Source organism: Humulus lupulus, chromosome 7 (assembly GCF_963169125.1).
Source record: "Humulus lupulus chromosome 7, drHumLupu1.1, whole genome shotgun sequence".
NCBI classification, from domain to species: Eukaryota; Viridiplantae; Streptophyta; class Magnoliopsida; order Rosales; family Cannabaceae; genus Humulus; species Humulus lupulus.
The window spans coordinates 3,004,592-3,076,680 of NC_084799.1; the positions used below are offsets into that span (position 1 = coordinate 3,004,592).

The window sequence follows — 72,089 nt, forward strand, 5'->3', positions numbered from 1 at the left end:
AGAGCTCTCAGTGTTTCTCGACCCATAAACAGTTTTCGACGCGACTTTTTTTTATGACCGTGTATATTGTAGCTATTTAGAGCATCCTGCAAATTTTCAGAAAATTTCGAATAGTTTACAATACCGAAAACTATGTTCAAACATGTTGTTTTCCACGCGCATAAAAAAAATTAATCACGCGTGCAACATGTTTGAACCTAGTTTTCGGTACTGTAAACTATTCGAAATTTTCTAAAAATTTGCAGGATGCTCTAAATAGCTACAATATATAGGGTTATAAAAAAAAATCGCGCCAAAAATTGTTCACAAGTTGTAAACACTGAGAGCCCTATCGGTAGGGTTTAAAGTAAAGTTCTATAAGAATATTCTCTTATATCTCTTCTATATAAAAAATGTGTAGATAACGGAAATTCTTAGTTTTAACGGTTTTTTATTTATTTTTCCGTTAACTTTAACGGAATATTCTTATATTTAACAGAATATTCTTATATTTAACAGAGATTGTAAACATGACTTAAATTTAAATAAATAAATAATTAAACAAATTAAAATAAGATATTTTTGAGATATTTTACAATGAAAATTGTTTAAAAATAATAAAACTATATATTTTATAACTTAAATAAAATTTAATTAAACTTAATATCATATTAAACATATAATATATAATATTTTGTTGTCCCTGCGAAATTGAAAAGCTATAACAAACATAAACTTAAGCAAAAATAAATAAATTAAAATAAGATATTTTAAAAATATTTTATGATAATTTAAATAATTAAATCACATTTATTTAAAAATAATAAAGACATACATATAATTTTTTTATCTTATAAATTTTTGTGATAATTTATTTTTTATCAAGTGATTGTAGTTCTTTTTCTTCATAAAATTCATCAAAGGACATTGCGAGATATATTAGCAACTAAAAGTAGTTGATGCATATATATTTCTATCTACATTATGACTTTTTCTATTCTTATTTTATTTTTATTATTAATTTCTTTTTAAATATTATTGTATTTTATATATATGTCATGTAGCTGTGTAAATATATATCTATGTCAACGTTGTGTTTAAATGTTATATATGTAGAGATTATTTATATATACTATAGAACTATAATTTATTCTATTATATATATATATATTTTTTTAAAATAGTAAATCAATTTTTATTAAAATTATAGATAATGTTTACAATTTTAAAACTAAGCAAACGTACATTGCACGTTGCTTCTACCTAGTATATATATAATAGCTTTGGGAGTTTCACTGTCTTTGTTATATTCTATAGTAATTTCCTGGTACACTCCAATTTTATTATTTTATTTAATTATTTGAAGACTAAGGATTTTCAGCACATATATATTTAAATAATTAAGTTATATAATGTTATCCATATACCGATTAATCAGCCAAAACGCATGTATATATATATATATATATGATACAAACTCAATCAACAGCCAGCTATGTATATATAGATCAACAAGAAACTTTTCTGTCTTGTGTTGATTTTTCAATTTGGGCATTATAATTATTATCCCACTGATCACTATATTATTTTTTAACTACCTTAATTATCAATTATAGCTAGTGCTACTGTCAGAAGCTTTTTTCAGTAAATAAATACATCAATCATCACTAACACTACTACTCAAAAGCAACTGTAACTTGCTAATAAAATGTACTATATTTTTGTTATTGAATATACTATTTTAGTCTACTGAGTTTATACAAAATACCAAATCAGTTTTCATAAATACTAAAAACCTAACCTTCTTTAGTTAAATTTATTTTTTCAAAGACCCTACCCCTTATCTATACATTTTATCTATAATTAAAACTAGTTTTAATTCTTTTAATAAATTAATAATAATACTTCAACTTTGTTTTTAAGAACATACAAATTTAAAGAAATAATAAAATAAATAAAATCAAATAATATTATTTAATATTTGATTATAACTTAAATAAATTTATAGTATTATTATTTATTTAAGTTTTATTACTATTATTATTTACATTTTATCTAAGTTTATTTAATTTATTAAATAATTTTAATTATTAATAAAATATATAAATGAAGGGTATAAAAGTGTATTTAAAAAAACTAACTTTGACTAAAATTAAGTTTAGGGTACTATTGGTATAAATAACAAAACAAATAGTGTAATGCCCCAAATTTCCTAATAAGGTTTAAGACCTTAATTAGGAGGCCGGGAGGGCCATAAATGATTTATTATGATATTTAATGATTATATGCATGTTTACGTGAATTATATTATTATATGATGGTGAATGCATGCATATGGGCTCATATTTATAATGCAAGGGCATTTTGGTAATTTGGCCATTGTGGGCGTACTTGTGTTATTTTGGGTGCGTGATTGTGATTAATTAGTATAGCCACATTATAAGGTGGATTGGCTCGAGCTATCGACATGAGACGATCATGAGGTGTAAGTGTTCGGTCTAGTCATAACGGGTTTAAGTTCGGGGCTCGGGGTGAGTCTCGGGGTGAATTTAATGATTAGAGCATTACCGGGAATTAAAGGGTAATGGGATATGATTTATTGGTGTTTGAGGATTTTGAGATTAGCGGGAATTGGGAAGCGTTGATTATAATTAACGAGTTAGGCGAGAAAGGACGGTTTTACCCTCGGAAGACTTTAGAGGGGTTTATTTGGCTTAGGGGTATTTTGGTCTTTTGGCCCTAAGGATATATATGACATAAATGGCTGTGGAGAACAGAGTAAAAACAGAGCCATCCTCATCCTCTCTCCCTTCCTCTCCCGTACAAGATTTTCCCTTCTCTTTTCTTTGAATTTTGAGAGCCCAAATCAAGAAGTTAAGCTTGGAAATCAAAGGGCAGCTAGGAGACTTGTTTCAACCATTAAAGGGGATTCAAAACAGGTTTCAAGGTGAGCTTTAGACTTTGGTTTCAGGTGTTGCTCTGTTTTCAAGTTTTGGTTTTCAGTTTTAGAAACTTGTGAGAAGTTTGGATTCAAAGGGGTTTTGAAGGATTATAGGATTGGGTTTTGATGAGGAGAGGTTATGGGTGTTTTCTAGGGGTTTAATTGTATGTTAGGAAGAGGTTTTATGAAGGTTTGAGGGGCTGGTTCTAAGGGAAAACGCAGGGGCAATTCTGAGTTCGCGTGCTGGTTTTAGGCTGAACTGGGCTCGGTGCCGCGGCACGGCTTTTGCGTGCCGCGGCCCAAGCGTGTCTGGCAGATGGGGCTTGGGGGGCGTGCCGCGGCACAGCTTTTGGGGGCCGCGGCCCTTGGGCCAAATTTGCTAAAAAAAAGTGGTTTTTAGCTTAGGGATTCTTACCATAGGCCTCGGGGTTGGACCTAGTACCCGGTTGGGTAGTATTTGAGGTCTCGGGGGCTGGGATTTGGTTTGGGAACCCTCAGTTATCATTTTTTTTTATTAATGATACCTTATATTTGGTTATGACTAGGTGACCGCTAATGGACTAGAAGTTGATCGTTCTCAAGGGTCGTTCTTTTAATCGTTCTAGCTCGACATTGAGGTAAGAAAACTGCACCCTGTGTATATGGGACATGCATGGTTATTATAATGCATGTTGGTTGATTAATGAGTACGTCATGCGTGGTTATTATTGACGAATGTCGGTTGATTATTATGTATGGCCTGCATGGCTATTCTTGATGCATGTTGGTTGGTTATTAAACGTGACATGCATGGCTGTTATTGATGCATGTTAGATTGCTGGATTTATTGCATATGATGCATGAGAAACATGTGTTTGGGACATGCTTTATATACTGAGTATGATACTGTTCAGAGCTTGAGCCTCTGTGTTTATGCATGGCCCTGATAGCACTACTACCTGTTTGGTAAGCATGCTAAATGCCTCGTTTATGGATGTGGAACATGTGATATGTGATTGGTGGCATGTCTTACTAGTGAAAGACACTGACTAGTCAGGGACCGACTCTAGAGTCGAGAATTATGCATTGAATGGCTCTATGGCGTTAATGCCAGACCGACCCTAAGGTCGAAGAACTTATAAGCGCTTGCCTGGTCTACGACCAGATGACTATAGCCAAGGTATATGACCCCGGTGACCGTTTGTCACATGGCTAAGGGACGTTGTCCATAGTTTCGACTCTAGGGTCGTGAGGAAGGTTATGTTGGTGACTAATCACCTTGCACCTGTCCTAATTAAACTTAAGAAAGAATCACTTATCGTTTAAGCCCTGGTGACCCTATCGTCACATGGCTAGAAGGAGCGATGCTCATTATTGTGACTTTTGGCTATTGTCACCTATTTGCTTGGACTGATAGTCCTGAATGGTTATTATGATTGTTGTTGATATTATATCATGCTTTATTGTGTTTTCTTGCTGGGCTTCGGCTCACGGGTGCTACGTGGTGCAGGTAAAGGCAAGAGGAAGCTGGACCATCCTTGAGTTTGAGAGTTTATGTGATGGTGTGTACATATGCAGCTGCTCGTCCGCCACGGCCGAGGTTTAAAGTGGAACTAGGGTTGAACCCTGTTTTGCCGCTTAGAACGGCCTGTTGTATATATTTTCTGTAATAAACTCTGAAACTATATTTTCGGGATCCCAATGTATAAATTAAACGTTCTAGTGAAACGTTACATCCTAACCAAAGTTTTTAATCCCTAAACCGCTAATCATACTTAGTTCACGATTTTGGCCAAATGACTCGATTAGCGAGTTTAGCACTGTTTACAAGGCACACCGTAACGGTCCCTGGAGTTTGGGGAGTTACAAATAGTATCATTTTAATATTTATGAAAACCAGGAGACATCTTTGATATTTTCCATAAACTCAGCCGACGAAATGGTATATTGATATTCCATTTTTGGTTATTACAAAGTTTAGAAAAGTTATATACAGCTAGCTATCTTGGATATATATATATATATATATAGCTGATATAGTAATATGTATGTATATATTATATAAGCATACTTTAATTTCACGCGCATGTTTTTTGAAGATGAAATGTAGAGTGCATTTTTCGTATGTTAGAGCCTTCAAAATATTATAATTAGAGATTAAAGACAATAGTTTGTTAAAACTCTTTTTAAAGTTTAAGCATATTTATAACTTTTTTATGAAAAAGATATTTACCAAAATTAGTGAAAATAATATATAAAAAATGATATTGATTAAACAATAAAGTATTAATTTGGTGCCAAAACAAATAATAATAATCTACTAAACTAAAATAGCTTTTGAATCAACTTTTATTACTATTGTGAATATCCGAAGTGTTTCTATGAACTTTTTTTTTACAAAGCATAATCCTAGGAAACGCAAGTTGTAGAAAACACAATGAACGCACAAGTGTTAAAATAGTGGATACCTATAATCATATACGTATATATGTCCATTTATATATATGTATACATATGTGACGTCGATCTTAAGCCTCCACACACAAGTGTAGGTACGTAGCAATGGCTGTTGTTTTTCACTTGGGTCTTCTACCCATCACTCTTCTCTTACTACCCTTTTCTGTTGTTTTAGCTCAATTCGCCGGTCTAGTACTGATAGATTCTCTCACTGCAGGGGATAAGGATGCTTGGCTTTCACCAACCAAAGATTTTGCCTTTGGATTTCGCAGACTCAATAACGATGATTATGATCTTGATCATAATGAACTTTACTTGCTCGCCATATGGTACAACAAACTTGCTGACCAAACTATAGTGTGGCATGCGAACGGAGTCAGTGTACCAAGAGGATCTACCCTTGAGCTCATCTCTCAGACTGGTCTGGTGCTTACCAACTCTCATGGTGATCAAGTATGGAGTAGTTCAGATTCAAAAGGTGACGCCCATGTAAGCCGTGGGTTGATGAAGGACACAGGTAACTTTGTTTTGCTCGATGAGAATAATAAAGCCATATGGGAGAGTTTCAAACACCCTACTAATACGTTACTGCCCACTCAGACCATGGTGATTGGTGATATGCTTTTTTCCCATCAGAGCTTGACCAACTTCTCACCTGGTCGATTCCAGTTTGGCTTGTATGAAGATGGTGATGTCGTGCTCAATTTCACAAATTTTCCAGATTCTTCTCCTTCTATTGCCTACTTTAAAATGGGCTTTAGTGGTGCTGATAAAGTGACCTTTGATGCACAAGGCCGCTTGTACTTGTCGAGTAGTGATAGAAAAATATGTATTGCAAAATCAGATGATGCAGTCTCACCTTCTAAGTATTATCTCAAAGTTACTCTCCATTTTCATGGAGTTTTAGCTTTGAGTTATTTTCCAAAGAAGCATAATGAAAAGTCAATATGGAAAGTCAAAAAGGCCATACCAGATGATATTTGCAATGATTTAACTGTTCCTGGAAACATGGGCACTGGACCATGCGGGTACAACAGTATCTGCACACTCGAAGATGGAACTCCACAGTGCAAATGCCCACCTGGGTATTCGTCACTCAGCCAAACTAGAAACTACAGTGGCTGCATACCAGATTTTCCACAGCTCTGGGATGATAATAATGATGGGAAGATCAGTGTGGTGGAACTTCCAAGAACTGATTGGCCGGAATCTGATTACGAGTTTATTGAGTCCTCTGAGCTTGAGGAATGCAAAAATAATTGCTTACTTGATCGCTATTGTGCAGGAGGCACTTTTAACTTTAACACTAACCGTTGCTGGAAGAAGAGACTCCCACTATCCAATGGTAGAGAGAGCAAGAAACTCAAAAACATGATGGGGTTTATCATAGTCAAAACTCCACCACACATATCTTCCAACAAAGCACATAAGATTATTCTGACCCTTTTATTCATACTCTTGGGTGGTTCTTTACTCATCAACTTTGTTGTGTTGACCAGGGTGTATTTGGCTTCTGAACTCAACTGCCGTAAGGTAATCAGAAGTTATAGAAAATATCATGGAAATTCTGTTATAGCTAATTTGCGCCAATTCAGCTACAAAGAACTCTCAGAGGCCACAAATGGGTTCACAGTGGAGTTAGGAAGGGGGTCTTGTGGTGTAGTCTTTAAAGGCCAGATAAAGTCTGGTATTGTAGCTGTCAAATTACTGAAAAGGCTGTTTCAGGAGAATGACAGAGAGTTCCAAGTCGAAGTAAACATTATATGCAAAACCCATCAGAAAAATCTGGTCAGGTTAGTTGGATACTGCAATGAGAGAAAGCACAGGCTTCTGGTGTATGAGTACATGAGCAATGGCACCTTAGCCAACTTTCTCTTTAAGGGTCCTAATAATCCTAGACCAAGTTGGAGCCGAAGGACTGATATAGCCATTGGGATAGCCAGAGGGTTGTTGTACTTGCACGAAGATTGCAGCACCCAAATCATGCATTGTGATATGAAGCCACAAAATGTACTTCTTGATGATAGTTACAATGCTAGAATATCAGATTTTGGGATGGCAAAGATTCTTGGGCTAAGCCAAACACATAGTTATTGTAATAACAGCATAAGAGGAACAAAAGGGTACATTGCACCAGAATGGTTTAGATCAGCAGCACCAATCACGGCCAGGGTTGATGTGTACAGCTTCGGAGTAATGCTGCTTGAGATAGTTAGCTGTAGAAGAAACGACAACGTTTTGAATGAATGTGGTGGAGGAGGAGAGACAGGCTTTTTGATAGACTGGGCTTATGAATGTTACAACAATGAGAGAGTTGAGGGTCTTGTTGAGAATGACATAGAAGCCATGGCTGAGGTGGAGATGGTGGAGAGGTTTGTGAAAGTTGCTCTTTGGTGCCTCCAAGAAGATCCCTCTCAAAGACCTTCCATGAAGAAGGTTTTGTTGATGCTTGAAGGGATAGTAGTAGTTTCAGCTCCCCCAAGTTCTCCTTGCTCTTCTTCCTCTTCCAACACATGAAACAACCACTACTTTCATATAAATCTTATTATGACAAAGTCATAGAAGAACAGTGTATTTGACTATAAGTTATTCTTATTTGAAACATAAAAAATATTGCTTATGTCCTTACAATGAAAGAACTAGAGGGACTAAAGGAGCCAATGCCCCTAGCTAGCATTTTTCGAAAGCTCAAAATGTAGTGGTTTTTGTTATCATTATATTATTGTGATTGATAACCAACATTCTGTTTAGTTGGTTAAAATGTGAGTTAGAGTTTTTTTTTTCTATCTTGTAATCAAGATTAGCTGTCTTCACAGCTTTCTCTAACAGAATTGTACTCTGTCTCTGCCTATAAATAAAATGCATCTTCTCAGAAGTTTGCTAAGCTTTTTAGCAAAACTTCTCTGAGTTTTTCATTCAAATTCTCTCAAATAGATTTGATAGCATAAGCTTGTTCAGTGATAAAATTCAAATGAGTTTCTTGTTGTACTCGCCAGTGCTATGTATGCTTGCTTGGCTAATGTCATTGTTTTTTTATTTTTTATTTTATTATTATTATTATGATTAATTTCATTGGATGAAAACTTGTAAATCACATATGATATACATAGTTCCATGTTTTAATAACATCAATTACGATGTTGCTTAGCTCAGCTTCAACTAAATTAATGAAAAAGAATACATACAAAGATATTAACAATGAACCCAAATGACTCCCCTATCCTTATCAGAAAGCCACCTATTTCTTAGTAAAACAAAAAATAAAAAACAGTTGTGAGGTTCTAAACTTACTATTGTTGCTCTTGCTTTTTTCTCTAGCTAACTCTTGTCCCAACAATTTGTTTGTATGATACAAATTTTGTAAGGTGTTTCCTGATGAAAGAACTAGTTCACTGAAGTACAATTATTGTCTCTGTATCCATTAGACCACATAACCAATCTAAATGGGACTGTTAATTCGGTTGGAGACAGTTAAAAATTTTCAGCATCTCTTGCGAATCTTCATCGCTACTTTGAGGTTCAAATGTAGGTTTGCAGCCTTTGATTTTATCATTTGGACCAATGTATGTGTAATCCTCTGGACAATGAAAGTTTGGTCTTTGATGATCTCCCAATTTGCAGTAGCTGTTGAACCTGCAAACTCTACTTCCTGTGTTTTCTGTTAGATTTAAGCAAACATTGGATGGTATGGATGTTAATGATGCTAAATCCCACTCCTGCCTGGGACTGGAAAGATTTCTCTTGGGATAAACATATTACCTGAAAACTCCATCATGTTCAAGAATGGCTCTCCAGTAGAAATCTTGTATTGGAAAAACACTAGTCTGTTGTACAGCAAAAAGAACAGTGCCATTATCTGCTTCAACATAAATAGAACCAGAACCAGACTTGTTGAAAGTTAATCTATATTTGAAGAGGAAAGGCTCTTTTTATAAGCTGTACATTTTGATCTGATATGTTAAGATGAAATCCTCCATATGAAAAATTGTGTTCAGAATAGCGAGCAACAAGTTTCACACCTTTATCCCAAGTTTGTGTTGGTAACAATGTGTCACTTGGTACCTTGAAACTCTCCCACATCATAGTAGAATCCTTCTCACAAAGTTTCCAGTGTCGAGTATGGCTGCATATGCAGCTTCAGTGCTAGTTTTTTCCTCAGTATCCCAGATGGTTTCTCCTGTTGGACCATAGAGAAAGACACCAGATTATCTCCATTGGCTGACCAAGCAATGGTTTTCTGAGGTATTTTGTTGAACCAGATGGCAAGAAGGAAGCCATCTTTTCGAACTTGCTGGAAACCAAAGGCGAATTCACCAGATGGTGATTCCCATGAGACAGCGCCATTAGCTTGCGCAGTGGGGGATGAACCCAATCATATGTTCTTTTTGTTAGAGTTATTATTTGAGGGCATTTTAGTCTTTTCTTAATTATTGTTATTTTATATCTTTTGCCTTATATAAAAGGCTTGGCTTATTAGTTTTGTAACCTAGAATACATTCTCTCTATTTTTGCAATACACTCTAGCCTCCCTTTTCTCTCTTCATCTTTTTGCTATCTCTCATTTGGGTTTTATGGATTGTGTCTTTGCATAATTATCATGGTATCAGAGCAGGGTTTATGGGTCGAAGCATCTTTGCAGTAACTCAGTATGTGATTTTCGTGTTCATTCTGAAATTTTAGGGTTTCGTCAGATTGCAAAATTTGGGAACTTTTGTCTGAGATAGCATTTGGAAATTTGTTTCTGAAATGGCAAGTAATAGAGATGATTCCCTTCAATCCATTAGTGTGAGGTTAGATGGAAAGAATTATTCTTATTGGAACTATGTGATGAAAAAATGTTTGAAAGGGAAAAAGATGTGGGGTTATGTTTCTGGAACTTTGGTTAAACCAACAAATGACAAAGCGGATTATGCAACTTTGCTAGAAAATTGGGAAGTGGATAATTCAAAAATTATTACTTGGATAAACAACTCTGTAGAACACTCCATAGGTACCCAACTAGCCAAGTATGAAACAGCGAAGGAAGTTTGGGACCATCTTGCAAGGCTGTATACTCAGTCTAACTTTGCAAAGCAATATCAATTAGAATCAGATATTAGAGCTCTTGAACAGAAAGATATGAGTATTCAAGAGTTCTATTCAGTTATGACAGATCTATGGGATCAATTGGCCCTTACTGAATCTGCAGAATTACGAGCTTTTGCACCATATATTGCTCGTAGGGAGGAACAACGATTGGTTCAGTTTTTGATGGCACTTCGTGATGACTTTGAGGGACTCCGTGGCTCTATTTTGCATCGTTCTCCACTTCCTTCGGTTGATTCAGTAGTTAGTGAACTGTTGGCAGATGAAATTCGTCTTAAGTCTCAAGCAGGAAAAGGCATCCTCCCAGCACCCAGTCCCTCTGTTTTGGTAGTTCCTCCTCAACACTTTACTCACCATGAGAATAAACCTCACACAAAGGTTGGAGTTGATGAATGCAGCTTTTGCAAACAAAAAGGTCACTGGAAGGCTCAGTGTCCTAAATTAGTAAATCGTGCACCTCAGCAACAAAGACATCAACTCAGACCTCCTCAATTCGGTAATCAACTGCCTCATTATGGTAGCCAACCACAGTTTTTGATGGACCCAAAACGGGTATGTTTAAAAATTTATATATCGCAAGCGCACGAATCGTCCATATAGAATAGTGATCGTAAGCAAGGATGTCGAACCCAAAGGAGTTGTCTAAAATCGAAAATGAAACTATTTTAAATCAAAAGTAATAAATTCTAACCTAGTTCCAAAGATTGATAAGTTTTAATGAACGTAAAATAAAAGATTGAAAAATAAAGCTATTTAAGATAACGAGAATAAACCAATAATGAGTTGAAAATAAGTATTAAAAGAAAAGATTATCAAGATACTAGAATCCACAAAATGTAAGTTTAATAATATTTATTAGTATATTGATTCCCAAGTTTTAGTGATAGTTAAAATAATTTAAACTATCATTTTTCAAAAAAAGATTTATAATTTTAAACACAAATTTCTTATAAAAAAATAGGATTTTTCTTCACTTTTCAAAGTTATAATTTCAAAGCATTTAGTGTAAATCAATCTAATGAAATAACAAATAAATCAATGAACATTATTTATAAGGCAAAACATAATATTTTTGTTCTAAGCATGAATGTGTACAATTTAATGACACATCTTACACAAAGAATATTATGTTTATGCACTAATGAAGAACAAAGTGTAGATATGTTCTAACAATCTAAAATACAAGATATTTAAGATGAAAGAAATATATGTAGAAGAAAAATCCATAAACTTTGTTGCATTACAAGGGAAACCAACATACAACATAAATATTACCTAGTTACAAGTTGCTTCATCATGATCTTAATAATCTTATGAAAAAGATTAGAAGCACATAACTAGAGTAGAAATTACAAAATAAATTACATACATACTTGCAAAATGCTCTTGAAAAACCCAAATGGAAGAGAGAGTGGTAGAGAGAAAATGAGAGAAAAAGATGGTAACCAAAAACATTAAGCCCCTAAAATGGTCTTGAAATTCCATATTTATAGCCAAAGTGACATTATTAAAATAACCAATTTAATATTAAGTAAATTGATTAAATTAATAATAAGATGGTAAATAGGGGTAATTTGTAGGAGTGATGATGATTTTGGGGTAAAAGTGTGTAGACAAAAGGGTAAAAAGGTTGGCATTTTGACATAGGGGACAAAAGAGTATGTTGATGGGCTCAAGAGGATTTTGGTGAATGCAGTGTACGGCTGGGCAGTGAGACTGCTGGGGACTTGGGCCGGGCCTGGGTCTTGCGTGGGCCTTGATGAGCCAAGCATCATGAGGCTGGCTGGTGACTTGTAGGCACATTGATGAAGGCTGAAGTGGCACAACCGGGTGAAGGATTTGGTGGAGTCTCGGCAGGTTGATGCCAGGCGCTGGGAGAAGTGGGGTGCTTGGGCCCGTACGGCTGGAGGGCAGGCTGCTTGGAGGTGGGCCGGGCCTGGGCAGAGGAGAATGGAGCTGAGTCCGTGGGCCTGTGAAGCTGGGCTTCTATGCCATTTTCTTTGCCTTCTTTTCACAAATAACACTTCTATCATTGATTTCCTTTAAATAAAAATGCAAAAAAAATACAAATTAATTTCTATAAAATAGTATAAATTAACTTCAAATAAATATTTTCAACATACAAATACATCTCATTAATTTAAAGAAAATATTAATTTAAACTTAATTTGTTTTGACACTTAAGTTGAATAAATATGCATTTATTTTTACCACTAAACACACAACAATAATTCAAATAATTAAATTACAACATATTACAATATAATAACCATAAAAACATATAAAAATCTAGAAAACTACAAAAAGACTAATAAATTAAAAATTACATAAAAACTTAATAAGTTAATTAAAAACTCAAGAACTAAGCAATACTTAGCATATAAAATATGGTAAAATAACTCTATTTTGTAGAGTTATCACCACAGTTTGGCAACCACTCACAACCTCGACCATACCGTCCTCCGCAATTTAATGCCGATGCTACTGTACCTCCATCTGACTCGTATGATTTTGGGGCCTCATCTTCCAATCTTGCTCTTGCTGCCCTCTCAGAACAGTTTCAGAAGTTTCTTACCATATAGCCACATGCCATGTCCGCCTCTTCTTTGGTAGATCAGCCCCCTACTAGCTCTTCAGGTATGACATCCTCTACATGGATTTTAGATTCTGGAGCCTCGCACCATATGTCTCCACATTCGAAATCTTTTGTTTCCTTGTGTCCTGCATCATCTGTGCCTGTCATGACTGCTGATGGTACTCCTATGCCATTAGCAGGTGTTGGTTCTGTTGTCAGTCATCATTTATCGCTTCCTAATGTTTACCATATTCCTAAGCTTTCACTAAACCTTGTATCTGTTGGTCAATTGTGTGATTCTAGTTACTCAGTGTCTTTTTCTTCTACCTCTTGTCATGTGCAGGATCCGCAGTCTCAGAAGCTGATTGGGACCGGCCGTAGGCGGGGGGGTTTATATGTTTTGGATGAGCTGAGATTACCAGTATTTGCAGCTCCTAGTGTTGATCTGTCTTCCTTTCGATTGTCTCCATCATCGTCTAGTTTTTATTTATGGCACTCTCGCCTTGGTCATGTTTCAGCTTCCCGTTTAAGATTCTTAGCTTCTACAGGAACCTTAGGAGATTTGCAAGTTCATGATATTTCTGATTGTAGTGGTTGTAAACTTGCAAAATTTTCTGCTTTACCTTTCAGTAAAAGTACTTCATGTTCTGTTGCACCTTTTGACTTAGTTCATTCTGATGTGTGGAGACCCTCTCCTATTGCTACAAAAGGAGGGTCTAGATATTATGTCTCTTTTGTTGATGATCACACTCGATTTTGTTGGGTTTTTCTAATGAAATGTCGTTCTGATTTCTATGATATTTATGATCGTTTTCGAGCTTATGTAAAAACTCAACATGCTTCTGTTATTAAATGTTTTAGATGTGATCAAGGTGGTGAATATACTTCAAATAAATTCTGTAATTTGCTTGCTTTAAATGGAACTGTGTATCAAACTTCTTGTACAGATACCCCTGAACAAAATAGTGTTGCTGAAAGAAAGCATAGACACATTATTGAAACTGCTCGTTCTCTTTTGTTGTCCTCATCTGTGCCTAGTCATTTTTGGGGAGAAGCAGTTCTCACTGCAGTCAACCTTATTAATAATATTCCATCTTCAATCACTTCAGGTTTGTCTCCTTTTGAAAAACTATATGGACATATTCCTGATTATTCTTCTTTGAGAGTCTTTGGTTCTACTTGCTTTGTTCTTCGTCCTAGTGTAGAGCGTACAAAATTGTCATCACGCTCTGCACTTTGTGTGTTCCTTGGTTATGGTGATGGCCAAAAAGGATATCGTTGTTTTGATCCAACTTCTCAAAAATTATATGTATCTCGCCATGTTGTGTTTTCTTGAGCATATACCCTTCTTTTCTATTCCTGTCACTACTCACAACTTGACCAAATCAGATCTTATTCATATTGATCCTTTTTGTGAGCATACAAGTACCTCTTCTCCTCAAGTTCCTCAAATTGTAGAGTCTGAATTTTCTCCTGCTCCTATAGTCCCTTTTCCACTTCATTACTCTCGCAGGTCTCGAGCTATTGATACTGGTATTTCGCAGGCTGACATTTCTGAAACACCTCCACCTACAGCTGTTCTAGATCCTTCTGATACTGTAGATCCTCCTCGCTATCCTCAGCGCACTCGTAAGTCTACTAAACTACCACATTTTGTTTATTCGTCTTATTCTATCCCTTTCACTTCGTTTTTAGCGTCTATTCATTGTCTCTCTGAGCCTTTATCCTATAAAGAAGCAGTTACTGACCCTCTTTGGCAGCATGCTATGAATGAGGAACTTTCAGCTTTGCACAAGACAGATACTTGGGATTTGGTATCTTTACCTCCTGGTAAACATACAATTGGTTCTCGTTGGGTTTATAAAATCAAGACCAAGTCTGATGGGTCTATTGAACGCTACAAAGCTAGATTGGTAGCTAAGGGATTTTCTCAACAGTATGGTATGGATTTTGAGGAAACTTTTGCTCCTGTTGCAAAAATGACTACTGTCCGTGCTCTTATAGCAGTTGCATCTGCTCGTCAGTGGAATATATCTCAGTTGGATGTTAAGAATGCTTTCTTGAATGGCAATTTACATGAAGAGGTCTACATGGTTCCTCCTCCTGGGGTCCCTCACAATCATGGAGAAGTTTGTAAGCTTAAGAAAGCTCTGTATGGTCTCAAACAGGCTCCTCGAGCATGGTTTGAGAAGTTCTCCAATGTTGTTACTTCTCTTGGGTTTCTCTCAAGTAATCATGACTCAGCACTATTTGTTAAGTGTACCAATGCAGGTCGTATTCTCCTTTCCTTATATGTTGATGATATGATCATTACTGGCGATGATTTAGATGGAATTGCAGTGTTAAAGTCTCAATTAGCTTCTCAGTTTGAGATGAAGGATTTGGGGCCTCTTCGGTATTTTCTGGGTATTGAAGTTGCCTTCTCCCCAAAAGGCTATCTTCTTTCTCAGTCAAAATACACTTCTGACATTATTGACCGTGCTCGTCTTACAGATACAAAAGTTGTTGCCACTCCTTTTGAGCTCAATGTTCAGTATTCTCCTTCTGATGGCACTCTCTTGCAGGATCCTACCTTGTATCGCACTATTGTTGGAAGTTTGGTTTATCTCACTATCACTCGCCCCGACATTGCATATGCTGTTCACATTGTTAGTCAATTTGTTGCCTCTCCTACTACTGTTCACTGGGCAGCTGTTCTTCGCATTTTGAGGTATCTTCGGGGTACTATCTTTCAAAGCCTTTTGTTTCCCTCCACTTCTTCCTTGGAGCTGCGTGCATACTTTGATGTTGATCATGGTCATGATCCCACGGATCGGAAGTCTGTTACTGGTTTCTGTATCTTTTTGGGTGATTCTCTTATTTCTTAGAAAAGTAAGAAACAAACTGTTGTCTCCCAATCTTCCACTGAAGCAGAGTACCGCGCTATGTCATCTACTACCAAAGAAATTGTTTGGTTAAGATGGCTGCTTGATATGGGTGTATGTCCTTCTCAACCCACTCCTATGTATTGTGACAATCAGAGTGCCATCCAGATTGCTCACAACTCAGTTTTTCATGAACGCACCAAGTACATTGAGATTGATTGTCACTTCACTCGTCACCACCTGAAGCTTGGCACTATCACTTTGCCTTTTGTTCCTTCTTCCTTACAGATTGCTGACTTCTTTACTAAGTCTCATTCTATTTCTCGTTTTCAATTTCTAATTGGCAAACTCTCGATGCTTATTGTTGCTGCATCGTGAGTTTGAGGGGGGGTGTTAGAGTTATTATTTGAGGACATTTTAGTCTTTTCTTAATTATTGTTATTTTATATCTTTTGCCTTATATAAAAGGCTTGTCTTATTAGTTTTATAACCTAGAATACATTCTCTCTATTTTTGCAATACACTCTAGCCTTCCTTTTCTCTCTTCATCTTTTTGCTATCTCTCATTTGGGTTTTATGGATTGTGTCTTTGCATAATTATCACTTTTGAGCTTGAGTGGTTTTGCAATAGAGCAGCATCACAAAAACAAGGCATGAAGAGATAACAATAACACTAGATAAAGTCACTATGCATAAGAAAAGAAGTATGCAACAAGCAATAGATTAGTGTTAGAAGAACTCAGTGTTGATACTCAATCATGTCAAAGAAGCATTTTATATCTTTAAATATGTTCTTATTGACTTGCTCAACCGTTGAATTTCAGTCACACTCTGTGACTTATTGACTAAGTCATTCATTTCCCTGAGTCGTTTGTTGTTTGTCATTTCTCTGATTGAGCACAGCCATTTGGCAACCTGTATAGCATTGCCTGTGCCTTTTTTCAAAATGAAGACTTCATTCACTCCAAGCTAGCCACCTAAACATTTTAATAATACTAATAGTATATAACTTCTACATTTGACAAAAATAGCATTGAGACCAAAACAACAGTAGTCCACTTAGCTAAACTCTTAATTTATCTGTTCCAATGACTTATTAATTTGGTTTGTATCTTCTTAAGTGAGGTCTCTGATATTAGTTGTTCTGTTCATTCTATTGTTATGTTTTGCACTGCAATTTTTTTTTCTCACTTTTTACTATTGTAAAGAAAGGGAAAAAAATTAGATAAAAAGAAAAAGAAAAAGAAAAACCTTCTGTTTGAATAGCTCTTTGAATTCTAGTTCATGCTGTACTTTGGTCTAAATTCACAAGTACTTTACTGTCTTTTATTCTATTTGAGTATATTTTTTCAATATTTATAATATATATATTTATATGTATATATAAATCATCAAGCCTGGACTGATTGGATAAGAAAATTGTAGAATTTGTTGCTGTATTCATGTGGAGGATGACATATATTACCATAGATTAGAAGTTCAAATATATATATATATATCACATTCACATATATAATTAATTGAAACAAACACATTATATTGACAACAATATACCTGTTGGCTGACCAAACAACGGTTTTCTAATTCTAGGTGTTTTTGTTAAGAAAGAAGCCATTTTTTTGGATTTGGTGGTAGCCATTTTGGAGTGATGAACACAAAGCGATGTAATTCCTTTGAATTTAATCAACCAGAGTGCTTCTAGCAGAGCAGAGCTAAATCAAAATGAACTATAACAAGAACTATTCAATTTCTAAAAGAAGAGACAGAGAAGAGAATATTGTAAATACCACTTCAAGACAACTAACATGACAATAAAAACTAATACAATCACAGCAAACTTCAAGTAGAAATTTGTGATTTGAGAATCATCATGAGCACTTCACTATTACGATCAAATACAGTCCAAGATTAGTCTCAAATTTTCAATACAAAACCAATTAGTCCACTTATGATACACACTCACTCAATGTAAATCTCCTCCTAGATTGATCTTCTATATGCATATAAATATAGAACTATAATGAACTAATGAATGAATTTGGGGGTGGAGGAGTGGAAACCTTAACACTTCCTTCAAGCATCTGGGCAACTTTCTTCATAGTAGGTCGTAGTGAAGGGTCCTCTTGGATGCACCATATAGCAACCATCACATACTTCTCAACCATCTTCACCTCCATCATGGCCTCTTCATCATTCTCAACAAGAAACTCTACTTTCCCAGCTTCATAGCAATCACATGCCCAATCAGCCAATATTTTTTGAGCATCATCAACCTTTTCTTCAACATTTTTCCTGCAACATATTAGCTCCAACAGCAGAATGCCATAGCTGTATACATCCACCTTTGCTGTTACAGCCGTGTTTCTAAACCATTCAGGGGCTACATATCCTCTGGTTCCTCTTATTCCAGTCATGGTTTGAGTCTGGCCAGTCTTCAAGATCTTGGCCAATCCAAAATCAGAAATTCTTGCTGTGTATGAGTCGTCTAGGAGGATGTTTTGAGGCTTGATATCACAGTGTATGATTTGGGTGCTGCACTCTTCATGCAAGTAAACTAGCCCCCTTGCAATCCCCAAAGCAATTTGCATTCTTTGGTGCCACTTTGGCTTATTTGATGATCCAAAAAGAAAGCTTCCTAAGGATCCATTGCTCATGCACTCATAAACAAGAAGCCGGTGTTGTCCCTCGTTGCAAAAACCAATTAACTGCACCAAATTCTTGTGATTTGTATGCCCAATAGACATTACTTCTGCCATGAATTCTTTCTCACCTTCTTTTACCATGTTGTTGTCCAACTTTTTTACAGCAATTGCCAAACTGTTACTGTTGCCTAAATCCACAGCACCTTTGAAAACAACTCCAAAGGCACCAACTCCCAGTTGTTCCTTGAATCCATTGGTGGCCTTTTCTAGTTCTCCAACGGTGAAATTTTGCAAATTTGTATTTGTGATGGTCTGATGTGATTCAGCGGTTGATGGCTTGCGACGAAGGCGGAAAAAGAAAACCAATGAGGTTGCTAGTAATAGGATATTGAGAAAAGCTGATGTACTTACAAACCCAACGAGTTTCTGCACTGTTTTGTCTTTCGTTTTCGAATCTATGTTTCCGCATGACTTGGTATTAGCTGAGCCTTCTTTTCTTACTTTAAGCAGAGTTTTTGTTAATCTAATACTGGGGTCCTTCACCCCATTTGAGAAAGGAGTTCTCTTCTTCCAACAATTGTTATATCCATAAATGGCAAGAGCACAGAAGCAATCAACCAAGCAAGCATGTCTACAATCATCCTCTGACACTGATGCATACACTTCATAATCACCCTGAGGCCAATTTGTGTTGTCCACGCTAGTCATAACAAAATTCTTAACATCTTCTGATTCTTCATCACAATTTTGAGGTTCAAAGTTGGGTTTGCAACCCTTCATCATCTTATCCTTCGAATCAACGAAGGTGTAACCATCGAGGCAATAACAACTGGGTCGGCCATTTCCTTCTAGCTTGCAGTAGCTATTGTATCCACAAACCCCTGGTCCCTTTTCAGCATGAATACTTAAACATATGTTTTCTGGTATGCCTGAAAAAGTTGGGGACCATTCCCTGCTGGGCCATCCTCCAGAATTCGAACCATCTTCTTTTGGGTAGACATAACGACGGAGAACACCATCATATTCAAGAGTTGCTCTTTGGTAGAAGCTTTTTGGAACCGTAGAGATTGGTGGTATCAACTCCTGAGTTATGGTTCCATTCTGTGCTTGCAAGTAAATAGAGCCAGATTTGTTAAAAGTCACCCTTACGCCGTTGCTTGGGGTTGGGTTGTCCGGCCAGTAAGAAATATCACCTTCACTAAGCGTCGAGAGTTGTCTAACGTAGAACACTAGATTTCCCTCGTCAACTTTAACATAAAACTTCCCTTTTGTGTAATTTGACTCAGAGTACCTAGCAGCGAGCTGTGTGTCTTGACCAAGAATTTGGCTAGGCAACAATGTGTCTGTTGGGTTCGAAAAACTCTCCCAAAGACTGACATTGTTCTGGTTTGCAAGCACTAAATTCCCAGTGTCGAACATGGCTGCATGGTCAACTCCAAGACCCGAGACAACAGTAGACCATACCTCTTTTCCTGTTGAGTCTCTCAAAACTAAGCCAAGGCTGGTTAGTTCAACGATGGAGCCTTGGTGAACAAGATTGTTTCCATTGGCTGACCAAACAATGGTTTTCTGAGGTATTTTGTTGAACCAGATAGCAAGAAGGAAGCCACCTTTTTGGATTTGCTGGAAACCAAAGGCGAATTCACCAGATGGCGATAGCCATGACTCGATTTTATCAAGTTGTGCAGTGAGTGGTGGTGAACCCAAAGAGACATTGCTACTAGCAGTACTGCTGGTATGGCATAGCAGCACCAAAATAAATAAGCTAATAAGAAGAGATGTTCTCATTGTGTCTTTATGTATAACTAATAATGGAGGAGCTTCAAGTTCAAGGTTGAGTTATATATTTAATGGAGCTTTGGTTGATCCAACCAAAGAAAGTAAAAGAAGATAGAAGTGAGCATTTCATAGTGTTGGACTCACACGTTATTTAAAATCAAACAGATGATATGCCATTCAGTAAAGTAAATTCAACCTTGGTGGCTTCCAATAAATGCTTGATGTTGTTAGAATAATCACAATTCTATGTTCATACAACTTTATAATAACAAGAACACGTAACATGTACTTTTATAATTAAGTCTTGATTACTTGTCTTTTTGGAATAAGTTTTGTTACGTCTCCTTAATTATTATTACTAGTGTTGTTATTTCACATCTTAAGACGTTGTGCGCTCAACAACATATAAAGAGACACCCCATAGTTGGTTAGCAATACCCCATAATATTTATAAAATTTAAATAAGTGAGACTCGATATTAAATTACACCAATAACAACATGCAGTATTGGATATCAATGGTGACTATAGTATTATTTTACACCATGAAAGGCAAATAATGCTTACTTTGCCATTTAGGAGCAAAATAATGCATCAAAAGTGAGAGGTAAAAAAATCACACCAATAACAAAAGAAAAAAGGGACAATTCCACTAATAATTAGTCTTTGACAAGAATGATGAGGCTCCATCTAAAAACCAATTGGTGATTAGTGGAGTTACACATAATGGTTCAATATTCTTACACTTATTCCATGTTGGACACCATAATCTTGAATCACCAATCACCATAGTCATGTGGGACACTTATTACATAATGGTTCAATTTTTTCGCACACCAATCTTGAATCACCTGATCACAAGTGACCTATTTTTTCAGCTCGCTTATTTTGTCTTTTTGCACTATGTAGATCTCATGCGGCTTGGCTCACTCTTTAGATCGGTGTGGATCGAATATTCGCTAGGGAATTGGCTCTTGATACCGTGACAAGAATCATGAGGCTCTATCTAAAAACCAATTGGTGATTAGTGGAGTTACATATGCTCTTATTAATGGTTCAATATTCTTACACTTATTCCATGTGGGACACCATAGTCTAATACTCTTGATATCTTAAAATCTCTATTATAAATCAATTTGGCTACTGTTGGGCCCAAAATATTCAGCCCAAAGTCCTTTCCTCATTTACCGAACATTCAAAACAGATCGTTTTGACCTGTAGAAGCTCCAATGGCAGAAGCCACGGGTCACAGGTGGTCTGCGCCTCTGACCTCCGAATACATAATTTAAAATCAGCATGTTTTGGAGGGAAATTCGGTTATCTTTTCTCCACCAATCCAGGGTTTGCTTGAACTAACTAACCACTTTACATTTTTTGTTCTATAAATACGAGATTCATGGAAAAACAAAGGCATAGAACTTTTTACTGACTTAAGCATCGGAGTGTCTTTCTTGCAGGTTACCCGACGAGTCAAAGACGATCTTCATCACCGGAATAGTGACAAAGCATCATCTATCGTTGGATCATACCTCTAGATATAGAAAGACAAATTGTTGCTTCAACAACTACTTTCTAATCAAATTAAATTTCGTAGAAAAGTATAACATGATTTTGTTTTGGAGTCTCTTGTAGTAGTTGTGGAGTTAAATCTCTCGTCTTCAAAATTTCTCCCATGTCCCACCTTTTGAATTTTTAATTTCTAAAAGGATATTGGCAACCAAACTACTTAATATTATTAGAAAAAAAGTATTCATGTGGGGCTCATCCCATGAATAAAATGTGCAATCCCTACTATTTTTTATTTTATGATATCTTTAATGGAGCTTTGATTGATTCAGCTAAAAAGATTGAAAAAAAAGTTACTACTGTTTATGATGGAGATAATATTGATCTTTATTAGGTACTTTCTTTCTTCGCCAACTGAATTAATCAGTTTCCAGGAAAATTTCTTTGATGTTTTCCTTCTTAGAAATTTCGTACAACAAACAACTTTCTCGGAAAGGCAAAGCAAAGCAAGAGAAATCAGTTGGAGCATTCATAGTCTAGATATTTCAATTCATACATAAAATGAAGTTTTTATATATACATTACTAGATACAAGCAACTTGCAATATCTATATTTTGATTAGTTTTATTTATAGAATTTATTAATTATTTTTATTAAATTTATATTAATGTCATATAAATTTTGAAATAAATATTCTATTTTAATTACATAATTTATTTATTTTTGTTTAAGTTTATGTTTATTTTAAGTTTTGAATTTGGAGTGACAACAAGAGATTATATATTATATATTTAATGTAATATTAAAATATTATACGTGAATTTTAAATTTAAGTTTCTTGCTAGTTTAAAAGAAATAATTTGTTGCTAATTTATAATAGATTATATTATATGTTTAATATAATATTATTCTAATAAGTGAGTTTAAGTTTAATTAATATAATTTTATTATTTTTAAATAATTATCATTATAAAATATCTAGAAAATATTATATTCTAATTTCTTTAATTATTTATTATTTTTAAATAATTATCATTGTAAAATATATCAAAAATATCATGTTTTAATTTTTTTAATTTTTTTTTTAAGTTCAAATATTTACAAACTACTCTTAAATATAAGAATATTATGTTAAATATAAGAGTATTTCGTTAAAGTTAATATTAAAAAAGTAAAAAACCGTTAAACCAAAAATTTCTGTTATTTACACACTTATTATATAGAAGAGATATGTTGCCTTGTTCACTGCAAAAGTGACTTTTAACCTCTATAATTAAATTTAAATATTAATTAGTTTTGATTTGAGCTCAAAGTGACTTCAAGTGCTTGTGGAAATTGTTAGGGTATTATAAGTAAAAGTAAAAGTTTGAATATTAGTCATCTCACTGTTTGGCCATTGATCCAATAATATCTTGGTCTTCATTAGTTATTAACTTAGATCTCTTATTATTTCTATATTTACAATAATATGTACTTGCAGTAATATATATATATATATATAACGATTATAACACATCTAAATTTTTTATATGACGGTGTAACAGAGAGTTTAGACACTGTTTCGTTACTATAATTTATTCAGAATTTATAAAAAATGTTCTAAATAGCTATAATGTATACCGTCATATAATTTTTTTTGGATTATAAATGTTCAGATACCAAAATAGAAAAAGATAAACGGTGTTGAAAAAAAGAATGCGTTGCTCCCTATATATACATATATATTTATACGAGTACAGAACTATAAAGAGCTAAGGAATGAATTTGGGTGTGGAGGAGCTTGAAACTTAACACTTCCTTCAAGCATCAGCATAACTTTCTTCATAGTAGGTCGTAGTGAAGGGTCCTCTTGGATACACCATATAGCAACCATCACATACTTTTCAACCATCTTCAACTCCATCACGGCCTCATCATCATTCTCAACTAGACACTCCACTTTCCCATCTCCATAGCAATCACATGCCCAATCAGCTAATATCATTCGAGCATCATCCTTAACATTCACCTCAACATTCTTTCTACAGCAGATCAGCTCCAATAATAGTATTCCATAGCTGTAAACATCCACCTTCACTGACACAGCCATGTTTCTAAACCATTCCGGGGCAACATATCCTTTGGTTCCTCTTATTCCAGTATTGGTTCGAGTCTGGTCAGTCTTCAGAATCTTGGCCAATCCAAAATCAGAAATTCTTGCTGTGTATGACTCGTCTAGGAGGATGTTTTGAGGCTTGATATCACAGTGTATGATTTGGGTGCTGCACTCTTCGTGCAAGTAAAATAGTCCCCTTGCAATCCCCAAAGCAATTTGCATTCTTTGGTGCCACCTTGGCTTATTTGATGATCCAAAAAGAAAGCTTGCCAAGGATCCATTGCTCATGTACTCGTAAACAAGTAGTCGGTGTTGTCCCTGGTTGCAAAACCCAATTAACTTAACCAAATTTTTATGGTTTGTACGACCAATGGACATTACTTCAGCTTTGAATTCCTGCTCACCTTCTTTCACCATGTTATCCAACCTTTTCACAGCAACCGAATAACTACTTTTGCCCAAAGCCAAAACACCTTTGAAAACAGCTCCAAAGCCACCTACTCCTAGCTGTTCCTTGAATCCATTGGTAGCTTTTTCTAGTTCTGAATAAGTGAAATTCTGTAAATTTGTTTCTGGCATGGTCTGATATGATCCAGCTATTGATGCTCTGCGACGAAGGCGGGAAAAGAAAACCAATGAAGTTGTAAGTAGTATGATATTAAGAAGAGCAGAGCTACTTAGAAGAACTGATCCAATGACTGTCAGTGTTGTTTGGTCTTTTGGCTTCGATTCTGTGTTGTTGCTTGGCTTGGCAGTAGCAGTGGTGCTATTTTTTCTTATTTTGAATAGAGTTTTTACATTAACATTAGAGTCCACTATCCCATTTGAGAAAGGAGTTCTCTTCTTCCAACAAGTGTCACCTCCATAGATGGCAAGAGCACAGAAACAATCAACCAAGCAAGCTCTTCTACACCAATCTTCAGACACTGATTCAAATAAATCATAATCACCTTCAGGCCAGTTTGTGTTTTCCATGGAATAAATATCAAAGTTCTTGAAATCTTCTAAATCTTCATGGCAACTTTGAGCTTCAAACTTTGGTATGCATCCTTTTGCCTTATCATTTGGATCAATGAAGGTGTAACCATCAAGGCAAAGACAATTGGGTCTGAAACCATCTTCAAGACGACAGTAGCTATTGTATCCACAAGCCCCAGATCCTCTATTGACATTTTTACTTATACACATGTTCTGAGGTATGGATGGCGAAATTCGGCTCCACTTCCCGCTGGGCCATCCTCTAGAATTTGTACCATTTTCATCATCTTTTGGGTAGACATAGCGACTGAAAACACCATCATATTCAAGAATTGCCCTTTGATAGAAGCCTTTTGAAAAATCAGAGTCAGATTGTGTCAACCATTCAGTTATGGTTCCATTCTGTGCTTGCAGGTAAAAAGAACCAGATTGGTTAAACATCACCTGTGTGCCATTGCCTGGGGCTTGGTTCTCTGGCCAGTAAGAAATATCAGAACTAGGCTTTGTGAATCTTCTGACATAGAACACTAGATTTCCATTGTGAACTTTAAAATAGTACCTTCCCCTTGAGTAATCTGACTCAGAATGACTAGCAGCAAGTTCTTTACCGTGACTAAGAATTTGTGTAGGCAACAATGTGTCTGTTGGTTCATTAAAACTCTCCCAAAGCTTTGCATGATTCTGGTTGGCGAGCACGAAATTTCCAATGTCGAGCATGGCTGCGTGGGAAACTCCAGAGCCAGAGACTACTGCACGACTCCACACTTGTTTTCCTGTTGAGTCCCTCAAAACTAAGGAGCCAAGTTTGGTAAGTTCAACAGTGGAGCCTTGTTGCACCAGATGATCTCTGTTGGCTGACCAAACAATGGTTTTCTGAGGTATTTTGTTGAACCAGAGAGCAAGAAGGAAGCCATCTTTTTGGATTTGTTGGAAGCCAAATGCAAAATCCCCAGATGGAGATTGCCATGATGACTGCTCATTTTGATTGAGTTGTGCAGTGAGTGATGAACCCAAAGTGATGTTCCTTCGAGTTTGATCACCACTAGTCCTGCTGGTATAGCTGAGCAGCACCAAAAGAAATAAGCTAAGAAATGTTTGAAGTGAAGTACTAATATTAGTATTACTACTCATTGTGTACTAATAATATTCGATAGTACTCTTGTGACACTGCTTTTGCTTTTATAATAATCTTTAATGGAGCTTCGATTGATTCAGTAAAAGAATAAGAAAGTTACAATTCTACGCGTTATTTCAAATAGAAGAAAAATATACTAACTAACTAGCTTCTCACCAAGTTTTTTTGTAGCAATTACTGTTTGTGGAGATGGAAATAATATTGAACTTCCTGGCATATTAACCAGTGATTTTCTTTTTCATACAGAAGAAAATACTTAGTTTATATGGAATCCTAAATTGGATATAGATATAAGTCAATTTCTAGGCAATTTCCTCTTCTGTTTCCTTCTGAAATAATCATTATTCCACATCAATTGATGAAGACACCTCTAAGAAATTACAACAAACAACTTCTTTGGCAATGCAAGAGAAATCACCTGGAGCATTCACAGAGACATATATGACTGTAAAAATCTATCTTAATCTATGGCATTAAAAGCAAAAAGAAAAGGGTATAATAATCAGACCCTCGTAGAAATTAGCAGCAACCGACCAGTGAGGTGGTCTGATTTAATCCCATAATTAATCTTTTTCTTATGTATTTATTATTAAAGGGTCAACAAGTTCCTTTAAAACCACAACTTTCATAAATTAAAAAAAAAAATTGCAACTTCCTTTAAAAACGACCATTACTTAAAAAACGACAACGTAACCTTTAAAGACGACATTTATCTTGAAAAACGACATGATTTATATAAAACGACGCGTTCATGGGAAAACGACATTTATCTAAAAAACATATTTTTTTAGAAACGATATAAGTTAGGAGAACAGTAATTTTCTTAAAAAGTACCACAAGTTAATAAAATGAAGATTTTTTTTCTTCATGATTTCTATTTTTTTTACTGTGTTTTATTTTTAATATTTGTTTGGATATTGTGTTTTAAAAATTAATTTTAAGATTTTGTATTTTGTAAAAAAAAAAAGTTAAAATGGGCTCCTAAAATAAAAAAAAAATTCAACATGACCAAAATACCAAAAGTTTTATTAAATAATAAGTTTTAATTAATTTTAAATAAAAAATCTAATTATTAAAAATAAATTTTAATTATCAACAGAACTCAAAACATAATTTTTGTTAACAACATAAATGGCCATGAGCAATGTAGATACGGAGGATAAATTTGAGAACTAAACAATAATAAGAAGTAATGACTTGACAATTTTATTGGATATAATATGATTTAAACTCAAGATCAGATGACTTATAATCAACTTAGGTTCGTAAGTCTAAGTTGTGCTTACAATTTAACAGAGCTTCTATGAATAAAAGTGTGCATGAAATCTAAACGTGCACTGATCTCACTTCCATTACAAATAATTAGCCCTAAAAAGTGTTTATGGCCTTTTAATCGCGTAAATTACACACACACACATATATATATATATATATATATATATATATGTAACTCTCATTTCTTTTTACAAATACATTATAAACAATTATGAGAAATAAGAGAAAATATTTTTATTCATTTTTTAGTGCATTACAATGCTAACCGAATGTTAGAGCTATTAAGTAAAGTGGAAGAATAACTAATGAATATGCAACTATAACATTCATGGGCATTTCATTAGTATAATACCCATAGAATGATGCTAAATACAAACAAACAATCATTAAAGTTATGAAAAATAAAGAGAAATTCATGTTTTGATGATGAATTTTATCTAGAAGGTTAAGAGATGAAGAAGTTGTGCAAATAAATGGTTGAAAGAACAAGTATTTATAGGAAAAAAAAAACTAGCCGTTTAAGACCGTTGGTGAATAGTGTTCATGACCGTTGGGGGTATAGTTGTTTTCTATTATGAGATTTTAACAATTCTAAGTAGTTGAAGTAACCAACAGATGGGAATAATTAATTTATGGGTGTTAGAGAAACTTTTTCAGAAAAGTTTGTGAGTCAAAAATGCTGGACTAAGTAATATAAGAAGATTGCGAAATTTTCATTTTTTTACTATTCACCAGGTACTATTCATAGTGGGTCCCACGGTGGGGTCAGCAAGGGTCCCACAGTAGGGTCCACATGGGTCCCACAGTAGGGTCCACATGGGTCCCACAGCGGGGTCCACCCCATGGGTCCCACATGTTGATGCAGCAGTGACACAGTGATGACTTAAGCAAATTACTATGTTTGATATTTTGAATATGTTATTATTCCACTATGCTTATTATTTTTAATATTTTATTAGAATAGTATCCCAAGTTTTTCCTATAAATAGCCCTTCCAAAACTCATCTTGAAATCACAAAAAACCTCATTTCCTTTCTCTTACTCTACCCAAAAATATTCTTAACACCCTTCTAAAGTTCTAAACCTCGAAGATCTAGGCGAAATTCTATCCGTAACGCTAGCCTACGAAAACCTTTTAGGTAAGCTTTTTCCGAGCCTTTCATTTAAGTTATTTAGTTATTATATATACACAGATTATTTTACTATGTCGTTATAATGCCAAAGTATATATATAGATTGTATTACTATGCCGTTATAATGCCAAAAGTTATATATAGATTATTTTACTATGCTGTTATAATGCCAAAATTTATATATAGATTAATTTAATATGTCGTTATAATGTCAAAAGTTATATATAGATTATTTTACTATGCCGTTATAATGTCAAAATTTATACATAGATTACTTTACTATAATGCCAAAATTTATATATGGATTATGTCACCATGCCATTATAATGCCAAAAGTTATATAGATTACTTTACTATGCCATTAAAATGCTAAAATTTATATATAGATTATTTTACCATGTCGCCGTAATTTACAATGCCAAAAATTGAAATATAAACTATTTTTTTATGTATCGTTATAATACTAAACTTATATAGGCTATGGTCACACTTTGGACTATTTGGACTTTTATTATATGACCTTATTCCCTATTATTATGGACTGATACTATGATCTGGACATTTCCGTATGACCATGACCATGACCACGACTTTTAGACCAGGACCATCCCATGGACAAATATAGTATGACCATACGCCTGGACATAAAATAAACAATAAGAAGAAAAGAAAAATAGAATAACAACAATTATAAACTAAAATTACATCATGTAGATTTTATGTAAGTTAATAGTTTGTGTTTTTATCAGGAAGCTAACAATTTCAGTTGTTTTATCAAGACGCAAGGTAAGTAGAATCCTCATCTACAATACATGTCTTTTATGTGTCTTATGTGCATTTATATGCTTTATATGTTATCCTTCCATGTTTTTATGCATAAGTTATTTTTAAGAATGTTATATTTCTTATGCATAAGCACGCTTAATGTTCACAAACAAGTTATTGAAAATGTTAAAGTAGAGGTGCTACTTGGGAGACCTACGTCCCAAAAATGTAAGGAGGGAGATGTACTTCCCTATATAATGAATGTTTATGAGGGAGAAATTCCCTATTATCATGTTTATGTTCAGGTGGGAATGTGATTCCCTATGTAATGCCGGTAGCAGCATCCTCTAGGGCCCAAAAGAGAGGAAAGTGACAGAAAGAAAGAAAATACATAGCATGTTGCACGTTTATTTTAATGCACATGAGGTAGTTATTCTGCTTACTGAGCTTTAGCTCATCAGTTAATGTTTTGTATTGTAGGTAAGAGGCCCCAAATATAAATCATTGATGAGTATACGTGGAGCCAACATGACTGTACATATGGGGCTGACCTGAAGGGAGTGGAGTTCCGCTATGCTATTTTATAAATAAACAAGAAACTTGGTTTTATTATATTTCATTAAAAGTATTTTGTGAACTTTATCATTTACTTAAAGCTTTAAAAGTATTTCATGGACTTTGTAATTTACATAAAGCTTTTCAATTTATCGGTTGGATACACTTTCATCTCTACGTTAAGGTGTAGTAACGCCACGAAAATTATTTATAAAAGTATTAAGATTTGTATGTAAGATAAAGTTTTTATTTAGTTGTGAGTATTGTATGGTTTGAGGTTATGAACATTAGTTATGTATTATTTAATAAAGTTTTTGTAAATTCAGAATTTAAGTATTGTTATATTCAGGTTAAACTTTGTTTTTACACTATATATATATATATATATATGTATATTAAGATTGGAGGTCGTTACAATATATCTCTTCTATACAATAAGTGTGTAGATAACGGAAATTTTTTGTTTTAACAGTTTTTTATTTTTGTTAATGTTAACTTTAACGGAATATTCTTATATTTAAGAGAATATTTTTATATTTAACGGTAGTTTGTAAACACTTAAACTTAAATAAAATAAAATAAATAATTAAAAAATTAAAATAGGATATTTTTGAGATATTTTATAATTATAATTATTTAAAAATAATAAATAATTAAACAAATTAAAATATGATATTTTTGAGATATTTTACAATGATAATTATTTAAAAATAATAAAATTATACGTTTTGTAACTTAAATAAAATTTAATTAAACTTAAACTCACTTATTAGAATAATATCATATTAAACATATAATATAATCTATCATGAATTAGTAACAGTTTTTTTTTTAAAATTAACAAGAAACTTAAATTTAAAATCCACGTATAATATTTAATATTACATTAAACATATAAAATATAATATCTTGTTATTATTCCTAAATTCAAAAACTATAATAAACATAAACTTAAACAAAAATAAATAAATTATTTAATTAAAATAAGATATTTATTTAAAATTTATATAACATTAATATAAATTTAATAAAAATAATTAATAAATTATATAAATAAAAGTAAACAAAAGTGCATATTGCACTTGCTTTTATCTAGCATATATATATATATATATATATATATATATCTTCTATATAATAAGTGTCTAGATAATGGAAATACTTGGTTTTAACGGTTTTTTATTTTTTTCGGTTAATTCTAACGGAATATTTTTATATTTAACAGAATATTTTTATATTTAACGGTACATTGTAAACACGACTTAAACTTAAATAAAATAAAATAAATGAATAAACAAATTAAAATAAGATATTTTTGAGATATTTTACAATGATGGTTATTTAAAAAATAATAAAATCATATATTTTATAACTTAAATAAAATTTAATTAAACTTAAACAAATTAAAATAAGATATTTTTGAGATATTTTACGATAATCATTTAAAAAATAATGAAACCATATATTTTATAACTTAAATAAAATTTAATTGAACTTAAACTTAATATTATATTAAACGTATAATATATATACTTTTATTGTCATTGCCAAATTAAAAAATTAGAACAAACATAAACTTACACAAAAAAACTTAATAAAAATATGATATTTTTAAGATATTTTATGATAATTTAAATAATTAATTCATATTTATTTAAAAATAATAAAGTTATACATATTATTTGTTTATCTTATATATTTGTGTGATGATTTGTTTTTTATAAAATGATTGGAGTTTTTTTTTCTTCATCAAATTCACTAAAGGATATTGCGAAATACATTAGAAACTAAAAATAATTTATGTATATATATTACTATCTACACTATTATTTTTTTTATTCTTATTTTATTTCTATTATTAATTTCTTTTTAAATATTATTGTATTTTAGATATATATGTCATGTAGTTATATAAATATATATATATAGATTATTAATATAAATATTTATATTTATATATATTTATTCTATTATATTATATTTAAAAAAAATAATAAATAAATTTTTATTAAAATTATAGACAATATATTATTGTATATTGTAAATGTACAATTTTATTTTTTTTTTCTTTTAAGAAAGAGATTGTTAACTAACAGAAGCAACGTTGCTTTAATATTGTTGCTGGCTCTCCGGTAGCAATTGATTGTCAGACTATAGTCAACAAGCCACAGGATAAGCAATTGGGGAGTTGCTCTAACTAAATAAAATCAAAAGGCATTCCCTCTCATTGAGTAGATATGGCTAAGTGACAAACATTATTCATATAAAATAGTATTTATTTTAAAAAGAAAATAAGAGAAGAGAATTTACTGTTATAAGATTTTATTTTTTGTGGGCTGTTATTATACCTAAAGATAATCTTTAATTTTTAATCGTAATGTAATTATTTTCATGGGTCTTTTTCATAATTACCCGTTTTTAAACCTACTTAACTAGATATATCCACCATTAATATCTTAACTAAATATACCCATTTTTAAAGCTGTGATTCCTATATTACTCTTACTCATATCAGTTTTATAGTTACAGCTTCCTCTTCGATCGAACGATTTCTCCTTTTAAAGCTGGAGGCTGAGGAATGTTGAAGATGGTGATCGGTGGGGGGGCTCAGCAGAGAGAAAGCAATGGTGATCGGGGGGGCCTCGGAATGAACACTTTGAAAACAGAATGAAAGAGAGGGAACGTGGGAAAAAATGGAGAGAACTTAACTTATAATATATAAGGGTATTATGGGAAACTTGATTAAAAAACTGGGTACAAATAAAAAAAAATTGAAACATGGGTAAAAATATATAACACACTATAAAACTGGACACACAATCAAATTTCCACTATTTATTTTCTATTTTCATCCTAGAAAATGCCTTCATTTATCAAAACCACAAGCCGGCGGCCCAAGGGCAGCCAGACTTAGCATCCCATAGAAATTGCAACGCAAGTGGGTACTATTCAATGATACCGACGGGGTGGCGATTTCCTAATGGCGCATGGGACAAGCACGTGCATAATTTGTTCATTTTGTCTTTTGCATCTATTTTTACTGGAAATCACGTCGAAACCCCCGACATACGCGTTAATAAATTTGGAATTTTGCTAAAATGGGTCTATCACTATGATAATCACGTAAAGTGTTTGAAGGTTCCAACTTTGAACACGATGAATGGACATGAGTCACATGACTGCAGCTGCTGTAGTGTAGACTTAAAGTTGTGGTCACTTTTTAGTTTTTGGTCCCTATATTTTGTATGGGTTCAAGTTCAACCGGATCTTCACAATATTTGATCCATGATTTTATTTTAGAGATCCTTTATTTTGTATGTTAACACAATGTACTTATTTGAAATATATAGGATATTATTTCTCTAACCCTATTTTTACAATACGCCCTTTATCAAATCAAATTTATATAATCAACATTTTCTAACCATGTTTTTTTAGTCAAATTTAAAAAAAAAAACATGAAAATACTGTCAGAGATTAAATGAATTTAATTTTATTGAAAAATTAAGAATTAAGATAACAAAATTTGTAACCACAATGAATTACTAATATAGTCATTGTTGATTTTTTTTTTTTTTTTTGGTAAATCAGAGAAAGTGTATATAAAACCAATCATATTTACATCCTAATAGCACCTCAAAAAAGGCCTGAATTTTGATGTTCTAATTACAATTGATTCAGCCAATTCAAATCACTAGTTGAGAGACCTTTGCCTGTAATGCATTTAATCTTATATCTGACCACATTTTTAATACTTTGTACAAGTAAAACTACCTGTTTACATTTAAGTTTCCAGAACACTTCATTCCTATTTAGCCAGAGATGGTAGTACATAGCAGCCAAGGTAACTGTGAACACACCTTTCTTGAACTTGCTGTGTCTGCTATGCCTTATATTGCTAATCAGTCCATGGATCGAAATAGCTGGTGTCCTCCATGTTAGCCAATCCTTTACTTCTGTTAAAATTCTACTGCTGTACGTGCATTCAAAAAAGAGATGTTGTATGCTCTCTACATCAGTTCCACACACTACACATTCCACCTCTTGACATACATGGTACTTCTTTAACCTCTCTCTAACTGGCAGTCTTCCACACATGATTAACCAAAACAGAAATCTATGCTTTGGAACTGCTGTGTTATCCCAAACCAGATGATACCATATGACCTTACTCTGTATAGGACATAGTACACGATAGCCTTTTTTTATCTGGTATGCTTCAGCTTGAAATTCCAAAGTATCCACCAGCTGTTTGAAGCTATTTTTGACATTTACAATTTGCCTCCAGTACCAGTTACTTGCTGATGGAGCTTCATAACTCCACCAGTCAGCTGAACCCAAGTATACATGGTGAACCCACTTGATCCAAAGATTATCCTGTTTTGTTGCCACAGCCCATATATATTTCCCTATTGCTGCTTTATTCCACTCTAGAACATTCCTAAATCCCAAACCACCCTCCTTTTTTTATTTACAGAGTGTTTCCCAACTCACCAAGCCAGGGCCCAAGAACTTGGACTCTGCTTTCCATAAAAAGGCTCGGCAAATAGCATTAATTTTCTGTATCACTCTTTTGGGCAAAATCATAATCTGAGACCAGTATGAACTGATTGTGAGCAAAACTGAATTAATCAAAACAACTCTACCTGCATATGAGAGGTTTCTAGAGCTCCAAGTTCTAATTCGAAGGGTCATTTTCTCCACTAATAATTCACACTCTTCTACTGATATTTTTTTTGAACTAATTGGGATGCCAAGATATCTGAATGGAAGCTTACTTCTCTCAAAACCAGAAATGTCCAGTACTCTTTGAACCTCCTTGGGACTCATTCCACAGCAATAGATAGCTGATTTGGCTTCATTAGGTTGCAAACCTGAAGTCTGAGAAAATAACTTGAGTCCTTGTAATAACAGGTAGATTGATTTGAAATCACCATGGCAAAATAGTAGAACTTCATCCGCAAAACATAAATGGTGTAACTTGAGCGGGGCACACCTTTCATGATATTGAAATTCTGGTTTGTTTCCTATTTTCCGCAAGATACGCGAGAGATATTCCATTCCTAACACGAAAAGCAGAGGAGACATGGGGTCTCCTTGCCTGAGACCTCTTTGTGCTGGAAAATATCCATGCATTGAGCCATTTAGTAGTATAGAAAATCTGGGAGTTCGGACACACCTCATTATAAGCTTAACTAAATGCTCAGGTAGCCTTAGAGCACTTAACATCTCCTCTATAAAATCCCATTCCACCATGTCATAAGCCTTCCTCAGATCTAGCTTAATCATACAGCTAGGCCGAGCTATTTTCCTCCCATAATTCCTGACTAAATCCTGGCAGACCATAATATTATGTGCGATGTGCCTCCCTTTGATGAAACCTCCATGATTCTCAGCTATCAAACCAGGTAGACAGTTACGTAACCTTGAACAAATCAACTTGGTAGCTACTTTATAAACCACATTACAACATGCAATGGGTCTAAAGTCACTGACCCCAGTTGGGCAATTTGTTTTTGGAATCAAGGTCAGACTTGTAGTGTTTACCTCTTTTAACAGCTGCCCAGAGTGAAGAAAACTTAACACTGCTGCACTCACATCCTTTCCTACTATTTCCCAATTATCCTGGAAGAAATAGCTTGGGTAACCATCTGGTCCAGGGGCTTTAATACTTGGAATATCAAACATGGCTTTTTTGACTTCTTCAACTGTATATTCAGACACCAGCAACTTAGCCTCTGCCTCTGTTAAAACAGGTCCAGTCCTAATGATATTTAGTCGAACTCTCCTCCTGCCTTCCAACTTTGATCCCAAAAGCTGCTGATAGTAGATGAGGAAGGCTTTAGCTACCTCTCCAGATAATTATAACTAACTAATAGTTTATTTTCATAATATCTCTTTTATATAAAAAATGTGTAGATAAAATAAATTTATTGTTTTAACATTTTGTTTTATTAATTTTAATATAATATTTTAAATATTTAACATAATATACTTTTGAAACTAACTAAAAATATATATTTATTAATATAAATTCAAATATTATATAATAACATTTAATTTAAGACTACATATATAATAATTATATTAATATAAATATTATAAAATATTATTATTATAATAATATATAATACAAAACTAAATATTTAATAATTATATTAATATAAATTTAAATATTATAAAATATTATTATGATAATAATATGTAATCCTAATTTTTCACTAATTATATTATTATGAATTCAAATATTATAAAATATCATTATAATAATATATAATACATAATCTTAATTTTTATTAAAAAAATTATTATTTAGAGCCTTAGTTCATCCATTGAAGAGGACTCAAATCCAGCTTGAGGTAAGAATTCATCCATGAACTTTAGTTATACTCTTTTTTTTTTTCTATTGATTTTCAGTTGAGGAATTTGAAGTGTTTAGTTGGGAATCAATGGAAGTTTTTGAGTAAGGTTGCTTGGGTTTCGATGAGGTTGGGGTATAGATGAAGTTCTGGGGTCAAATGGCATGTTTGGGTGATGTTTGGGGCTGGTTTGAAGGCTTGTTTTCAGGGGAAATTGTAGGGGAGGAAACCAGAAAAAATCTGGTCCTACAGGTGGCGCCCCAGTGCTAGGCAGAACAGAGAGCTAGGTCTCTCTGACTTGGGGCAGTGCCCCAATGCTACCCAGCAGTGCCCCAGCGCTAGTCCACTTTCCAACAAACCTATTTTTAGGGTTTGGGATGACTTTGGGGGATCAAGGATTGGTTCCTTTACCCCGTTTTGGTGGATTGAGAGTCTCGAGAGTGTGGGATTGATCCCCGGAATGAGGTTTTAGATTGTGAACCTTTTATTAATTTAATTTATTGATGGATTCCAATTGGTTATGACTAGTTAATCGCTAAGGAACTAAAATACAGATCGTTCTCAAGGGTCGTTCTTTTACTAATTATCACTCGAACCCGAGGTAAGAAAACTGGACCTTATATGTGACATGCATGGTTATTATTGAGGCATGTTGAGTGCTTAAATGTGGACATGGATTGCATATCAAATGCTTAGCAAATGTTGCTTACTTGTGAATGGCACTGACTTACTAGTCAAGTTCGACAGTGGTTTTGAGCACTGGTTACATGTTACTGACCTAAGTGTTAGGAGCGGCATAAATTTCATGAACGCAGAGCCGATGAAAGATTAGATCTAATCAACATCTGCATTGAATGACTCATCATGAGCATTAATGCCAGACCGACCCCAAGTTCTATGAAAAACTAAAAGCGGTTGCCTAGTTCTATGACTAGTTACTCAAAGTTAGGGCCAGAAGGCCCAGGTGACCCTATTGTCAGATGGCTAAGGGTATGGAACCCACAGTAGTGACTCCATGGTCACTCACTTGGTTTGCATTGGTGGCTCGCTCATCAGTCACATATTATGTTAAAGCTAGTGACTCGATCACTCATTTGTAAAGGGTGCGGAATCCCATGTTAGTGACTTATTTATTTGTCACTCATCAGTTTAGGACTATAAGTCCTAGATGATTATCAAGATCATCGTTTGATATCATATATATGCAGTATTGAGTTTTCTTGCTGGGCTTTGGCTCATTGGTGCTATATGGTGCAGGTAAAGGGAAATAAAATCTCACCCAACCTTGAGTGGAGAGCTTAGGTGGCGATGTGTACATATGTGGCCACTTGACCACCACGGCCAATGAGTTTCTCAGAGGGACTAGGGGTTAACCTTATTTTTGCCGCTTAGGTCGGCGGGTTGTAAATTTACACTGTAGTGACCGTTTTGAACTATAAATAACTTGTAAATGTTTTGTGGGCCCATGAACAGTTTTTTCTTTTAATTAAAATATATCATTTCCTTTTGATTGGTTTTCCACCTTAACCTACTTAATAACACCTAGATGCACGTTTTTAACCAAAGAACTCAATTAGCGAGTTAATCATGGTTCAAAATTCACAGTAACTGTCTTGGGGTAACCAGGGCGTTACAACTTGGTATCAGAGCCTGCCAAGGTTTAGGGTTCCTATAGACTAGCTGGGCATGTACACTTGTCACTGAAGTCAAGCTCGACTCATGGTTTGGTAACTATTTATGTGGTTATATATTTAACTGCTTAAATATATTATAAATTCTTTACCTGTATACATGAGATACCTTGATAAGGTTGTGCCTTGAATACTGCATCATCAGCAAGAACGTGCTTATTAGTATTGTTATTGCCAGAGCATGCTTATTAGTATTGTTCATTGTGAAATATTATTTGATACATGTTAAATGCTAAATGCTATGATCATGTATCCATTTGTATATTTGTATAACTGTGGAATATGATAGTTATCTGTTTGTTCTTGGACCGTGAAGCGGCAAGAGGTTTAGTTATCACTGCCTGACTGGCTGTATAGACTATTGCAGCACAGTTTAAGTTGATAAGAATAAATCCAGAACAGACAGATTCATTAGCTGGCCAAGGTAATCTAGGCCAGAATAATAATCAGGGTCAAGAGAATGATCACGGTCAGATTCCATAGCCAGCTCCTGAGAACTGGCAGCAATTATTCAATGATCTGCAGGCTACAGTATTGAGGCAAGGAGAAGAACTCCGCCTCCTGAGACAACAACAAGTTCCTGCAGTGGCCAGTGTATCTGAGGCACCTCCTGTATCAGTGCCAGCAGCTGAGCAGCTGCTAGAGGTTGGTAACAAATGGGAGCCTCTCTATGAAAGGTTCAGAAAATAGCAACCTCCAATCTTTGAAGGTAGTGTAGACCCTGCTAAAGTTGATCAGTGGATGAGCATGATTACCACCATTCTGAATTTCATGAGGGTGACTGGTAATGAGAGAGTGGCCTGTGCCACATATATGTTTCGGGAGGATGCCCGAATTTGGTGGGAGGTTATATCCCAGACCAGAAACGTTAATGACCTGAGTTGGGAAGAGTTTCACACTCTGTTCAATGAGAAGTACTACAATGATGCCAGCAGGGTAGCAAAAGCTCAGGAATTTATTAGGTTACTTCAGGGGAGTTTATCAGTGACTGAGTATGCCCTGAAGTTTGATCGATTGGGAAAGTTTGCCATGGAGCTGGTGCCCACTGATTGGACCAGGAGGGGGAGATTTCTCTAGGGGCTACAACCTAGATTAGCCCGAGATGTTCGCATTACCACTATGGCAGGGGTTACCACCTATGCACAGGTGGTCGAGAAGGCACTCACAGTTGAGAGTGCATGGAACAAAATCTGGCAAGAGAATGCAGCCAGGAAAGAATTCAGGAGAACAAGTTCTCCATTTGTGGGTTTTGGTAGGGGTGGAGGCCCCAGTGATCAAAAGATGAAGGTTCCCGACACCTTCCCAGCTCCAGGTCCAGACATGCGACCCCGTGGTATTTCAATGGGTCGTCAGGGTGGTAGCGAGGCCTGGAAGACTTATCCTGAATGCCCTAGATGCAAGAGGCATCATCTGAGAGAATGTAGGGCAAGGGCCTGCTTTTTGTGTGGAGTAGTGGGCCATCTCAAGAAAGATTACCCTAAGGAAAGAAAAGAAGAACCCATGAAAGCAGACAACTCGGCCCCAGCTCGAGTGTTCGCATTGACACAAGCAGAAGCTGAGGCTTCTCCCTCAGTAGTTACAAGTCAGCTTCTTAGTGCTTGAACCCTTTATAATGTTTTGATTGATTCTAGTGCTACACATTCTTTTTTTGCTAGTAGAATTATTGATAGACTGTGTAGACCCTGTGATTTTTATGTTGTGGGGTTTGGAACTGTATTACCCACTAGGGAGTTGGTAGTATCCAAGAGGTGGGTCAGATCTTTGCCAGTGACAGTGGAGGGCAGACAGTTGTCAGTGGATTTGATAGAGTTAATTATGACTAACTTCGACATGATTCTGGGTATGGACTGGTTAGTGAAGTATGGGGAAACCATTGATTTCAGAAGGAAAATGGTCACCTTTGAACCTGAAGGTGAGGATCCTTTTGTGTTTGTTGGTACTGTGCATGGACCTCGCATACCTATGATTTCTTTATTGAGAGCTAGAGATTTATTGCAAGAAGGTTGCATTTGATTCTTAGCCAGTGTGGTTGACACCACTCAGGTCGTGTCAGTAAGACCAGAAGAGACCAGATTAGTTTGTGAATTCCTGGATGTATTTCCAGAAGATTTACCAAGGTTGCCACCGCACAGAGAGATAGAGTTCGTGATAGAACTGGCATCAGGGATGGAGCCAGTGTCTAGAGCGCCTTACAGAATGACCTCAGCTGAGTTGAAAGAATTAAAGGTATAGTTGCAAGAGCTGTTGGATTTGGGTTTTATGAGACCTAGTTTCTCGCCTTGGGGTGTGCCAGTTCTGTTTGTGAAGAAGAAAGATGGTTCTCTAAGGATGTGCATTGATTACAGAGAACTGAATAAGTTAACAATCAAGAACAAGTATCCTTTTCCAAGGATAGATGATCTGTTCGATCAGTTGCAAGGTAAAAAGGTATTCTCAAAGATCGACCTTCATTCTGGTTATCATCATATGAGGGTCAAGGAGGGAGATAGACCGAAGACTGATTTTCGCACCAAGTATGGGCATTATGAGTTCTTAGTCATGTCTTTTCGATTAACTAATACCACAGCTGCTTTTATGGATTTGATGAACAGAGTGTTCACGGAATATCTGGACCAGTTTGTGATCGTCTCCATCGATGATATCCTGGTTTATTCTCAGTCAGAGTCAAAGCATGAACAACATCTGAGGTTGGTTCTACAGAGACTGGGGGAGCACAGATTGTTTGCAGAGTTCAAGAAATGTGAATTCTGGTTATCTCGGGTATCTTTTCTTGGGCACATTGTCACTAAGGAGGGGATTAAGGTAGATCCAGTAAAGATTAAGGCAGTCGGAGACTGGCCAAGGCCAAAGAATGCTTCTGAGGTTAGAAGTTTCCTTGGATTGGCAGGTTAGTATAGGCGTTTCATGGAAGGGATCTCAAAGATTTATACTTCATTGACCGAGCTAACACGCAAGAATCATAAATTTGTGTGGATAAGCAAGTGTGAGAACAACTTTCAGGAATTGAAGCAGAGATTGATTAAAACTCTGATTCTGAGTCTTCCAACAGATCAGGAGAAGTTTTTGATTTACTGCGATGCTTCACATCAGGGTTTGGGCTGTGTACTGATGCAGTCAGGGAAGGTAATTACTTATGCCTCACGTTAGTTGAAGGATTATGAAAAGAGATATCCCACTCATGATTTAGAGTTGGTGGCTGTGGTCTTTGCTTTAAAGGTATGGAGGCATTATCTTTATGGGGAGAAGTGTGAGATCTATACATACCACAAGAGCCTGAAATACTGCTTCACACAGAAAGACCTGAATATGAGACAAAGGTGTTGGCTGGAGTTAGTAAAAGATTATGATTGTGAGATTTTGTATCATCCAGGAAAAGCCAATGTGGTAGCTGATGCTTTAAACCTAAAGGGTCCAGGATAGATTTATGGTGCGAGGCTGATAGCCAGAGAGTTAGCAGATGATATGACCAGAGCTGGTATAGAGTTGCTGGTGGGCCAGTTGGCCAATATTCTGCTTTAGTCTACACTGTTGGAGAAAATCAACGAGGATTAGTTGAGTGATCCATAGCTGATCAAGATCAGAGAGGATGTTTTGGCTGGAGCATCCAGAGATTATACAGTGTCTGATTTGGGCTTGTTGAGATACAAGGGGCGGATATGTGTTCCGTTAAACACTGCTATGAGGCGAGAGATTCTGGATGAATCTCACACTACACCTTACTCTTTGCATCCAGGCACCATGAAGATGTATCAGGATGTGAGATCGTTGTATTGGTGTCCGGGGATGAAGATGGATGTAGTAGAATATGTGGCTAAGTTCTTGACATGTCAACAGGTCAAGGCTAAGCATCAGAGGCCAGCAGGGTTATTGCAGCCTCTGGATATCCCAAAGTGGAAATGGGAGGACATCACGATGGATTTCATGGTGGCGTTACCCAGGACTGTTGGTCAGCATGATTCTATTTGGGTTATAGTGGATCGATATACCAAGTCAGCTAACTCCTTGCCAGTAAGGACTACATATACAGTTGACCAATATGCAGATCTCTATGTGAGAGAGATCGTGCGCCTCCATGGAGCACCAAGGTCGATCGTGTCAGATCGAGACCCTACTTTTACTTCCAAGTTCTGGGGGAGTCTACAGAAGGCCATGGGAATACAATTGAAGTTCAGTACTGCTTATCATCCTCAGACAGATGGAAAATCTGAGAGGACGATCCATATATTGGAAGACATGATGCGATCATGTGTGCTGGACTTTGGTGGATCTTAGAGTAAGTATCTACCTTTGATAGAGTTTTCCTACAACAACAGTTATCAGTCTACCATTGGGGTTACACCTAATGAGATGTTGTATGGTAGGAAGTGCAGACCTCCCATTCATTGGGATGAGACAAGGGGAAATGAGATACTTGGATCTTGAGGCAGTTCAAAGGACCAGTGAGGCCATTGAGAAAATTAGAGCTCGGATGCTCACTTCTCAGAGTAGACAAAAGAGCTATGCAGATCCCAAGCACAGGAACGTGGAGTTCCAAGTAGGGGACTATGTCTTCCTTAGAGTCTCACTATGGAAAAGGGTGAGAAGGTTTGGGAAGAAGGGCAAGCTAAGCCCTAGGCTTTTACGTCCATTTGAGATCCTTGAGAGGATTGGTCAGATGGCTTACAGATTGGCCTTACCTCCGGCATTGTCAGCCGTGCATAACGTGTTTCATGTTTCAGCTCTTCGGAGGTATGTATCTGATGTGACTCATGTTTTGAGCTATGAAGATCTAAAGCTCGAGGCAGATCTCTCCTATGAGGAACAGCCAGTCCAGATACTTGACAGGAAGGACAAGGTCCTCGGGAATAAGACGATACCTTTGGTTAAGGTATTGTGGAGGAACAACAATGATGAGGAAGCGACCTGGGAGCTGGAGTCAGATATGCGAAGTCAGCATCCCGAGTTGTTCAATTAAATTTCGATGATAAAATTTATGTAAGGAGGGGATAGTTGTAATGCCCCAAAATCCCTAATGTGGTTTAATCATTGGATTAGTAGGCCGGGAGGGCCATAATTGATTTATTGTGCCATTAAACTATTATATGCATGTTTATGTGAATTATATTATAATATGATGTTAAATGCATGCATGTGGGTCCACATTTTATTACGGGGGTATTTTGGTAATTTGGCTCGTTGAGGGCATAATTTTATATTTGTATCCATGTCGGTGATCTATTGTTGAGGCCACATTATAATGTGGATTTGTTCGAGCTATTCGGCATAAGACGATCTTTGAGTACAGGTTAGCGGTTTAGTCATAACGGGATTAAGTTCGAGGCTCGAGGTGAATCTCAGGGTGATTTAATGATTAGAGCGTTGCCGAGAATTAAAGGGTAACGGGATATGAATTATTGGTATTTGAGAATTTTGGAAATAACGGGAATTGGAGGGTGTTAATTATGATTAACGAAATAGGTGGAAAAGGACGGTTTTACCCTTGGGAGTCTTTAGAAACCTTTATTTGACCTAGGGCCAAAATAGTCTTTTCACTCCTAAGATATATATCAGCTATGTAGACTATAGAAGCTTACCAAAACAGAGCACTCTTCTCCTTCAACCGATCATCATTCCTGCTCCTTCTTCTTTTCAATTTTCAAACCACAATTTGAAGAACCAAGCTAGGAAATCAAAGTTTGGAGCTTAGAGCCTTAGTTCATCCATTGAAGAGGACTCAAATCCAGGATGAGGTAAAAATTCATTCTTGAACTTCAGCTATACTCTGTTTTTCTATTGATTTTCAGTTGAGGAATTTGAAGTGTTTAGTTGGGAGTCAATGGAAGTTTTTGAGTAAGGTTGCTTGGGTTTTGATGAGGTTGGGGTATATATGAAGTTTAGGGTTTAAATGGCATGTCTGGGTGATGTTTGGGGCTGGTTTGAAGGCTTGGTTTTTAGGGGAAATCGCAAGGGAGGAAACCAGAAAAAATATGGTCCTGCAGGTGGCGCCCCAGCATTAGGCAGAGCAGAGAGCTAGGTCTCTCTGACTTGGGGCAGCGCCCCAGCGCTTCCCAACAGCACCCCAGCGCTAGTCCACTTTCCAACAAACCTATTTTTAGGGTTGGGATGACTTTGGGGGCTCGGGGGTTGGTTCCTTTACCCCGTTTGGGTGGATTGGGAGTCCCGAGAATGCGGGATTGATCCCCGGAATGAGGTTTTAGATTGTGAACCTTTTATTGATTTACTTTATTGATGGATTCCAATTGATTATGACTAGTTAACTGCTAAGGAACTAAAAGACAGATCGTTCTCAAGGGTCGTTCTTTTACTAATTCTCTCTCTAACCCGAGGTAAGAAAACTGCACCTTATATGTGACATGCATGGTTATTATTGAGGCATGTTGAGTGCTTAAATGTGGACATGGATTGCATATCAAATGCTTAGCAAATCTTTCATACTTGTGAATGGCACTGACTTACTAGTCAGAATCGGCAATGGTGTCAGAACTAGCTGTGAAGCTGTGACTTACTTGTCAAGTTCGACAATGGTTTTGAGCACTAGTTGCATGTTACTAACCTAAGTGTCAGGACAACATAAACTTCGTGAACTTAGAGCTGATGAAAGATTAGATCTAATCGACATCTGCATTGAATGACTCATCATTAGCATTAATGTCGGACCGACCCCAAGTTCGATAAAAAACTAAAAGCACTTGCCTAGTTCTATGACTAGTTACTCATAGCTAGGGCCAGAAGGCCCAGGTAACCCTATCGTCACATGGCTAAGGGTATGGAACCCACAGTAGTGACTCCATGGTCACTCACTTAGTTTGCAATGGTGACTCGCTCATCATTCACATATTTTGTTAAAGCTAGTGACTTGATCACTCATTTGTAAAGGGTGTGGAATCCCATGTTAGTGACTTATTTATTTTTCACTCGTCAGTTTAGGACTATAAGTCCTGGATGATAATCATGATCATCGATTGATATCATATATATGCAGTATTGAGTTTTCTTGCTGGGCTTTGGCTCATGGGTGCTATATGGTGCAGGTAAAGGGAATGAAAAGCTCACCCACCCTTGAGTGGAGAGCTTAGGTGGCGATGTGTACATATGCGGCCGCTTGACCACCACGGCTAAGGAGTTTCTTAGAGGGACTAGGGGTTAACCCTATTTTTGCCGCTTAGGTCGACGTGTTGTAAATTTACACTGTAGTGACTGTTTTGAACTGTAAATAACTTGTAAATGTTTTGTGGGACCATGGACAATTTTATGTTTTAATTATAATATATCATTTCCTTTTGATTGGTTTTCCACCTTAACCTACTTAATAAGACCTAGATGCACGTTTTTAACCAAAGAACTCGATTAGTGAGTTAAGCATGGTTCTAAGTTCACAGTAACTGTCTTAGGGTAACCAGGGCATTACAGCAAGGGATCTTAGTGGAGCATTTCTATAAAGCATATTTCAAGAAGGGAAAATACTAGAGGAAGGAGTGTCATATCTTATTTCTTGATACAATCCAATTCGAAATTATTTTCTATTTTATTATAAATTACAGGTGAACTAGAGCTTGTGGTGTGTCATCATCTTTTAAATTTTGTTTGACATCTATTTAATATATGTTGGATCTTAATATTGCATTGTTTTGAATAACTATTTATGAACTGAAAGAAGTATGCAAAGATGGAATACTCTGAAGTAATCTGTTTTTTTAAATGTGTTTGTGTAATTTGTAAATTGGCAAAATTGTTGGGTTTCATTTATCTTCTTATGTGCGTTGTTTGTATTGTGCATGCATAAATATAAATATGTTATTTATTTTCTTTTTGGATTTTGTGTGGGGATTTTTTTTTGCTTCCATTGCTTGGTAGTTTTTCTTTTATTATTTTGAATGCTTGAGAACTGGGTTTCCATGTTGTATTAAGATTTAGTCTCAATTTATTTAAGCACCAAGAGTTCTATTGATATATAAAAATTTATATTATTTGAATGCATTTGAGCCCATCAGATAAGAGGTCCAATGCAAAAATATAATTTAATTTTTTCACATTTGTTAGTAATAAAATTAATAATAATAAAATAAATGTTAGTATTTATTAAAAAATTTAAAAATAAATAAATTATGGTTGTTTATTATAAATAAATTTAATTTACTTTACAATTATTAAATTATATTTATTAATTTGTGATAACTCTTGAATAAAGAGTTATTTCGTGTGCTTTTGAACTTATAAATGTGAACAAATCGTTGGTGATGATAGTTTATTATTAGCTTTTGTAACTAACTTTTGTATTTTTATGATCTTAGTTAAGTTTAGTTATTTTTGTAGTTTTTAATAGCTAATGGGTTAAAGACAACGGTTTCATGGATAGATATTTGTACAAAGAATGAACTAACATATGAAACTATCTAAATTGAATTTGGATTGCTGAATTAGCAGGTTTGCAGTAGCAAAGCTGATTTTGCTGAAGCATTTTGATCAGGCTATTTTTGGACACCTAAGTGTACTTGGAAATTCAATGGGTGAGCTGGAATAGTGGCTAAGGTGAAAGTAAATTGAAAGTAAATGTCAAAGGAAAGAAAGAGCAGACCCACGTATATACCAAAAGGAGGGGCAATATTGCACTTGTATGGCCAAATTGGGAAACCTAGAGGTACAAAAGAGAAGCTTCAGCCGCATATGATGGAAGTCTGCCATTTTTGGGAAAGAAAAAGCTAGAAAGAAAGGAAGAAAAACCAGAAATCACACAAGAAAAGGAGAAGGACGCATAAAGGAGCTCAATCATCATTTGGATTTGTTCTTTCTCCTATTTCTAAACTTCATTCTATATTTTCTAGTTTGATTTCTATTCTGAATATTTATGGGTTGTATTGAATTTGAATTAATGATCTTTAACTCAGCCATGAACTAAATTTTTTTGTAGCTTGAATTGCTGATGAACCCTACGTTATAGTGTAGTAATTTATTGTGACTTATTTTAGTGAAATCTCTCTTGTTCATTCAAGTGTGCCTATTTTTAATTTCTTGTTGTTGTTTGGCCAACAATGGCAATATTGCTTAATTATGTTTGATGTTGGAAGGATTAAATATAATGGAGAGAACTTGGATGACACAAGTCATAATCTAGGTTAAGTTATGTTAGTAAGTAACACAGGGATGTGTTATTTGTCTTGTGTAACTTTTGAGAATTGAACCTTAAATTTGCATTCTTAAATCTGATTTGACATAGGAATATGTTTAATTAGGTAAAAGAATTAATATCATAAAATTTGGGAAAGTTTTATGAATGTTAATGAATTCTTGTTAACCTGGGAGTTTCGCTAAAATATTGCTGCCACAATCTGTTCAAGAATACTAACATTGGAGGAATCAATAATTCAAGTCCATTTTACAATCCACATATTTCTTGCAAATTTCTTTGTTTAGTTCAGTTTTATTTTCAGTAATTTTATCTCTTTAATATTTCGTTTAGCTTATAAACAACCCATTTCGTTTAGCTTAGTAATTCTTTTGCCCATTTTTTTTCCTATTTTGCAATCCCTGTGGAGACGATCTACTTATCACTGTATTACTTGGGTGATTACGTGCACTTGCGTATCTAAATCAAATAAAAAATTATCACAACAATTTGGTAATTATAGATATAAAAATAATTTAATTTTAGAATAATTATAAAATATGTTTATTACCATAAATAATTTGCGAAAAAAGGAAGTCATTATAAAATAACTTAAGTTATCATAAAATGACATGAGATAAATATAAATAAATTTTACCATGAATAAAAAAAAATAGTTCTTGTTAACTGTATTAATAATTAATTAAGTAATAAAAGATCATAAAAACCAAGTTTGTCTAGGAATAACACTTCTCATAAGACATCATAAAACATTTAAAATAATAAAACTTGTTAAAATTATTAGATTAAGACACTTGCTTTTTTTTCTTCCCTTTCGTATACTCTCTTATATCACCATAGATGACGATTGATAAATCTTGGACAACATTGAGAAATCGTGGTTGTCTAGAATATTGGAATGGTCTACAAGCTTTTTTGAGGATGGCGTCAGAACATAAAGATTTTGATGGAAGAATTAGGTGTTCGTGTGTGAGGTGCAATAATAATAGATTGGAATCTTTGGATGTTGTCCGAGCACACGTATTCGATAAGGGTTTTCATCACGCTTATGATAAGTGGATTTTTCATGGTGAGGTAGAAGAAATTGTTGTCGATGAGGTGGTTTATGAGAATGAAGACGATGAGATTATTCACGTTGTGGAAGACTTCCTTTTACCGACAACTGAAGAAGTAGAAAGGGATCCTGGTGGGAGTCAGTATTATGACGAGTTATTTGAGGAGATTGAAGCGCAGTTGTATCCTGGCTGTGATTGGATTTCATCCCTGAACTTTTTAGCAAAGTTATTGCTTCTAAAAGTTAGAGGGAAGGTGTCCAACAACATATTTGATGAATTTTTGAAGTTGTTAAAGCTTGCCTTTCCTAAGGAAAACAAAATTCTCGGATCGTACTACGAGGCAAAAAAGAGATTGAAAAAATTACGGATGGGATACGAGTCCATTCATGTGTGTCAATATGATTGCTGCTTATTTTACAATGAGCATGCATCTAAAGAGACATGCCTAGTATATGGAAGTAGTAGATGGATTACTTCCGAAATGATGAAAGGAAAAAAAGTGCCACGCAAGGTGATGTGTTACTTTCCGTTGACACCTCAGTTGAAAAGATTATACAGTTCAAGGATTACAGCGAAACACATGATATGGCATCACATCGAGAAATCGAAAGATGATGGGGTGAAGCGACACCCAGTGGGTGGCTCTGCGTGGAAGGACTTTGATGTCAAGCATCCTGATTTTTTAAGGGATCCCAGAAATGTTTGTTTGGGCTTAGCTGCCGATGGATTTAATCCATTTGGCAACATGAACCTCACATACAGAATGTGGCCTGTGGTGTTGGCAAACTATAATTTGCCACCTTGGTTGTGTATAAAAGACAATTATTTCATGTTGACCCTCCTTATTCCCGGGCCAAAATCACCAGGTAAGGACATGGATGTATTTCTAAGACCATTGGTGGATGAGTTGAAAGAAGTATGGGTTAACGGAGTTGATACAAGAGATATTACAACCAACACGATGTTCAAGATGTGGGCAGCCCTTTTGTGGACAGTGAACAATTTTCTAGCTCGCAACAATTTTTCTGAATGGAGTGGTTGTAACACCCTCACTTATTTTAGTTAAAAACCATATTTGAGGTGTTACGTTTTAAAACTATATCATAATTTATTTCTGCGGAAGTCTGGACATATTTTTTTTTTTTTTTTTTTTTTAAACTTGAAAACTTATTTCACCTTATTTACATTAAACATAAAGTGTGTCTCAAACATATTATACATAAGTATTAAATAACCCAATTTATTTTCAAAACATAACTTCACACTTTATTACAAACATCTCACTGATAACTGAAATAACCCACAAAAAGGTCGATGTGTTCATATGTACAAATCAGGGTCAGGACCATGCTTCAGTTCTCCTCATATCATTCACATATTTCTTTCTCTACCTGCAACACAAGACAACTGTGAGCCTAAAGCTCAGTAAGCAAAGTAATGCATGCAATGCTAATGATTACCCAATATCAATGGACATATACAACTTCTTTTTAAATTTTGGGCCCCTTAATATTGTGCACACTGTTTGAATTGGTCAATGCCTGCAGGGCTTGTTACACATATAATACAAAATCCCATGGGTTCTCCTCCGGCTAGCCTTCACCACAGTAGGGCACATTAAAAACCTTATTCCATCGTTGCCCCGTCAGGCTCAAGAGTTAAGGCGGCCACACACTGTGGTGTCAATACATATAACAATAACTCATATGGAGGAGAATAAAAACGGAAATATGGCAAACAATATAATTGGTTCACTAAACCTAGCCCAAATTATTGGGCAGCCACTATAAGCCTACTATAGGCATCCGTTTACACTTATTAACACTTTCATTTGCCTTTTCAAAACAGTGGCACTGAACTTAAACTTCTTATTACAACTTTCTTTTATGTTGCACAAAACTTGCAAAGGCATTATATAATTAATCATCATAATATCATGCATGGTCTTATATCATATAATAATTTACCATATCACTATTATGCCATGCATACAAATTTATGATGAAGTGTCACTGTATGTTAATACCACTTACTCACAAAATATTCATATAATGCATACTTTCACATAACACATAATTCTTGTGTTGCAGTTGAGTACTTTACTTACCTTTTGTCCACAATATATTTCACCGTGTAACAAGTGATGTCTTAGGTATTGATGTGCTTATCCTGACAATAGCATGGATTTCTCATCATAATGATGGCAGTAATACATTGAACTCTCATTTAAAAAATACCCATAAGACTTCATATCAAATTTCATACCCAAAACATGCCTAAAATGCCTTAAACCACCTAGATCGAGCATTAGATTTATCTTAGACATTTGGGGAAATTTTGACAGAGTTTCCCCTTAATTTTAGCTATCCTCAAATATCAAAATACACCAATAATCAACATCAATTAACCTGCCATAACCATATATCCCAAATACCAACATGATTCATCATAAAGTTATCATATACCGATTTTGATAAAATTCTTATCTCCTAGATCATCACCCAAATTAAATGAGTCTCCACATATATTCAAACATTTATAAACATATATACTCTCTTATAAACTCAATCAAATAACCAAAAATCATCTTGTACTCCAAGAACCCCAAAAACCTCATAAAACACAAAATTTCACTTACCGAGCAACTTTTCGGCGAAAACAATCTCTTCAAGCTTTTCTAAACCTCAAACCACTTGGAAACCCCAAGAAATATCTTAAAAAGGATAAAACACCATATATAAGTTCTCAGAAAAATTCAAAAACATAGTTTAACTTCCAAGTACAAGAACTTACCATAAAAAGGCTAGAACTAAGCTTAATCTACTTCTTTGGCTTTGCTTTCACTTGGATCTCCTTAGAATTTCTTCAAACCAGCCAAGAAATGGTTTTTGGTTTTCTTTTCTCTCTGTTTTTCAGAATAATGGTCGTGCAAAGTGATAAGGTTTGATGAAAATTCCTTATTTTCAATGATTTAGCCTTATTGTCAAAAGTTGACACCTTTCATCTCATCATTTCACCTTTTGACTTATGAAAACCTTATCACTTCAATAATTTCGACTTAATCATCTGCTAGGCCTATTATCCTTATGTGTAAAACACTCACACCAAACCTTAGGTCCATATGACTTCATACCCAATAGTTATGCTTACCCGATCGAGCGTAGCGCACTTATGCTAAGCTCGTTTTGACTTTGCATCCATACCACTGATTATGTATACCTCCCATCAAGAATTGATCTAATGGTTCTAAAACCATTTTTACATCATCAATGAGACCTTAATCCTACCTCGATTACATTTGGTAAATCCATAAATACTCAATTTTACACCGAAATACTAGTAATCGACATTGTACTATTTTCCACTACTTAACCTATTTTGCCTTCTATATCTCACTTTCAACACTTAATTCCATGCCTTGTCCATATTTTTCATACTTTCTTATATCTTGAGCACATCAAACACCCATAAAAGACAACTCAAATGCCACAAGGTTAATAATATTGAGCATACATATAGACATCACATACACAACTTTTATACTTATACATGAAAACACTTATAAGAATATGCATATGCTCAAATTATACATATTGTATGATATGTAATGCAATGCAATCATGTGATTATTGGCTATATATATCAAAATAATGTGGGTGCTACAATCCTCTACACCTTATAAAAATTTCGTCCTCGAAATTTCTCTTACCCAAATAGCTCTGGGTATTTAGATCTCATTTCATCTTCCCGTTCCCATGTCATTTCCTCAATGTTTGAACTTCTCCACAAGACCTTAACCAGTGAAATGTTCTTATTTCTCAACTCTTTCTCTTTTCTGTCAAGAATTTTCACTGGTTTTTCTTCATATGTTAGGTCTTGTTCAACTTCTATTGGCTCGTAGTTTAGCACATGTGAAGGATCTGGCACGTATTTTCTCAATAATGAGACATGAAAAACATCGTGGACATTTGACAGTGATGGCGGTAATGCCAGTCTATAGGCTACCTTTCCCACCTTTTCCAATACTTCAAAAGGTCCAATAAATCTTGGGCTTAATTTCCCTTTCTTTCCAAACCTCATTGCTCCTTTCATAGGGGCAATTTTCAGAAATACCTTGTCCCCAATGTTGAACTCCACATCTCTTCGCTTTCGATCAGCGTAACTCTTTTGCCTACTCTAAGCAGTTAACATTCTTTTTCTTATCTTCTCCACTGCTTCAGTTGTCCTTCTGACCAGATCTGGACCAAGATACTTTCTTTCTCCCATTTCATCCCAATGAATTGGTGATTTGCATTTTCTGCCATATAACATTTCATACGGTGCTACACCAATCGTTGCATGAAAGCTATTGTTATAAGAAAACTCTATCAGACACAAATACTTCTCCCATGATCCTTGAAAATCTAGGACACAAGCTCGAAGCATATCTTCAAGAGTTTGAATGGTCCTTTCAGATTGTCCATCAGATTGGGGGTGATATGCCGTAGTAAACTTCAATTTTGTGCCCAATGCTCTCTGCAAACTTTCCCAAAACAATGAAGTAAATCGAGCATCCCGGTCTGAAATTATAGATACTGGCACTCCATGAAGTCTAACAACCTCTTGAACATATAATTCAGCCCACTGATCCATAGTATAAGTCATGCGTACCGGAAGAAAGTGTGCTGATTTGGTATATCGGTCTACTATAACCCAGATAGCATCATGTTGTTTAGAAGTCTTTGGCAATCCAACTACAAAATCCATAGTAATCTCTTCTCATTTCCACTCTGGTATCCGTATTGGTTGTAGTAAACCAGCAGGTTTCTGATGTTCAGCTTTCACTTGTTGACAGGTTAAACACTTGGCTACAAATTCGACCACATCCTTTCTCATGTTGGGCCACCAGTAGTGTCTTTTCAAGTCATTAAACATCTTGGTCGTCCCCGGATGTACTGAATACAAGGTATTGTGAGCTTCGGTAAGGATTTCTCTCTTCAACTCCTCATTATTAGGGACACAAACTCTTTCCTTGAACTTTAGCATCCCATTACATGACACACTAAACTCATTGACCTTCCCACTTTCCAATTCACCTTTTTGTTCCACCAAGTAAGGATCCTCACATTGACCTTGTTTGATTCTCTCTAACAAGGTAGACTGAATAGTCATCACTGATAATCTTCCTGTGATCACCTCAATCTCCGCTCTGCACATGTCCTCCTGAAGTGGTCTTGTCAGTTTCCTCAAAAATGACACATTACCATGAGACTTTCTACTCAGTGCGTCTGTAACTACATTTGCTTTTCCAGGATGATAAAGTATTTGACAGTCATAATCCTTCACTAGCTCCAACCATCTCCTTTGTCTCATATTTAATTCCTTCTGAGTGAAGAAATACTTGAGACTTTTATGATCGGTATATATTTCGCACTTCTCACCATACAGATAATGTCTCCAAATCTTTAGTGCAAAAACAACTGCTGCCAACTCCAGATCATGTGTTGGATACTTCTGTTCATAGTCCTTCAATTGTCTAGAAGCATAAGCTATGACTTTGCCATTCTGCATCAACACACACCCTAAACCTTGCTTTGAAGCGTCACTATAAATCACAAGTCCTCCTGATCCAGATGGAATAGTAAGTACTGGAGCAGAAACCAATCTTTGCTTCAAATCTTGAAAACTTTTCTCACAAGCTTCAGTCCATTCAAACTTATGATTCTTCCTCGTGAGTTGTGTCAATGGCATTGCTATCTTGGAAAATCCTTCAACAAATCTTCGGTAATAGCCTGCTAATCCCAGAAAACTCCTTACTTTTGAAACATTTGTTGGTCTATTCCACTTACTAACAGCTTCAATCTTTGATGGATCCACCGCAATACCATCTTTTGAGACTATATGGCCCAAAAATGCCACCTTCTCTAGCCAAAATTCACATTTCTTAAATTTGGCATAGAGTTGTTTTTCTTTTAATTTCTCCAACGTCAACCTCAAATGTTCCTCATGTTCTTCTTGGGATCGAGAATACACCAAGATATCATCAATAAACACTATTACAAACTTATCAAGGTAGTCCTTAAACACCCTGTTCATCAAGTCCATGAATGCAGCTGGAGCATTAGTTAATCCAAATGGCATCACAAGGAACTCATAATGGCCATACCGAGTTCGAAATGCGGTCTTTGGTACATCCTCTTCTCTAATCTTTAATTGATGATACCCAGATCTCAAATCAATCTTTGAAAACACTCCTCTTCCTTGTAATTGATCAAAAAGATCATCAATTCTAGGAAGTGGATACTTATTCTTGATTGTCAACTTGTTCAATTCTCTATAATCAATACACATTCGCATCGTCCCATCCTTTTTCTTCACAAATAGCACCGGAGCTCCCCATGGTGAAAAACTAGGCCTGATAAACTTTTTATCCAGGAGTTCTTGCAATTGTATCTTTAATTCCTTTAGTTCTGCTGGTGCCATTCTATAAGGTGCCTTGGACACAGGGGCTGTACCAGGAAGTAGCTCAATCACAAATTCAATTTCTCTGTCTGGAGGCAATCCCGGTAAATCTTCTGGAAATACTTCTAAGAAATCTCTAACTACCGGTACATCTTCCGGTTTTAACTTTTGCTCCTTATACGTGTCAACCACACTGGCGAGATAACCCACACATCCACTTTCCAACAGTCGCCTGGCCTTCATAGCAGAAATTAATGGAATGCAACCTTTCGATGTCGCTCCAGTAAACATAAACTCATCTTCCTCCGAAGGCTTAAATATCACTGTTTTCCTTCTACAATCAATAGTGGCATTATACTTTGAAAGCCAATCCATACCCAAAATCACCTCATAATCGGCCATCTCTAACATTATTAGATCAGCATATAATTCCCTACCATCAATGCAAATAGGAACCCCCCTCAACCAATGAGTAGAATACAGAATCTCTCCAGATGGTAACATTGTACTAAAAACTTCTGACAATTTTTCACACGATCCACCCAACCTTTTTACATATGTCAATGATGCAAATGAATGCGTGGCACCTGAATCTATTAATGCATGAGTGAGAATACCAGATGCAAAAATATCACCTGACACAACAGAGTTGTTGGTATCAGCATCAGCCTGAGTAATCGTGAACACCCTAGCATTTGTCCTCTGAGGTTCATCCTTCATTTGTTGGTTCTTCATCAATGGACAATCTTTGATAAAATGATCCCCCTTGCCACATTTGAAGCAGCTCTTAGTTAGAAGCCTGCACTCCCCGAAATGATTCTTTCCACAAGTTTGACATCGTGGCATTTGTTGGAATCCAGGTTGCCTGTTTTGCTGACCTCCTTTAAATTTCTTATTCTGTCCTTGTCTAAATTGGAAATTCTGGGCCCCTCTTTTGTTGTCATTGTGAAAGCGGCTTTGTTCTTTGTTGAATGGAGTGTCTCTACGAGGCATGCTAGTAGCAGCTTTAGCTTTGGTTATCTTTTCTTCTCTGTGCTCAGCTCTCAAAGCTTTCTCCACAGCCTGAGCATAAGAAAGAGGCCCTGTACGTCCCATATCCACATCTCTAGCCAATTCTGGTTGCAGACCCTCCAGGAAGCGATTCACTCTACTGGTTTCAGTGTTAACCAAGTCTGGTGCAAACTTGGCTAACCGGTCAAATGTCCTGGCGTACTCAGCCACTGATAGATTCCCCTGTTGCAATCTAGTGAACTCACTTACTTTGGCAGTCAACACAGCTTCATTATAAAACTTCTCATTGAAGACCAGTTCAAATTCTGCCCAAGTCATCTGATTCACTTCTCTAGTCTGCTTAACCACTTCCCAACAGATCTTAGCATCCTTTTTAAGTGTATGTGCAGCACAAGAAACTTTTTCCCTGTCACTTAGTTGCATGAACTCAAAGATGTCTTCTAAAGAACTCTTCCAGTCTTGTGCGTCAAGTGGGTCAGTGCTACCTTCAAATACTGGTGGGCGTTGTTTTCGGAACCGTTCATATAATGGTTCCATGGGGTGCACTGCAGGTGGAGCTTGTGGAGGTGTTGGAGTTTCAGTAGGTGGTGTTGGTGCTTGCCTTTGTCGTTGTTCTGCTAACAACTTCTCAATTTGTTCAGCCTGTCTATTCACCACCGCTCGAAGTTGAGCCATTTCTTGTTCATATTTATTGCTGCAAGAGCCTTCAGTAGCCCCCATACCATGTTCATGATCCATCTGTGTTATTATATATCTTTTAAGACAAAATGTCCATAACTTATGTCATTTAGCCAATAAAGCACATGATGCATGCAACCAGCACATAATAAATGCACACATAAAACTTACAGATGAACTGAGCATTATCCTTTCCTCAATGTGTACATATGAACGGTCTACAAGAACATTTTAACCATGGCGCTCTGATACCAACTTGTAACACCCTCACTTATTTTAGTTAAAAACCATATTTGAGGTGTTACGTTTTAAAACTATATCATAATTTATTTCTGCGGAAGTCTGGACATATTTTTTTTTTTTTTTTTTTTTTAAACTTGACAACTTATTTCACCTTATTTACATTAAACATAAAGTGTGTCTCAAACATATTATACATAAGTATTAAATAACCCAATTTATTTTCAAAACATAACTTCACACTTTATTACAAACATCTCACTGATAACTGAAATAACCCACAAAAAGGTCGATGTGTTCATATGTACAAATCAGGGTCAGGACCATGCTTCAGTTCTCCTCATATCATTCACATATTTCTTTCTCTACCTGCAACACAAGACAACTGTGAGCCTAAAGCTCAGTAAGCAAAGTAATGCATGCTGTAATATCCAACATTTTCATAATACATTTATTTATAATAAATCAGAGTTTTAATACATAAAATGTACAACTTTACAAATTTAAGAAATAGTAATGGAAAAATAGTATTTAAAATATCATTTTATGTTTTTAATGAGATTAAAGAGAGAGAAACTTGAATAGTCAAGTATTGGACCCGAATGTCATATAATTTTAATTGGGGATTTTTATAAAATTAAGAAAGTTTTGCTAAAGGGCTTATTTGAAAAGAATTTTAGTATTTTGGGTCCAAGTGTAATTTTTAAAAATAAATTTAAAAAAAAAAAAAAAAAGAAAAGAAAAGGCTTCAGCCTTTCTTTTTACCCGAACCCCTCTCTCTCTCTCCTCAGAAAACCTCTCTCTCTCTCTCTCTCTCTCTCTCTCTCTCTCTCCTCTGCGTATTACTGTTGCCGACGACGCAGGAGTACTTTCCGGCCACCATTTTTAGCCACGCGCCGGACCGTTGGATTCAGAGGCCTCCGAACTATCGACCCACGCGGGAATCTAGAGCTCACTCGCCGATTAAACGCCTCAACCACTCGATTTAAGTTCGGCCACCCCGCGACTTCAAAGTTGCGATTCGGCCACCTCGGGCATCCGTTTGCCGATCCGTCACCACCATCGTGCTCCTCGTGTTGTGGGCTTCAAAACCCAATAACTTGTTCCTACATCTACCATAGTTGGGTGGTGGGCCCACCACGAGCCACCGCGATCCACCGTAGACCGGCGGTCGAAACTTAGTGTTCGGGGTTTTGAAGTACGTTTTGAGTCTCAGAAAATCATCGTTTGACTTGTTGTGGAACCCGATCATTTTGGTATAATTTCTCTAACCTATATATTGTGATTTAATTGTGATTGATTAGAGTAATTGTTATTATGTGTATTTATAGTATATAATTATATATTATTGATATATGAAATATTTTCTGTAATTTACTGGCTGTCTGGGATTATATATATATTGATACAGGTTTTGATTTTGGGTTTGTCCACTTTATAGCCGTTGTGCTGTCCAATTTTCTAGAAAATATTAGATATTAAATAAAGTATAAAAATACATATTTAATTGATTTTATATTAATATGGAAATTATTATGATTAAGTAATTTTAATTATTATTGTTATTATTTTGTTAAGTAAATCAAGAATACAGATTCATATATATATATGAAAAGTATGATTTATAGTAAACCTATTATCTAACCATTATTATTGTATATTAATATTTGAATATTAAAATAATATCAAATATTAGTTTCTTACAGTTATTGATATTTGTAAGACCAGTGAATTTTGGAGAAAGTATATTTATTATATCACTGGAATTGATATTATGACTATTTAATAATAATAGAAATATTTATATTTATATTATTATCATTATATTGATTATTACAACTTTATGTTAAAAATATGATTTCTTTTATAAAATGATTATTTGAATATATACATTCATATACGTATTGCCATTGAAGTATTTTGTTATTAATATCGAAATAAGTTTAATTATAGACGATAATTATTATTTTGTTGGGATTATTATTATTATTATCATAAGAGTACATTATCTTATGAGCAAGGTTTAAAGCATTGTTTTATATGAAGAGTTATTTGCATTACGTTGATAATAATTTATTATTATCATTTATATAGTTTCTGGTATTATTAATATACACTATCAATAGTGTATATTTATGATTTTGATAGAATTTAATAAATGATGTGCCTTGAATAGGATTTGTATGGATTTGATTGATTGACTCTTGGTGAGGAATTTTAAAATAAGCTAAGGACCTAAGGTAAGTAAATCTCACCTTTTGTGCTTAAGTGTAAGATGCATGACTACATTGATTGTGTACATCTGATGAGTTAAGTATGGTATGATGATGATGCATATGATAAGTATGTGAAGAATGGTTATATGAACACCATAAGGGTGTTGTGTGATATGTAATTGATGAATTCTGTGATATGTGAAAGATGTCTTACTTGGTTAAGAATGATATGAATTATGTGCAAGTATGTGTTCTTATGTTGATGGATATGTGGATTACTCTATGTTCATGATTTGTTATATGTTATGATATATGAAGCGTTTAAGTTTTTAGGCTGGAAACCTTAGACCTGAGCCATAGCTCTACGTTAAGGTATAACAACGCCACCAACCCAAAGCTTCATGTATTATGACTAAAGATGTTTTGAGTTATATGAGATGTGATACAATGCCTTGATTGAATACCATCAACATGAGTCATGAACACGAACATTGGCATTTCAGCATCAGCATGTATGCATGGCATGTACAGTTATGTGATACATTATTATGTGATATAAGACCATGCATATGAATATAAGAAAAGTTATGAAATGTCTTGAAAAGTCTTATGTAAAGTTAAACATTCTAATGACACAAGGCTTAAGCAAAGTGATAATAAGATGTTTAAAAAGGGTGCCACTGTTTTGATGAAGCAATCAAGTAAGTTCAGTAAAGAAGACGGAAGTCTATAAGACTTATAGTGGCTGCCCACTAGTGTGGGCTAGGTCAGAGTTGACCATTCAGATATGTTTGCCATGTTTCCGTCTTTCTCCTCCATATGTGTAATAAGTATGGCAGCTATGGCAACGATGAAATGAGTGTTATGATGAGCCTAGCTGAGATGATGGCTAGCCGGAGGAGAACCCATGGGATTCTATATGATATGTGTAACAAGCCCTGCAGGCATTGGCTGAATCAAACAGTGTGCACAAGTGATATTGGGCCCATAAAAATGTGAAACTAAAAGAAAGAGCATAAAAGTAAAGTTTGAAAGTGCATGAGCAATAAATGAAATGCATAAGTATATAAGTCAGCATATTAGTATATGTGCACTACAAACTCACGACATTCATGTGTATGTGTATGCATGAGATTTGCTTACTGAGCGTTAGCTCATTATGTTATTTTCCAACATTTTTCCAGGTGTGGCTTTAGCTGTTGAGCAACTTGTGGAGCACGGACTCAGTAGCAATGCAATAGTGGTTTAGAGTTTTCATATGGCTGCCTTAAATTTAAAGTATTCATACGTGTAATAATTTCTTCTAATAAGTTTATATAAAAGATTTAAATTTTTCTGTATTTCTTCGTATCATTTTATTTAATTCTTTTGGTCAAGTGCCTTACATACTCGTAAACCCTAGAATTACGAGTATGTGGCAGACGTACCCTACCTTAGGGACGTTACACATGCAATGCTAATGATTACCCAATATCAATGGACATATACAACTTCTTTTTAAATTTTGGGCCCCTTAATATTGTGCACACTGTTTGAATTGGTCAATGCCTGCAGGGCTTGTTACACATATAATACAAAATCCCATGGGTTCTCCTCCGGCTAGCCTTCACCACAGTAGGGCACATTAAAAACCTTATTCCATCGTTGCCCCGTCAGGCTCAAGAGTTAAGGCGGCCACACACTGTGGTGTCAATACATATAACAATAACTCATATGGAGGAGAATAAAAACGGAAATATGGCAAACAATATAATTGGTTCACTAAACCTAGCCCAAATTATTGGGCAGCCACTATAAGCCTACTATAGGCATCCGTTTACACTTATTAACACTTTCATTTGCCTTTTCAAAACAGTGGCACTGAACTTAAACTTCTTATTACAACTTTCTTTTATGTTGCACAAAACTTGCAAAGGCATTATATAATTAATCATCATAATATCATGCATGGTCTTATATCATATAATAATTTACCATATCACTATTATGCCATGCATACAAATTTATGATGAAGTGTCACTGTATGTTAATACCACTTACTCACAAAATATTCATATAATGCATACTTTCACATAACACATAATTCTTGTGTTGCAGTTGAGTACTTTACTTACCTTTTGTCCACAATATATTTCACCGTGTAACAAGTGATGTCTTAGGTATTGATGTGCTTATCCTGACAATAGCATGGATTTCTCATCATAATGATGGCAGTAATACATTGAACTCTCATTTAAAAAATACCCATAAGACTTCATATCAAATTTCATACCCAAAACATGCCTAAAATGCCTTAAACCACCTAGATCGAGCATTAGATTTATCTTAGACATTTGGGGAAATTTTGACAGAGTTTCCCCTTAATTTTAGCTATCCTCAAATATCAAAATACACCAATAATCAACATCAATTAACCTGCCATAACCATATATCCCAAATACCAACATGATTCATCATAAAGTTATCATATACCGATTTTGATAAAATTCTTATCTCCTAGATCATCACCCAAATTAAATGAGTCTCCACATATATTCAAACATTTATAAACATATATACTCTCTTATAAACTCAATCAAATAACCAAAAATCATCTTGTACTCCAAGAACCCCAAAAACCTCATAAAACACAAAATTTCACTTACCGAGCAACTTTTCGGCGAAAACAATCTCTTCAAGCTTTTCTAAACCTCAAACCACTTGGAAACCCCAAGAAATATCTTAAAAAGGATAAAACACCATATATAAGTTCTCAGAAAAATTCAAAAACATAGTTTAACTTCCAAGTACAAGAACTTACCATAAAAAGGCTAGAACTAAGCTTAATCTACTTCTTTGGCTTTGCTTTCACTTGGATCTCCTTAGAATTTCTTCAAACCAGCCAAGAAATGGTTTTTGGTTTTCTTTTCTCTCTGTTTTTCAGAATAATGGTCGTGCAAAGTGATAAGGTTTGATGAAAATTCCTTATTTTCAATGATTTAGCCTTATTGTCAAAAGTTGACACCTTTCATCTCATCATTTCACCTTTTGACTTATGAAAACCTTATCACTTCAATAATTTCGACTTAATCATCTGCTAGGCCTATTATCCTTATGTGTAAAACACTCACACCATACCTTAGGTCCATATGACTTCATACCCAATAGTTATGCTTACCCGATCGAGCGTAGCGCACTTATGCTAAGCTCGTTTTGACTTTGCATCCATACCACTGATTATGTATACCTCCCATCAAGAATTGATCTAATGGTTCTAAAACCATTTTTACATCATCAATGAGACCTTAATCCTACCTCGATTACATTTGGTAAATCCATAAATACTCAATTTTACACCGAAATACTAGTAATCGACATTGTACTATTTTCCACTACTTAACCTATTTTGCCTTCTATATCTCACTTTCAACACTTAATTCCATGCCTTGTCCATATTTTTCATACTTTCTTATATCTTGAGCACATCAAACACCCATAAAAGACAACTCAAATGCCACAAGGTTAATAATATTGAGCATACATATAGACATCACATACACAACTTTTATACTTATACATGAAAACACTTATAAGAATATGCATATGCTCAAATTATACATATTGTATGATATGTAATGCAATGCAATCATGTGATTATTGGCTATATATATCAAAATAATGTGGGTGCTACAGTGGTCAGGGATACAAAGCTTGTCCTACGTGTAATGAAGACACAACTTCCATCCGAGTGATTGGTAAGATATCTTATTTTGGTCACAGAAGATTCTTTCCAAGTAATCATCGAATGAGAAGAGACACCGAGTTCGATGGAGAAGTTGAGATAAGACGTCCTCCGAGATGGTTTACTTGTCAGGATATACTAGAACAAGTTAATGCTCTTTCACCGCATAATCCAGGAAAACACATCCAGTTTGGGGGTGTGAAACGAAAAAGAGGTGTAGATGAAGGAAATTGGAGGAAAAAAAGCATCTTCTACGAGCTTGGTTATTGGTGTACAAACATATTAAAACACAATATAGATGTCAAGCATGTTGAGAAGAATGTGTGTGATAGTCTCCTTGGCAACATCTTAGACAATGATAAATCTAAGGACACCACTAATGCAAGACATGATTTGAAAAAGATGGGTGTGAGGGAATCATTGTGGATTTATGAAGATAAGAACAGGAAGTTGATGAAGTTGCACACTCCTTATGTGTTAACTCCGGCGCAGAGGCAACAATTTTGTCAGTTTATAAAAGGAGTTAGATTTCTAGATGGATTTTTTTTCAAATTTGAAGAAGAAAGTGTCCGAGAACGATACAAATATTCTTAAGTTGAAGTCACACGATTGTCATGTGATAATGCAACGATTACTTTCTCTCGGTGTTCGCAAGTTTCTCCCAAAATCTATATCGACCATCATTACAGAATTATGCAACTTCTTCAGGCAAATATGTTCGAGGACTTTAAATGTTAAAGATATGGAGGAAGCACAAAATGACCTTATTCAGATATTGTGCAAGATGGAGTTGATTTTTCCTCCAGTTTCTTTTTACATAATGATTCATTTGGTCATACATTTCCCAGAATAAGCTATTTTGGGTGGCCCAATATTTATGAGGTGGATGTATCCTTCTAAAAGGTACATGAAAAAATTGAAGAATTACGTGGGAAATAAAGCTCGCCCTGAAGGGTCGATTGTCGAAGGCTATGTTGTAGATGAGGCTTTGACATTTTGTTCAATGTATTTCAAAGACATTGAAACAAGATTTAACCGTCTTGATCGAAATGAAGATGCAACTTACATCCCACGAAACCTTACAGTTTTCCAATCTCAATGTCATCCACTCACAAGGGGAACTTTGAAGCCTCTCAATCATAACACTCGTGAAATAGCTGAGTGGTTCATACTTGAGAATTCTCCTGAAATTGAGGCTTATTTAGAGTAAGTTTATTATCTTTTAAACTAGAACATGTGTGGTTATTATAAGATTTTTGTTATCAAGAATCGTAACACTATTCTAATTAACAGTGAACGCCTACAAGAGATTAGACAAAAATACCCGGATGGTGATCATGATCGTTTGCATAGGAAAAAAATTCCATTTGTGGTTTCATTAGAAGGTAGCTTTGAACTTTCATTTTATTAATGATATCTTTTGTGAATCTAATATAGTTTTATGTATTTAGATATATGACTTGCACAAGCTTGGGTCTTTGGAAAATGGTGATGAATTGCTAGCTTTAGCATCTGGGTCAGATCATTTGCCAACATACTACCAAGGTTGTATAGTCAATGGTGTTTGATTTATTGCATACGACCGGGATAAAAAGCGCACCACATAGAATAGTGGAGTGTCTGTTCCCGGAACAGAAGGTTTTAATTATTACAGCACGCACTACAACAAAATAGATGTTTTATGACTTTAATTGGGAGACATTGGAAGTCTACAATGTCTCCCACTTAGTGAGACGTTGTTGCTAGGGTCATTGTAGGTATATATCCCACGTCTCCCGTTGGGAGACGTGCCTCACTTCCCACGTCTCCCAATGGGAGAGGTGGAAAGTCAAACGTTGACTTTCCACCTCTCCCATTGGGAGACGTGGGAAGTCACTCACCTCTCCCAATGGGAGGCGTGGGAAGTCCCTAGGAGACATCCCACGTCTCCCATTGGGAGAGGTGAGTGACTTCCCACGTCTCCCAATGGGAGAGGTGGAAAGTCAACGTTTGACTTTCCACCTCTCCCATTGGGAGACGTGGGAAGTCTCCCACCTCTCCCATTGGGAGACATTGAAAGTCTCTCACCTCTCCTAATGGGAGACATTGAAAGTCTCCCACATTTAAAAAAAATAAATTAAATAAATTTATAATTAATATTATTAATTTAAATTGAATAATTAATATTAATTAATTTAATATTATTAAATTAATTTAATAATTAATTAAATTTAAATAATATTAATTTAAATTTAAATTATTTTAATCTAAATTTAAATTAATTTAATAATCAATTAAATTGGAAGAAAAAAATATATTTGTTAGATATATACAAGAAATACAATATTTGTTAGAAATATTCAAAATGAACAAATATTGCATTGTGTATGAAGAAAGAGTTAAAAAATTAAAAAAAAAAACCTATCAACGAGGTCGGTAACTTTGGATTATCGGCAACATATATGTCGCCCATTCTTGTCGCAACTCATCAATTTGTGCCTCTGTATATGATGTGCTTGTTAGCTGCAAGAAATATAAAGTAAAATATATTAATTAATTATTTGATTACATTTATAGTTTCAAAAATAATTTGTAAATTTTAATTAATAATACCGTTCTCAAGTAATGCCCAGGACTCGCATGCTCAATCAAATCCTTCAACATCCTCATTAAGTAGTATCCACATGCCACATTGTCCGGTTGGTGTGGACACTAATTATTTAAAAATATGAGTAATTTATTATTAAATTGAAACTTTTTAAAAAATGCATACATATTATTCTACTTAATTATTATAAATGTTCAAAAATTTCTGCTAAAGTTACTTACCTGAGGTTGCTTAATGCGTAGAGTATCAGGGATCTCGACATCAGGAAGATTCATAGAGAAAAAAAGATTGAAAGCGCTCACGATCACTGATACAATCTCCTCACGGTTATTTAGCTCTGAATTCACCGGATCACAACAATAAACATGATATGCATATGGTGCCAAAATAAGCAACATCCAATGTTCACTGTATAAGAAAAACAAAAAAATTATAGCTCAAATGTTAAACAAAGAAATTATTGATATGGGTCGGAAAAATGACAAGTTTTTAAACTTACCCATGGTTCCAAGGGACAAGCATAACTTGTTCTTTTGATTTTACGTCATTGCAACGTCTGAACAGATTCTGAACACGATCGTCGAATGAACTCCCTTGAGTGGCGACGATATTAGGATTGACAAATAAAAACTTATTTTGGCGACCTTGTTGTACCACATATCTGTAAATGAACCTAATACAAAAATATGAAAAATTGTTATATGAATGAATAAATCAAATTAGAAAATTAAATGAACAAACTTATTTGTCAGATATATACCTCATGTAGCTGACGAGTACTGCTTGTCCAATCTTCTCCTTTCGAGCAAACTGAAGTATGTCATCCTTAAATATATAACAGTGAGACATATCCTGATCAAAAACTTCAGACTCTATGCCTAGATTGACACACTCGCCATCATCCCAATGAGATACGATATTCTGTAATCGTTCCAATGGAGTTTGGGCCAATTGTGTTGGAGGAGTTTGTTGTCGTCTTCTTTCTCGAGGTTGTTGTGTTGATGGAGCTCTTGGTCGTTGTGATCTGGTCCTACTTGTAGAGGGAGTCTGTATACAATTATATCAACAATTAAAAAAATTACAAACAAATATAGAATTGTAAAGATAATTATGTAAAAACATGGCATCACCTCATGAGTTACATCTTCAGATATAATGACAAAATCCTTAGGCCACGCTATTGGCGTCCCAATGGCCTGAGCAACTATGTACATGTCCAAATCAGGATATGCAAAAGGGAGAGGACAGGTTGGCTTAAGAACACTCGTAATCATAACTTGGAAGTTGTTGCCTGCCTCTCTTTCAATGAGTGTACCTGATGCAACAATGTTTGAAACCGAACCAATTGCTAATTGGCATGCTCGGCCCTGCATAAGAAACATATTATATACAAATAATCATGTTGAAGCAGTAAAGAAATTTATTTGGTTTCAGAATATTCAAGAAAGTTTAATTACCTCTTGCAAAAGCGGTTGTAGTGCAACAATGTGGTGTTCTGCTTGAGGCACTACTGGGTCCGGAGTATAGTAGGACGCCTGCGCTGGTGGCACTGGTGGGTCGGGCACATAGTATGATGATGGCGCTGGTGGGACTCCAACGTTAGATCCTGACCCGCTCTGTTGGGCCAATAATTTTCTCAAGAGCTCATCTTGTTGTTGAAGGCGCTCTTCTAGGCGTTGTGCTTGTTGACGATGCTCTTCTTCTTGTTTTCGAAATCTTTCTTCAAATTCCTTTCTAATGTCGTCATTCGAAGAAGAGGCTTTTGATTTATTTTTCGTTGAGGTAGGTGTTGGAGTATTCCAATATACTGAGCGGGACACACCGTGTCCTCCAGCCCTAACACGTCCTCGAGGCTCAGGAGTGCCCAACGCCCTCGTCAGCACATCATCAGGGCCATCAGGTGCCCATTTACCCTCAGCTTGGAGTTGCCGGTAATGATCCTGTGAAACAATATTCACATAAAGTTATATATATAAGCTAATAATTTGACATATCAACATTATTAAATATGAGCACTTACAATATTTTTTTGAATCTCAGAGGCCTCTCCAATTAGCTCTCCTTTTGCATTCCGACGACCCATGCTCCATAAATCTGCCCTATCAAGTTCAGTCAGACTTTTCCCACTTTGTTCCATTAACATCTCTTCAATACGCACATAGCCTCCTCTAGAGAGGTTGTGATTGTATTTATTCAGTGCTCGATAATTTTGCATCTCCTCTCTCTTTCTTTGCCACTCGGGAGTTAATCTTGAGTTCACAAACGCTAACCATTCATCCGGAGTTATGACATTCTCAAATCCAAATGGCAAAGCTGGCGGGAACTCATTTGGGTATTTTTTCAAAGCGTCGTAAACGTGTACCCTAGTAAGATTAGTCTTCCAATTTCGGAAGTACTTTCCCGCATCCTTCAACATCTGTTGCTTTTGTTTGGGGTCCAAATCATAAGTTTTCTGCAAGTTTGAAAGTAATAAGAAGCATATTATTAAAATAATATATATTTTAAAAACATTAAATGAAATATAATTAATAAAAATATACCTTCATTGTGTCCCATATTTTATTTTTATCCACCACACTAACATCTTTCCAACTGTTAATGTTGATGGACACAGTTGCTCGAACAACTGATCCAAGCTGTGATGAAACATTACTTCTAGATCCACCCACTAGTTGACCATACTCATTGTATTCAACATGAGTAAGATGTCCTTCACTCCTTTTTTTGGTGTTTCTAGACATCCATGTACGTCCTCTCACAGATTTATTTTCTTGCTCCACTGACTGAGAATTAGGGCGTTGCTCTCCCTCATCAGAACTACCACCAAAAGGATCAGCCTCCATCTGTGAAACATAAATATCATTATCATAACAATTTTGGACACTCATAATCAAAAGATGAAACACATTGTGATAACAACTAAGAATTTCACATATCATAAACATATGAAACCTATTAAATGGTACCTCAAGACCCATTATCATCAACCCACAATCCTTCACCATTTTCACGGAAACAAATACAATCATCATCAACTTCGTCATTATCTTCTATTGCGGTGAATGTGACAAGTTCTTCTCCGAGAGGTATATCATGTAAATCACCATCTTTAATGTTCCATTCTCTTGTTTGCGTTGGAAGAACAATTGACCATTGGTTGTCTGAAGGATCATTCACATAAAATACTTGTTTCGCTTGTGAAGCTAATATAAATCGATCAGATTTGTGCCCAATTCGATTTAGATTAACTAATGTGAAACCAAAATCTTCATATATTATGCCGCTGTCACTTTTCACCCAATCACAAAAGAAAACAGGTACTCGAGTTGTGATATAATCTAACTCCCAAATTTCATTAACTACTCCATAAAAAGTCATATCACATTCAACTGGATTTTTATCTTTTGCACTAGAGACTTGCACAGTTTTAGCAACAAGGCTAACACCACTGTTTTGTGTGTTTCTGTTGTTATCGCGCTCCCTAGTGTTAAATATAGTACCATTAATCATGTATGATGGAAACTTGATGACATTAACTGAAGGTCCTCGAGAAATCCACTTAACAATGTCTGAAACCTTATTTGATGTGTTTTGTAATTCTGACACAACCTATCAAATCAACATACCAAAAACAACAAAAAATGTCACCTTGTAATTAAGTACTAATTAATGACAACTTTCAATAATCAACACAATTTACCTTTTGTTCTATCCAACTACTAAAAGTTCGATAATGTTCGTCTTGTAACCATTTTGAGTTCCTTGACTTGGATGGAAATTTGGTCTTTATCCAATTAAAATGTTCCCTTCAATTATAAATATGTTGTTAAACAATTGAATATACGAAATTACACAACTTAAACTTAATGTATTATATGAGTATAACTCACTCGATATAAGGTTGAATTTCACTTATATTCTGCAACACAAGACGATGCGCTTCATCTAGAAGATCTCGACTTACTGTGCATACAACGCTACCACGACGACTCTGAATCTCAACATTTTCAACATCATTTAACCCAATTTTCTGTACACCAGTCATGTATTCAGAACAAAATTCAACTGCCTCTTCTGCAATATAACATTCGACGATACATCCTTCCGGCCGACTTCTATTCCTAACATACCCCTTAAGAATCTTCATATATCGCTCAAATGGATACATCCATCTTAAATAAACTGGGCCACAATATCTTAGTTCTCTAACCAAGTGAACTGTCAAATGGATCATTATATCAAAAAATGCCGGCGGGAAATATTTCTCCAACTCACACAATACCTCAACAATTTCATCTCTTAACTTAGGTAACTTTAGCGGATCAATCACCTTACAACACAGTGACTTGAAAAACAAGCATAACCTTGTGATTACATCTCGAACTCTCCTAGGCAACACAGATCGAATGGCCACTGGTAGCAAATGTTGCATTAGAATATGACAATCGTGAGATTTCATGCCAGTCAGAATACAACTTTTCATGTCTACCAATGACCTTATATTTGAGGAATATCCGTCTGGAACTTTTATATTAAACAAACATCTGCAAATTTCCATTCTTTCCTCTTTAGTAAGAGTGTAAGCTGCAGGAGGTAAATATGTTCGTCTCTTATCTGGTTTTGGAGTCAATTCATCCCTTATACCCATTGCAACCAAGTCTTGTCTAGCCTTAATTCCATCCTTAGTTTTCCCAGGAATATTCAACAAAGTGCCAATCAAACTATCACATACATTTTTCTCTATGTGCATAACATCTAAATTATGACGTATAAGTAAGAAAGGCCAATATTCAAGTTCAAAGAAAACAGATTTCTTTTTATAACACCCTTTTGGCTCTTCCACAACCTTGGCCTTGCGACTACGTTTCATCTTTGTAGGTGTACGAACTTTGGGCTTCCCTAACTTGAACACAATTTTAGACATCTTCTCAAGTACTTGGATCCCATTCAATGGCTCAGGAGCCTCTTCAAACTCTTGTTTACCATTGAATGCCTTCTTCCAAGTCCGAAGTTTATGCGTATTAGGCAAGAACTTCCTATGTCCCATATAACATATTTTCCGAGAGTGTTTTAAGTATTCAGAACATGTTTTTTCTTGACAAACGGGGCAAGCTTTATATCCTTTCACACTAAACCCAGATAAATTTCCATAAGCAGGAAAGTCATTAATTGTCCACAATAAGACCGCTCTAAGATTAAATTCTTCCTGCCTATATGCATCATAAACCTTAACCCCTTCATCCCACAAAGTTTTCAAGTCATCTATAAGAGGAGCTAGATAGACGTCAATATCATTACCAGGTTGTTTAGGTCCTGATATCAACAAGGTCAAAATTGTAAACTTTCTCTTCATACACAACCATGGGGGTAGATTGTAAATAACAAGCATAACAGGCCAACAACTATACTTACTGCTAAGGGATGCGTGTGGATTAAACCCATCAGTCGAAAGACCTAGACGGATATTACGAGATTCATTTCCAAAAGAAGGCCACTTCAAATCAACTCTCTTCCAAGCAAGGGTGTCAGCTGGATGTCTTAATTTACCATCCTTTATTCTTTCATTAGCATGCCACGACAAACTTTTAGCATGTTCGGCATTTCTAAACAATCGGATGAAACGAGGAATTGGCGGAAGGTACCACAAAACTTTGGCAGGTACTCCTTCCTTGACATCGTCACCATTTCTTTTCATTTTCCATCGTGACTCACCACAAGTAGGACACGATTTTGCGTCTGCAAAACTATTTCGATACAATATGCAATCATTAGGACATGCATGAATTTTTTCGTACTGCATGCCTAATGAGCATAATGTCTTCTTTGCCTCATAAAATGAAATTGGAATTTCATTAACTTCAGGCAATAACTCCTTCAAGAAACCAAATAACTCAGTAATGCTTTTATCACTCCAGCCATGTTTAGCTTTTAGATTGTACAACCTAAGCAGCGCAGATAATTTTGTAAATCTTGTACAACCAGGGTAAATTGGTTTCTCAGCATCATTAAGGAGTGTCTCAAACTTATTTGGGTCTACTCCTGATCCATAATGTGCGTCGTCAATCATTTCATCTAATGGATCCCAGTTCTCCTCCAATATATTCCTCCTCACTCCTTTTGGTCTACTTGGCAGAGTTGGAGCAATCGGAGCTATCTCCCCATGGTAATACCAAATTGTGTAACTCTTGTCGATCCCATTGAAATATAAGTGTTCTTTAATCTTTTTAAGATCCATCTTTTTAACATTTCCACACTTAAGACATGGACAATAAGTAAAATTTGGGTCTTTCACATTTTCTGAACAAAACCTTAAGAACAAATCGACCCCGTTCCTAAATTCCGCAGATAACCTATTCGCTGACATCCATTGTTTATCCATATATTCTCCTATGTCTATGGAAAAGAAAAGAAACAACACTAAATAAGCACGTGATAAAGTTGTATGTCTATATAAAACTAATTTTTTATTATCCTAGATAAAATCGAGCAGCATTTCCCCTATAATAGTGACCTAACCATCTGCATGTGAATATCAAAACAAACAATTCAAACAACATACAATAAGTTTCTTCCTTATAGAATGTCTATATAAAACTAATTGTTTATTATCCTAGATAAAATCGGGCAGCATTTCCCCTATAATAGTGACCTAACCATCTGCATGTGAATAGCAAAACAAACAATTCAAACAACACACAATAAGTTTATTCCTTATAGCTCCGCAGCACACAGTAAAATTTATCAGAACCTACTTCACTAATACACACAAGTTCTCAACCTTCCGTTATCACCGCAGCACACAATTTTAATCTCAGAACCTACTTCACTATGGATGAATATTTAAGATATTCAAACTCCTCTAACATTTGTTTAATAATATTAAAAGTAGAAGTAAGAGAATATATATGTACCTCTTGCAATCTTTAATCCAAAAGCTAGCAAAGTTACTTCACTTAGTAATCAAATTCGCTATTAAATCCACAAACCAATAAAATTAAATTAATAAATAATAAATAAAACATCACTAAATATCTAGCAATATATAACGTATTATTGTAATTTTAGAAACTTAATTACCTCAAATGTGTGATTGATATTGGAATTTTGATGCAAAATACTCTCTAAAATCTCACCACAAAAATCATAACCTATGAAATTAAATTAATTAATATGTTAAACATTACTAAACAAATATCACTAAATATCTAATAATAGTAAATGAT

At 35.2% G+C, this 72,089-nt stretch overlaps 5 protein-coding genes and 1 long non-coding RNA gene across 6 annotated transcripts; 2 read left to right on the forward strand and 4 right to left on the reverse strand.

Moving 5' to 3' along the window:
- Positions 1–5,461: 5,461 nt before the first annotated feature.
- On the forward strand, positions 5,462–7,873 carry LOC133789684 (G-type lectin S-receptor-like serine/threonine-protein kinase LECRK3). The gene has a single exon (XM_062227461.1). It carries the CDS (start codon positions 5,462–5,464, stop codon positions 7,871–7,873), a length of 2,412 nt encoding a protein of 803 aa, XP_062083445.1.
- A 9,774-nt stretch (positions 7,874–17,647) lies between these two features.
- On the reverse strand, positions 17,648–20,414 carry LOC133790337 (G-type lectin S-receptor-like serine/threonine-protein kinase LECRK3). The gene has a single exon (XM_062227942.1). It carries the CDS (start codon positions 20,308–20,310, stop codon positions 17,896–17,898), a length of 2,415 nt encoding a protein of 804 aa, XP_062083926.1. The 5' UTR covers positions 20,311–20,414; the 3' UTR covers positions 17,648–17,895.
- A 2,927-nt stretch (positions 20,415–23,341) lies between these two features.
- On the reverse strand, positions 23,342–26,168 carry LOC133790338 (G-type lectin S-receptor-like serine/threonine-protein kinase LECRK3). The gene has a single exon (XM_062227943.1). It carries the CDS (start codon positions 26,009–26,011, stop codon positions 23,549–23,551), a length of 2,463 nt encoding a protein of 820 aa, XP_062083927.1. The 5' UTR covers positions 26,012–26,168; the 3' UTR covers positions 23,342–23,548.
- A 26,562-nt stretch (positions 26,169–52,730) lies between these two features.
- On the reverse strand, positions 52,731–61,491 carry LOC133790339 (uncharacterized). The gene is made up of 5 exons (XM_062227944.1): positions 61,359–61,491; positions 61,204–61,278; positions 53,891–56,178; positions 53,578–53,848; positions 52,731–53,256 (listed from the first exon to the last, which is right to left on the reverse strand). Exons 3-5 carry the CDS (start codon positions 56,160–56,162, stop codon positions 52,731–52,733), a joined length of 3,069 nt encoding a protein of 1,022 aa, XP_062083928.1. The 5' UTR covers positions 56,163–56,178; positions 61,204–61,278; positions 61,359–61,491.
- Positions 56,821–59,966, forward strand: LOC133789359 (uncharacterized). Its single transcript, XR_009873532.1, has 3 exons — positions 56,821–57,598; positions 58,519–58,582; positions 59,743–59,966. It is a non-coding gene; the product is annotated as an uncharacterized LOC133789359 (long non-coding RNA).
- Positions 61,492–62,970: 1,479 nt separating the features above from the next.
- On the reverse strand, positions 62,971–67,535 carry LOC133789691 (uncharacterized). Its single transcript, XM_062227466.1, has 5 exons — positions 67,407–67,535; positions 66,887–67,318; positions 66,324–66,806; positions 66,121–66,233; positions 62,971–63,004 (listed from the first exon to the last, which is right to left on the reverse strand). The coding sequence occupies exons 1-5, from the start codon at positions 67,410–67,412 to the stop codon at positions 62,971–62,973; spliced, it is 1,068 nt and encodes a 355-aa protein (XP_062083450.1). The 5' UTR covers positions 67,413–67,535.
- Between the last annotated feature and the right edge of the window lie 4,554 nt (positions 67,536–72,089).

What these genes read in the sequence shown, in the direction of transcription:
- LOC133789684 (XM_062227461.1), top strand. Translation starts at nt 5,462, where the DNA reads ATGGCTGTTGTTTTTCACTTGGGTCTTCTACCCATCACTCTTCTCTTA.
- LOC133790337 (XM_062227942.1), bottom strand. Translation starts at nt 20,310, where the DNA reads ATGAGAACATCTCTTCTTATTAGCTTATTTATTTTGGTGCTGCTATGC.
- LOC133790338 (XM_062227943.1), bottom strand. Translation starts at nt 26,011, where the DNA reads ATGAGTAGTAATACTAATATTAGTACTTCACTTCAAACATTTCTTAGC.
- LOC133790339 (XM_062227944.1), bottom strand. Translation starts at nt 56,162, where the DNA reads ATGGATCATGAACATGGTATGGGGGCTACTGAAGGCTCTTGCAGCAAT. An exon ending in CTATGCCAAATTTAAGAAAT is followed by an intron (nt 53,849 to 53,890) that starts GTGAATTTTGGC and finishes TGGGCCATATAG; the next exon opens with TCTCAAAAGATGGTATTGCG. An exon ending in CTTACTATTCCATCTGGATC is followed by an intron (nt 53,257 to 53,577) that starts AGGAGGACTTGT and finishes TCATCCTGGAAA; the next exon opens with AGCAAATGTAGTTACAGACG.
- LOC133789691 (XM_062227466.1), bottom strand. An exon ending in CTGAGATTCAAAAAAATATT is followed by an intron (nt 66,807 to 66,886) that starts GTAAGTGCTCAT and finishes ATTGTTTCACAG; the next exon opens with GATCATTACCGGCAACTCCA. An exon ending in TACAACCGCTTTTGCAAGAG is followed by an intron (nt 66,234 to 66,323) that starts GTAATTAAACTT and finishes TTTCTTATGCAG; the next exon opens with GGCCGAGCATGCCAATTAGC.